This window comes from Heterodontus francisci, unplaced genomic scaffold (assembly GCF_036365525.1).
Source record: "Heterodontus francisci isolate sHetFra1 unplaced genomic scaffold, sHetFra1.hap1 HAP1_SCAFFOLD_101_2, whole genome shotgun sequence".
Lineage (NCBI taxonomy): Eukaryota > Metazoa > Chordata > Chondrichthyes > Heterodontiformes > Heterodontidae > Heterodontus > Heterodontus francisci.
In genome coordinates, this window is record NW_027141562.1 from 128033 (window position 1) to 200121 (window position 72089).

Here is a 72089-nt window from a genome sequence, read left to right on the forward strand (position 1 = left end):
AGGAAAGCCTTAGATTACAGGACGATATAGATGTGCTGGTGAGATGGGCGGAGCAGTGGCAAATGGAGTTTAATCCTGAAAAGGTGATGCATAGGAGGGCTAACAAGGCAAGGAATGATAAAATGGATGGTAGGACCCTAGGAAATAAAGGGTCAGAGGGACCTTGGTGTACTTGTCCATAGCTCATTGAAGGCAGCAGCAAAGGTGGATAAGGTGGTTAGGAAGGCGCATGGGATACTTGCCTTTTTTAGCCAACTCATAGAATATAAGAGCAGGGAGGTTATGACGGAGCTGTATAAAATATAAGTTAGGCCACAGTTAGGGTGCTGTGTACAGTTCTAGCCTTCACCTTATATGAAGGATGTAATAGTACTGGAGCGATTGCAGAGGGGATTCACCAGGATGTTGCCTGTGCTGGAGTATTTCAGATATGAAGAGAGACTGAAAAGGCTAGGGTTGTTTTCCATCGAGCAGCGAAGGCTGAGGGGGGACGTGATTGAGGTATACAATATTCTTAGGGCATTTATAGGTTAGATAGGAAGAAACGTATTCCTTCAGCTGAGGGATCAATAACCAGGGGGCATAGATTTAAAGTAAGGGGCAGGGAGTTTAGAGGGGATTTGAGGAAAATAATTTGAACCCGGAGGGTCGTTGGAGTCTGGAACGAACTGCCTGAAGATGTGGTAGAGGCAGGAACCCTCACGACATTTAAGAATTATGTAGATGAGCATTTGAAACGCCATAGCATACAATGGTCCGGGCCAAGTACTGGAAAATGGAATTAGAATAGTTAGGTGCTTGATGGCCAGCACAGACACGTTGGGCCAAAGGGCCTGTTTCTGTGCTGTATTACTCTATGGCTCTCTGATTGACCACCGCACAGTCCCTCTGGAGCCAAGGTCCTGTCTTTACATTGAGGTATACTCACCATTGTAGTGTGTGGCGCTGCCACCATGCTCTATGGCATAGATTGCAAACAGATCTAGCAACTCAAAACTGGGTATCCACGAGACGCTTTGTGCCATAGGCAACAGAAGCAACAGCAGAATTATATTCAGCCACAATGTGTAACTTCATGGCACGGCATATCCCCCACTCTACCATTACCATCAAGCGGTGGGATCAACCCTGGTACAATAAGAATGTAGGAGGGCTTCCCAGGAGCAGTACCAAGCATACCTAAAAATGAGGTGTCAGCCTGGTGAAGCTGCAACACAGAACTACTTGCATGCCCAGCAGAGGAAGCAACATGTGATAGACAGAGTTAAACAATTCCACAACACACAGATCAGCTCCCAACCCGATGCCTTCCCCACCCGTATTGCCAGCCGTCCTGACTCTCAGGCCATCTTCAATAGGATTGAAAAATCCAGCCTGTTGAATCAGGCAAGGCTTCCAGCCACATGACACACCAGATAAAATAACTTGTGGAGAAAACAGATAAGTCCTTTGGTCGATGAACTCCATTTTCCCCATAGTTCATATAAAAATCCTCCTTCCCCCTCCCACAAGCTTTGTGCACGCTCTTAAACCTACAAGCTAACAGTTAAAAAAATCATTCTTCATAATGTCCCCACTGACTTGCCTGGATGAGTGCAGGTCCAATAACACTGAAACAGATCTGCAGTCCTGCCGCATCCAGTCGCGAATGGTGGTGGACAAATGATCAACAAACAGGAGGAAGAAGTTCCACACATATCCACATCCTCACTAATAGTGGAGCCCAGCACATCAGTGCAAAAGACTAGGCTGCAATATATACATCCATCTTCAGCCAGAAGTGCAGAGTGGATGATCCATCTCGGCCTCCTTCTGAGGTCGCCAGCATCCCAGATGTCAGTATTCAGCCAATCTTATTTACTCCACCTGCTATCAAGAAATAGTCGAAGGCACCGGATACTGTAAATTCTCTGGACCCTGACAATATTCTGGCAATAGTACTGATAACTTGTGTTCTAGAGCCAGCCATACGCCGAACCAGGCTGTTGCATTACGGCTACAACATTGACATCTGTCTGGCGATGTGGAAAGTTGCCCAGGTATGTCCTGTGCACAAAAAGCAGGACAAATCCAACCTGGCCAATTGTCGCCTCATCAGTCTCCTCTCGATCATCAGCAAAGTGCTGGGAGGGGTGATCAATCGTGTTTTCCAGCAGCACTTACTCAGCAATAATATGCTCACAGACGAACAGTTTAGTTTCCGCCAGGGCCACTCAGCTCCAGATCTCATTACAGCCTTGGTCCAAACATGGGCAAAAGAGCTGAATGCGAGAGATGAAGGGAGCGTGACTGCTCTTGACATCACGGCAACATTTGACTGAGTATGGCATTAAAAAGCCACAGCAAAACTGGAACCGAAGGACATCAGAGGGAAAGCTCTCCACTGGTTAGAGTAGTATCCAGCACAAAGGAAGTTGGTTGTGGTTGTTGGAGTTCAATTATGTCAGCCCTAGGTCATCAGTGCAGGAGTTCCTCAGGGCAGTGTGCTCGGCTCAACCATCTTCAGCTGCTTCATCAATGACCATCCCTCCATTATAAGGCCAGAAGTGGGGATATTTGCTGATGATTGCACAATGTTCAGCACCATTTGCGACTCATAATATACAAAAGCAGCCTGTGTTCATATGCAGCAACACATGGACCACATCAAGCCTTGTGCTAATGAGCTGCAAGTAACATTTGCACCAGACAAGTGCTTGTCAGCGACCATCTCAAACAAGAGGTAATCTAACCATTTCCCCTTGATGCTCACTGGTATTAGAAATATTGATCCCCCACTATAAATACCCAGTGGGTAAACGTTGACCAGAAACTGAACGGGACCAGCCAGGTAAACGCTGTGGCTACAGACACAAGTCAGCTGTTAAGGAATTCTGCCACAAGTAACTCATATCCTGTCTCTCCAGTGCCTGTCCACCATCTGCAAGGCACATGTCAGGAGTATGATGGAATACTCTCCACTTGCCTGGATGGGTGCTGTTCCAACAACACTCAAGAAGCTCGACACCATCCAGGAAAGCAGTCCGCTTGATTGGCACCCTATTCACAACCTCCAGCACTCACTCCCTACACCACCGACACACAGTGGAAGCAGTGTGTATCAAGAACAAGGTGCACTGTGGCAACACTCCAAGCACATACCAAAGCTGCTACCCATATTACCTCGAAGAACAAGGGCAGCAGATGCATATGAACACCACCACCTTAATATTCCCCTCCAAGCCATTCACCATCCTGACTAAGAACAAGACCGTCGTTCCTTCACTGTCGCTGGATTAAAGATCTGGCACTCCCTTCCTTACAGCACTGTAGGTGTACCTACACCCCAAGGACTGCAGCAATTAAAGAAGGCAACTCACACCATCGCAAAGGCAATCGAGTATGGTCAATAAATGCTGGTCTCGCCAGGGACGCCCACTCCCCATGAATGAATAACAACAACAAAAAATCTCTCCTGCCATCCGTCCTATCATACATCTAAATTTTATTTCTGCTTGCCGCCTTCTGTACAATTTGCAAAAAAAACTATTACATTTCTAACCTTTTCCAGTTCTGATGAAAGGTCACAGACCTGAAATGCTAACTCTGTCTCCAAAGATGCTGTCAGATCTGCTGAGTATTTCCAGCACTTTCTGATTTAAGGTCAGTGTTTATTAGGTTGCCTGAGTGTCACATTATTAACAGGGACCCCAGAAAATGACAGTGTTGGCTGAGAGATCCTCAGATCTCTACTTTCATACTGCATTCTCTTAAGTATTTGAGAAAGTCTGAGGAGATCTTGCATGTATAACATAATTTATACAGTTTCTTTGCTGAGTATCAGTGCTTACTGCAAGTTCCTTGGTTAGTGCTACCATTTCTCAGTATGTTCATGTGTAAATGCCACTGTTACCGAATCGATTAGCTCCTCACAGATACAAGAGACTGACGCAACTTTCTTCAATCCCCACCATTCTGTGCGTCTGTTTCAAGTTTCTCTGACAACCAGTTGCTGTCAACACCCTTGGCTCATATTGAAATTGTCAGTCTGTGATATCTGCAAAACACACCTCAGGGGGACAAGTCTATCAGATTGGGAAAGTACCGGACACATCCTCAGAAACCAAAGAGTGTGTGGCAGTGTTATCGGGGCTTTGCCTTGTTTCAAATCATTTTTGTCTAGATTGACAATGCAGTTTGTGGAATTCTTTTATTAAATGTCCATTTCTGGGGAGTTTTTGTTTCATTCTATGTGAGATCCGGAGGAATTAATCATTTGAACATTTTCTACCTGTGATAACTCTACCGTGGCTGCTCAGCTGTGTTCATTTATTGGTCTGTTTTAGTTCTTCAGACTCTTTTCATTACCCAGATCTACTTTCGCTCCCAGAGAAATCAGGCTGACATTAAATGTTATTTATTGGGGCACAGTGGATAGTTTATTGAAGCAACTGTAGACCTTCAGATCTCGTCTTTGAATTGAATCACAGCAAGTTAACTACTGACATTGACACAGACTGCATTTCCAGTGATCGGATCACAGAGAGTTAACACTTTACATTAACACAGGCTCAATCCTCCTGATTGTATCTGATTCTTAACAGTATTCCTACTTCATTAACCTATACAGGGAACAGCCTCAACATCTCATGGCGTCTTCTATTTTAAATTAAAACCACAGCGAGAATTGATGCGTTGGTGTATCTGACTTTGCTGATTGAATTGGACTCAAAGTGATTTATCACGGCCTGTTGATATTGTGTGTTATACATTTGGAAATTGTACACAGATTACAGATATTCTGTGCTGTGATTCCGTTTTTCTGATAAGAGTTACGTTTATTTGCAGACACTAAGCTGTCAAATATTTCCAATGAATTAATGATATTGCCCAGAAATGCTTCCCCCGATACTTTGGCCTCCTGGATTTTAAACAACGTAATTTCAAATTCCGAGTTTTAATATGCTGCTGCAGTTTCTTGACATTACAGAGCAGCAGGCAAGAAAAACGGAAGCAGAGCAATCACCACAATGCCAGGTGCTTCCTCTCAGTTCAACAGAACAGAAAAACACGCAGTGGCTGTTCTGAGGCTCTGCAGACTGTGAGCTGCTTTTCACATGTTTCGGCAATGGAAAGCCATTCCTGACTCCAAGTGATCACCATCCAGAAAACAGATTCCTTTGTTTTAGAGGAAACACATCACATCCCTCCCTGTATAGTTCAACGATGGTGAATATTCACAACTTATGATGACCACTCAGTGTCTCAGTGTGTTCTGCGTCTCTCGACAGTCTCAATTAGAGATCACATTTCCTCAAATATTTGGCAGTTTTCCCAATAAAGCTGCACAGTCCTTATATGGAGTGCAGCAGTTTTGAGAGGAATGTCTCAGATACACTCTGCTGTTCTACAGTGGGCAAATACAGCAAAACTGAGCAGAAAAACAGTGATTGCTGTATTGCTAGTAATGGTGGTAATGGTAATCGAGGTGGCTGCCCTGGGCAACAAGTCAACATTTGACCAAGTGTGTGCCGAAGAAGATTACTTTCCTGATCCCATCATATTCCCATTTGCCACTCTCTCCGAAGTTATTTATCTATTGTGTGTATGTATTTACATTCAATTGCAACCTCACCACATTTCTCTATGACATCAACTTCTTTAAAAAGTCAAAATACTGCAGATGCTGGAAATCTAAATCATGAACTGAAAATGTTGGAACTACTTAGTAGGCGAGGCAGCATTTTGAGAAAGAGAATTTTCTTCAGAACAGGAAATGTTTGTGCTGGAACAGTGTTTCAGTAAGGACAGAGGCAGGGAAAATGGGAACAGAGGAAGGAGATAAAGAGAGAAACTGTGATGGGGTGGAAGGCAGTAGTGATTAAATGAAGAACAGAATCATTACCAGAACCTGCTGTCAAAAACAAATGGTGGCAGTAGTTCCCACGTGTTTATTTTTGAAGTTGATGCTGAGTCAGAAAAATTGGAACAATGTAGGAGGCTGAGTACAGAGAGGTCAGCTGTGAGTGGGACAGCGAATTATAATGGCATGTGAATGGAAGCTAAGGGACTTAAAGGAAGTACTCAGCAAAGTAATTGCAGAAGGTATGCTTAATCTCCATGGTGTGGAGGACAATTGTTAAGAATTAATACATTGATTAAACAAAGACAAAAATGCAAACAAATCACTGTTTGTGGTCCTGACAGTTGAAGGAGAGAAGGTAAAAGGGCAGGTCATGCATCACCAACACTTGCATGGGAAGGTGACATTGGAAGAGTAGTGGGTGTTTTGAGTGAAGGAACAGTGGGTCAAGCTGTACCTTCAGAATGCTGAAAATGGAGTAGAGGATGTCTGGTGGGAGCATTGTGGTGAAGTTGGCAGAAGTGATGGAGGATATTTCATTGAATGTAGAGTCTGGTGGAGTGAAAGTTGAGGGTAAGGGCAACTTCATTACAGTTAAGGAAGGATGGAAGGAATAATAGTGGAACTGGAATGGAAAGGTTCAAAGGCCCTTTCAGCCACCGAGAGCTAAATACACTTCATTCCAAAGCACACTTCTAACTGGAGAAGAGTAAAGGAGAAGGTGGAAAACAAGATCAACAACTTCTTATTGATGAGGTGTCCTTACATAGTTAAAATTTCCAAGTCATGTTATCAAACACAATTTGATAGCGAGCAGCGTTAACAGATATTATGGCAGATGACCAAATGCTTCGTCAAGGTGGTAAGTTTTAAGCAGCATCTTAAAGGAGGAAAAATATGTAGAGAGGCAGAGGTTTATGGAGAGAATTCCAGAATTTCGGATCTAGGCAGATGCAAATAAGACCACCAGCGGTGGAGCGATTAAATTTGGGAATGCTCAGGTATCCGGAATTGAAGGAGGACAAATATCTGATCGGGCTGAAAGAGATTACAGAGATAGGGAGAGAAGAGCTCATGGGGAGATTATAAAATAAACGTGGGAATTTCAATATTGTTAAGGTGCATGACCAGAAGCTAATGCGATTGCAGAGGTGATGGATGAACGTCTCCTGGCGAGAGTTGTATATAGGCAGCAGAGGTTTGGATGTCCTCAGGATGACTGAGGATGCAAACAGGGAGGTTGGCCAGGAATGCATTGGAATACTCAAGTCGAGAGGTGAAGATGGGGAATTAAATGCTGCACTCTCTGGATGAAAAATGAATTGTCAGTTAAAGGAAAAGAGAAAGGAGGGATTCATTACAAATTCCAATTCAAGAATATAATCTCAAACCAAATAGAAAGCAGAGTGTACAGGGAGAATTGGAAAAGAATACAAGAAGGACAAAGGGAAAGCACAGAAAAGATTAACAGCTGACAGTAAAGGGGATCAGAAATCTTGTAAAACATATACAAGTAAAAATAAAGGAATGGTGCAGCCGATTATGGAGAAGCAAATAAATGTTCCTGTCGAGGCAGAGGTCGTGACTGAGGTACAGAATGAGTAATTTGCAACTGGCTTCAAAAAAGAAGAGGCTGAAATTAATGTCCCAATCGAGGAGAGGGATGTAGATATCCTGCATAGGATAAAATAGATGGGAACGCGTTGCTAAACAGTTTGTCACTAAATGTCGGCAACATCCCTGGTCCAGATGGGAAGCATTCTGGGAGATAAAGGAAGCTGGGTTGGAGATAAGATCAGGTCTGACCACAATATTTCAATACTCCTTTTATATCGCACTGGGGCCAAAGGACTGGAATTTGGCAAACGTTAGACTCCTTTTCAAAACGAGAGGAGAGGGTAAACCATGTGACTACACGCTAATCTGTCTAACCACAGTGAAAGTTGAGAGATCTACTAGAGGCCTTCATCAAGGACAAAATTAATTCTCACTTGCAGAAGCATGAGGTAAGATGAGAAAAACATCTAGGATTTATAAAAGGCCAATCGCGTGTAACTTAACTGATTGAGTTCTTTAATCAAGTCAGAGGCTGAAGTAGGCCTTGTGTATTTGGGCATCCAATGCTGACGAAGTACCTCATAACAGACTTATTCAGAAAATGGGAATGCATATTATTAAAGGGACGATGTCAGCTCGAGCAGTCGATTGGGTAAGAGATAGGAGGTAGAGAACAGTGGTGAATGGATGTTCTTCTGACAGGCGAGAGTGGCTGTTGCCCGGGGGTTGGTTTTAAGACTACTGTTTTTTCCTTCGACATGCAAATTACATAGACTTGGGTTTAGAATGTATAATTTTTACATTTGTAGATGGTGAAAAACATGGCTCTGCATTAAATCGTGAATATTATAATAGCAGACTTCAGGGTAGACAGTCTGCTGAAAATGGCAAATCAACGGTAGATGCAACTTATTGTAGTCAAGTCAGAAGTGATGTTCATTGTGAAAACATCATGTCAATATAACATAAATAGTACCATTTTCAGGAGGTGCAAGAACAGAGGGACAGGGGAATGCATGTTCATGAATCTTTAAGGATTGCAGGGCAAGTAGAGAAGCTGATTGAGAAAATGTACGAGATATTTGCTTTGAAAATGGGGTTATTGAATTCAAACATAACGGGCATCAAGCTACTACTTGATTGATCAATTGTTATGACTCAGCTGGCGTCCTATGTACAATTCCGGGCATGAATACCTTGGAAGAATTTCAAGGCCCTGCAAAACGTACAAATGAGGATTATCAAGAAGGCACCACGGGTGAGGGAATTCATTTACATGGAGAGAATTCAGGAGCTTGGATTTTTCTTATTGGAGCAGGGAAGGTTCAGTGGGATAGAAACATAGAAAATAGGAGCAGGAGTAGGCCAATTGGCCCTTCGAACCTGCTCCGCCATTCATTATGATCATGGATGATCATCCAACTCTGTAACCTGTTCCCGCTTTCGCCCCATACCCTTTGAACCCTTTAGACCCAAGAGCTGTATCTCACTCCTTCTTGAACATCATACAATGTTTTGGCCTCAACTGCTTTCAGTGGTAACGAGTTCCACAGGCTCACCACTCTCTGGGTGAAGAAATTTCTCCTTAACTCTGTCCTGAAAGGCTTACCTGTATCCTTAGACTGTGACCCCTGGTTCTGGACTCCCCCAACATCGGGAACATCCTTCTTGCATCTACCCTGTCAAGTCCTGTTAGAATTTTGTACGCTTCAATGAGATCCCTCCTCACTCTTCTGAACTCCAACAAATATAATTCTAACCGACTCAATCTCTCCTCATACGCCAGTCCCGCCATCCCAGATCTAACAGAGTTCAAAATAATGAGGGGTTATGGTAGAGTAAGAATGCGGAACTTATTTCCTCTCATGAATACGTTTGTCATCAGAGATCATGGCCAGGATTTTACTGGCCCCCAGAGGCGTGATTGGAAGCCGGGAGGGGTGGGGAGGGGGCACGGAGAAAAGTGGTGTGTGACAAGGGACTTGGCAGGATGGGGATCCCAGCGCCTCCCCATCGTCCAGTGATCCTGGAGGCAGGATAGGCCGACAACAGCCTTCTCGCCCAATGGCAGATTGAGGATCTTCAGTGGCCAATTAAGGGACAATTATGGGATCATTCCACCGCCGCTGGGATCTTACCAGCAGCGATGTCCTCCACCATATGGAGAGGACACCTTGTAAAACGAAGCATTCTCCCTGTGGCCTTGTGGGTGCGGTGGGGCGTTGCCTCCTTCATGGCCAATTTGTGACGCACAGAGCACCCCCACCAGGAACCAGTTCATTCCCCGGGACCTCCCTCCACCTGCAGCACAAGAAAACCGCCCAGGCCCTCTCGCCGGGGCCTTGCGTACTGGCTCTGGTGACACCGCCTCACCTACCTCTTCTCTGCGGTTCCAGAGATGGGCCTGGGTCCGAGACCTTCTGTAGAACCGGAAGAATAACTAGACAGGTAGTGAAGAGACATTTCTTCACACTAAGGCTTGTTTAGATCTGGAAAGCACGACCCGAAAGAGTGATGAAATCAGATTCCAGAGGAATTTATAAAGACAATTAAACAAGTGCTTGCAATGGAATAATTTCCAGGTTACGAGAAAAAGCTACATATGTGACAATAAATTAGACAGCTCTTTCAAAGGGACGACTCTGACTAAAGTAGCCGAATGGCCTTTCCTGTGCATCTATGAATCTATGATCTGGACGCCAGATCAGTGATTCATTTACTTTTCACACTGTCACACGTCATTATCCTCGCAGGATAGGCTGGTAGTTGGAACCTGGGTTCATTTTATCCATTAATGGTCACATTTCGTCTCATTGGTGTATTTTACCAGCTTGTAATTCACGGTTCACACAAGTCAAAATCTATTGGTTATTTGGAAGAAAACATTGGTTTCTGCAGAAACTTCTGTCAAAGAATTAATTTCCACAACAGCCAGAGTTTCAGAAGCTGCTGTAAGGAGCTCTTAGTGTCTGAGAACTGCGTTCGGGTAATGTTCTGTTCTCATCGCTGTACCCAGCGCCAGAACCATGATGCAAACCTTCCTGACCCTGTCTCTACTGCAGCTTTTGAACTGTAAGTTACAGATTTTTGAATGCATTATGTTATTTACTGATACACTGATTATTATTACAAGATGTATATTATTAATCTAATTATCATCTTTAATACAGAACCTATTCAGGAGATGTGGAAAGTAAATAATGCTTTATACATTTTAATTTTCTTGTGTAGAGTTTAATGAAATATTGGCACTTGTTTATTGCCTTCTACCAGCCGCTCGTACAGAGCAGACTGGCGTTGAAAATCTCATGGGTCGATTTAAGCAGGGTCTGTTAGAAAAAGCGACACTTCGCTGTTAGAATAGAATATGTCAGTGTCTGAGATCAATTTACGTAAAACGGATCTATTTTATTTTCAGTTGTCATTCATTGGGATGGTATGAAATGGATACTGTGTAATATAATTTGTAGAAGTTTCATTTACTACAAATTTTGGATTGAATGTTTCAATTTTAAGTTCTTTCAACTACAAATAGGAATAAACCTCCATTTATATAAAAATGCCTTGCGCTTATATAGCGCATTTTACGACGTCAGGACGTCCCAAAGGGCTTTGCTGTCAATTCGATATTGTTTTGTAGTGTTGTCCATACTGTAATATAGGAAACGTGGCTGCTAATTTACACACAGCAAGCGCCGACAAACAGCAATGTGATAATGACCAGAATACTTTTTTTGTGTGTGTGATGTTGATTGAGGGATCAACATTCGCCAGAGCACTAGGGATAATTCCCCTGCCCTTCCTCCAAATAGTGTACCTGAAAGGGCTGACGGAGCCTCGGTTTAACTTCTCCTCCGATGGAAAGCACTTGGGCAGTGCAGCACACCCTCAGTACTGCATTGGAGTGGCAGCCCAGATTTTGTGCTCAAGTCTCTGGAATTAGACTTGAACCCACCATCTCCTTACTCAGAGGCCAGAGTGCTGGCAATTGAGCTACTGCTGACAGTAATATTGTTTTGGTTACATGAAACGAGTTTGGAATATTTTACATCGAATTAACGGGTATTTTGAATTCCCAGTTGAATTTGTATCGAACACAAAGACTGCGGGAGTTTGTTTTATATTTCCCCCTGTGTTTCTTATACTGACACAGCCAGCTGGAATTGAAATTCTAATCTGATTATTTAAAGCGCGTCTGATAGAAGTAGAGTGCCGTCTTTGTTTGAATGGAGTGTTTCGAGGTCTGTGTGTAAGTTATTTCACTGAGTGTTGAACATCAGTCAAAACTACATCAACTGCCCACATGAACTGCCACACACATTCCTGTCACAGATATTTCTCAATACAAGTGCTGTCTGCTGTCCTAGTGATACAGTTCATGAAACTAAATGTTTTAAAGTAATTTGTTCAGTGTTGAAGTGTTATATTCATTCTATAATAACCACTCAACTGGAGATGGAACCAATATTTTTCAATTCGTTTTTATTGTTAGTATAATTTTCACGAGCACTCTGCAAAAAATGATGTTACTGAAAGTTCCTAAATCGTTGGGGAATTTGCTCTGTATTATTGACCAGTTAGTGATGATCTTCAAGATCGATATCTTTTATATTAAATTAATTCTACTATTTCCTCATTTTTGTACAGTGCCTAAAGATAGTTCAATTTTCCCAATCACATATTTTTACACAGTGCCATGTAGTGTGTAATGAGTTAGCGATATTGTTCTTTATTATTGTTCCAACGGCTCGATGTTTGTTGTGTTATTCCATTGATAATTCCATTCTGTTTCTCACTATTTCCCGTGTGTGTTTGCTTCCATTTATTAATCTCTGTCTATAAAAATACTTTATTGGTTTACTGACAGGACAACGTAGTCCCAGTGTTATCAGATACTTTCTGTATTTAACGAATTATATTTCCATGAATATGCAATAATTGGAGAGTAAAATCCTGTTTTGTGGATTATTTAAAGAAAACTTTATTCAAGCCACAGAAAATATAAACAATGAAGCAGGTATGAATCCCTGTATCCTTTTCCCCAATCGTTAGTTGCTCAGAATCATTTTTAAAAGCAGGCATGCTTTATGACAAAAAACAATGTTATTCTTTGCTATCATATGAAGAGAATATTGAAATAGTTTATCACATTTGTAGAATTCACATTGAATACGGAGCTTGAGCTGATGGTTTGATTTTACATTCCGTCAGTCTTAAATAGGGAACAATTATTCATTCTTTTGCTATCAGAAAACATTGTTTTATAATAGCTTGCATCTGATTAACACGTCGTCTAAATCCCCAGGAGGGACATGTGCAAAACTTTGATTTAAATCCAAAATTGAAAACAAATACCGTGGCAATTTGTTTTATTTGGTCCTCTGATGCTCTTGTACCGACACAACTGACTGGTGTTGAAATTCTAAGCAGATGATTTAAACACAGCAATCTAGCAGTAGAACGTGATCACAGTGAGAATAGAAGGTCTCGGGGTTTGGGTTCGATGGTAATGCAGGGATTATAGAACAGCAGTCAAAGCTAAATCAACTGCCGAATGAACCCACACGGGCATTTCTGTCCCAGGTATTTCACAGTCGAAGTGTTGTCTGACCCTGTGCGACATACTGAATGGAACTGAAATAATTTAAATAGTTTGTTCCACGTTAGAGTGTTGCACATGATCTTATCATATTGTATAATATTAACTGGAGGCAGAACCAATATTGTTTCAATTAGCATTAGTTATTACTGTAATTGTGAAGTGCCTCTCCAAAAGATAATGTTACTGAACATTCCAAAATCTCCGGAGGATTTTCCATTTATTATTGTTTTCTTAATGATGACCTTGCAACTGTAGAACTTTGCATTGTAAATTCTCAACTTATTTCACATATTCATATGTAGTGTCAAGTAATAATATATGTGACAAAGTCTCCTTCCACATGCTTCTTTTATGTAAAACACCGCGAATTGTTTAATGAGATATCATGAATAGTCTCCTTCCACCTGCTCGATATTTTTGCAGAGTTTTTCAATGGATGATTCGATTCAGTTTCTCACTGTTTCCAGTGCGGGTTTGGTTACATTTGTTAATGTCTATCGACAACAAATGCTGGTTCACGACAGGGAAACGCTCCCTAAATGTTATTACATACTTCCATGATGAATTTTCTTTTGTTTTTGTAAAAGGGTTTGTATTCTAAAATCCTGAATTTGAAGGTAATTTAAGGATATTTTCTGCAAGCCACAGAACAAAGAGAAAGTATGAAATCTATCTGACTCCCTGAATCTTGTTTTTAGCAATTGGCCCCAGATCAAAATCAATTTCTAGGAAATGTGCATATTTATTTTAATTTGTCATTTATTGAGATCGTAGAAAATGAATCTTGAAACAGTTTCCTTAATTTATAAATTTGTCATTAAATACATTTGGTCCTGTTTGGTTTTAAGTTCATCAAATTCAAATAGGGAACTGTTATCCATTTTTGTCGCTGACAGCAAAAACGGATCTAATATTTGTCATCTGATTAACATTTAATTGCATTTCCAGAGGAGATTTGAGTTAAATTTAGTTTTATTACCAAAATTGAATATAAACACCGTAAGTGTTGGTTTCATGTTGTTTCCAAGACTCTCGTGCAGACGCAGCAAACTGGAGTTAAAATTCTAACCAGGCGTTTAAAAAGGAGATTCCTTGAAGTAGAAAGTGCTCAATGTTACAATCGAGTGTATGTGAGTGAGAACTGCAGAATACCGGGATCTGCATCTAGCCGACTCATCCCACATTGAGATATCTGTCCCCGGAATTTCTCAGTGAAGTGCCGTGTGACAGACAGAATTAGATTAAATAGTTTGTACAGCATTTGGAATATTCAGAAAGGGCAATAAATATTGTGTAATATATTAACAGGAGGTGGGATCAATATAGCTGCATTTGTACTGATTATTAATAGAGTTATCAATTACACCCTCCAGAAATGATGCTACTGTTTTCAGGAGATTTGGCGTATGAACAATTTTATTTCGTCACCGACAATCTTCAAAACAAAGCCTTTTTACATTAAATCATGCTTTCTATTTTATACATTTATGTGCACGGTATTGTGTAATAGTTAGTGTTTCTCAGTCTCTTTCTGTATGATTCATACATTTGATGTAGTATTTAATATCCAGACGTGTTTCTGAATATCTTTCCACATGTCCCATTATTTTTTATATGGTGCGATGCAGTGTTTAATGAAGGATCTGGAGTTGTTTCCCAGTCTCTGGGGAAAGGTGGGAAAGTACATCTGGGGCAGTAGATCAGCCATTATATTATTGAACGGCGGAGTAGGCTGTGTCGGCAGTATGGCCTAATCCTACTCCTATTAAATTCTTTAATGTCCTTCCACATGTCCCATACTCTGGTCACCTGTGGAAGAAATCCTGAATTCGTTTGCATATTTCAATTCAGCAGACAGTGCCCAGAACAAATTTTTCGGTACTGTAAATGGTTGATGCGTGTTTGGCTATTTCTAACCGTGGTAACGTATCTTCAGACGCTAGCTGATGTGTTATGGATAGAGATTGTTAAAATTTACTGATAATGCTGTTGACGCACAGCATCTGGATTGTTTCATATGAGTTTCTTCTGTCAGGCTTTGCTTGTGGTTGTACCCTACAAAAACTGTAATTCTATCAAATAATTTGTTTCTGAAATCTACAGGAGCTCACTTAATTGTGGACGTAGTTCAAATTGGACCTAAAATAGTTTGATATAATATAAGTATTTTGATTCTTGACCCACTTAATAATCAGCCGTGACAAGCATGTACTTATAAACTCTCTGCATTGATTGTATTTTGTAATCCCTAAACTACCGCTGTCCCTGGTTCTGTAACTCATTCAAGAGTTTAAATTCTGGGCTTTGTCTATCCCACGTTTATCCCGTTTCCGTTCACCCCCTTTGAGTTGATTGTTATTTATAATTAATATTTCCATGTTCCTGTTTGTAGTAATACGGTACAATAGCAAGTTAACATAAGTATAAAATGTTAAAATCGTTGGCCTCCTTGTCTCGAGAGACAATGGGTAAGCGCCTGGAGGTGGTCAGTGGTTTGTGGAGCAGCGCCTGGAGTGGCTAAAAAGGCCAATTCTGCAGTGACAGGCTCTTCCACAGGTGCTGCAGAAAAGTTTGATTGTCGGGGCTGTTTCACAGTTGGCTCTCCCCTTACGCTTTTGTCTTTTTTCCTGCCAACTACTAAGTCTCTTCGACCCGCCACACTTTCGCCCCGCCTTTATGACTGCCCGCCAGCTCTGGCGAACGCCAGATAACTTAACTGTTTTGCACCAAACCCATTAGTCTAAACATCGGGAAGGTCATGGTGCGACCGCCGAAATCTGAGGTGTTGGGAAGCGGGAGTTACCACTTGTCAGTGAGAGCAGGGGAAACGGGTGGGCGGGACTGTCCGAGCCAGGATAACAGCAGCAGAGTTTTAGATCAGTTGAAGTTTACCGAGGGTAGGAGGCCGACCAGAAGAGTATGAGAATAGTGGGTATATTCCCTGTATATGGAGGTGATTTGGATAACGGGATGCAAAGAAATGCATTCAAACTTTTTCAAGAAAAATAATGAGAGCAGTTAGAAATTGTGAGGAAGGATATGAGAGCAAAATGGGAGAGCTAGCGGACATGAGAAGTAGTGTAGATAAATGGAATAATAGTAATGATTGAGAAAGGGGAACGACTGAACATTTATCTGAGATGGTAAGAAATAAACTTGTCGAATAGACAAATATGGGAATTTCGGTTACAGATTGTTTAGATTCATTTTCGGGATATGAGCTTGCTGGCCAGACATAATTTACTGAACAACCCTACTGAGCCATATGGGATAGGGGGAGGTTTTCCTGAACCACTATCGTCATGTTGGCGATATTGTTCTGCACCCATGTGTTGTTTATCCCTAGTTTCCCTAAGAAGATACTCGTGCGCTTTTTTTCTTGAACCACTGGATTATCTGAAAAAAAAAGTCCAGTATGACATAGGTGGTTACAGGCTGAAATGATAATTGCATGAAGAGTAGGGGAAATGAATGAATGGATTGAAGAGGATTTCCGGACTCTGCAGAAACACTGAGATTGGAACCGTTTTTCAGTAAATACTGAAAGGTTATTCCCCCTTGTCTGGCATTGGGTCGCTGAAAAGGCAACTGATGGGAACTGACTATTATCAGGTAAATTTGGGAGGAATGCTAAGGCTCCTACTGGGAGGAAGTCACACACTATTTACATTATAGAATCAGGACGATAATGAGACCAGTGACATTATAGTTGGGAAATTGTAACGCATTCAAGATTAATCAGAAGGCACAGCTGAGAACAGGAATTGGTGTCCCGTTGGCAATAATATATCACCAGAGTATACAAAGAGGCAACAATACATGGGAGATATATTTTGACCAGGGAGTTGGGGAGCAATTCAACACACCATCTACAGTATATAACGTTGTGAATAGAAAACCATCTGGAGAGCTGTGAGACACTTTGTGATCAGGGAGATTGGGAACAGGTCAATACACCGTCTATAGTATATAATGTCGAGAATAGTAAAAACACCTGGGGATCTGTGAGACACATTGTCATCAGGGGGATTGGAAGAGTCAACCGACTGACTGCATTTTTAAAAAGCAGAAACACTTAACCAGTAAACGGGAGGACCATTGATCGAACATTATTAACGGGTAAAAGAATAGGGCACGTCGGCGAGGGCAGGTTGCAAGAGAATCAGAACAGCAGCAATTCAGTAAGACACAGTCAGCACGGAGTTAGGAGACTGACAGACCGTTTATCGTGTTTTGTTTTGTTTGAGGAAGCTATATATTTTATTGAACAGCAGAAAGGCCCAGTTACAGCTTTATAGAAACTTTGAAAGTTACAGGTGGAGTAAATGTGCAGTAAATGAAAAGGCATTGAAATTCATCACAGGATCGGAAAATCTTTAATTTAATTTAAATGTTCCCATGCCTTCTCGAACTTTAGATCAGAATACTGAATTCGCTGAGAGTGCCATCACCAGTGGGTTTAAAAGCAGATCCATCACCACCCTCTGCTCAGGGCACCTACACACGTGTCATCAATGGTCAGAGCACTATCAGCACAAATTTACAGGGCGATGGGGAAAGGAAGTGGGACTAATTAGACTGCACTGACAAAGGGACAGCATAGGCACCATGGGCCGAATGGCTTCCCTCTGTGCTGTTTCATTGTAAGATTCTAATAGGGAGAGGACCATCACCACCGCCTTCTCAGGCACCTTCACACTAGTAATACATAAGGCCCACCCACCGCCACAAGGAGAGAATGTATCCGGGTGTCAGTGTGTGTATATGTGAAAACAATTCTGGATACATTTAGGCCCATTAACAATATTGATTTGTTGCAGAAACTGTATTTTCGGTTTTAAGGAATTAAATCACATATCCCTTATAATTTCTTCGGCAAAGTGACGGGAATAATGACCCTGCAGTTAGTTGTATTTGTGTTTTTTCTTTCTGACAGTTTCATTCATTTATTTCCCCAGTGAACACTAATTGTTAACTTCTCATTTCAGGCAGACCTGGGAACAGTAAGGCTGACCAGTCAGGTAATCGCCCTTTATTTTCACACGATTTGCTATCTCTCTGCTCCAACCCATCCCATTAAATATTAAGCTTGGCGACAATCTCAGCACCTTTTTGATCACGGATTAAGCCGTTGCCCTGTTGCTAGTCAGAAAGGGAGTGTGTCCCACATAGTGTTAGTAAAGATTTTTAATTCTAGCTGAGAGATGGCTGCTGTGTTCATTTGGAGGGACAATAACTGAGGGTCTCTGAAGAGCAGAGTGTGAAGGGTCAGCTCCACTGACACTGTTATCGAGCTGAGAGATGACTGCTGTCGTCATGCAGAGGGACAACAATTGAGGGTCTCTGAAGAGCAGAGTGTGAAGGATCACCTCCACTGACACTGTTGCCGGTCCAAAGGTCCACCTCACCATCTACACTGATCCCCAGATTACATCACCATCGAGCCCTGCCTTTATTGGCTGTGTTGGGTGAGGGGGCAATTTCCTCATCTCTTTTGTGGTGCTGGGAGCTTACTGTGTTCGCCCAATGAGTACTGAGCACGTAAACATGTGATCATTACAGCCACGCCCCTCTACCCACTTCTGCAGGTTAAATCTACTCTCAGCCTGTCGCCACCCCATTCCCATTGGAGCCGTTGTGTTGGTGGGAATATCCGGCTGTCTCCTGGCTTATTGCTCGTTTGCATCGTTTATTAGTATTTCCGTTTCCTTTTTCTTTTATGTGTAATATTTACTTCGGGTTCTTTTAGGGTGCTGAGTGCAGACTGATGCTCCTATCAATTCATGCCCTGGTGAATGGGGAGGGTACGTGCGCTGGGAACCTGTGAGTTTCACACACTATAACCACTTGATGATATTTGTGATGTTTTACAGAGAAGGCGAAGCTGAGACTGGTGAATGGGGGCAGTCAGTGCGCTGGGAGAGTGGAGATTCACTACAGGGGTCAGTGGGGGACTGTGGATCATGATCTCTGGGACCTGCCGGACGCCGCTGTTGTGTGTCGCGAGCTGGGCTGCGGAACTGCAGTCTCTGCACCGGGTGAAGCTCACTTTGGGGAAGGGTCCGGACCCATTGTGACGTGGAATGTAGAGTGCAGCGGGACCGAGGCCGCTCTGCGGGACTGTAAGTCAGTTCAATGGGGTCACTATTCCTTCTCACACTCCAATGATGCCGGCGTCATCTGCTCAGGTAAAAATCTTTCTCAGTCTCTCATCTCCCGCCGAGGCTGATAGAATCTGGGAAGAAGTGGAAGCAAAACAATCCGGTATGATCCAGTCAGATCATAATAATCCCAGCAATCTCCGGTTGGAATTAATGTTAATATTCGGATCAATGTTTAAAATTATATCATTAGTACTATCTTTAATAAAGATTCTCCACCGGGAGCAGCAAATACCTGATACCCTGTACATTTACAATACAGACAGAGCAATTTCCATTGAGATTTTCCCTAAAGCCGCAGTGAATGATCTGAACCGCTGTAAATGTCTCAATCTCAATCCAACTCGCCATTCATCAACCCAGCAGTGGCCACCAGGCATGTACTGTCAGCCCGGCTGTCCGTCTGCAATGATCGCTTGGCCTCAGATCTGACGTATTACACAGATTGTGATGTTGAGACTGGGGAGCATGGAAGGGAGAGAGGCAGGTTTCTCAGCCTCGAGGAGCCGAAGTAATGGGTCCGCAGTTATTGTGGGTATCACAAGAGGAAACTGCGCTGAAGATCCCACCACTGCCTGCATATTGCCTTTTAAATTTTAGGAAATATTGAGAAAGTAAAATGCAGAGAATATTAAACAAAGGAGCTAAGATAGTTCAGGAAGTAGCTGCAACGAATAAACTCAACACCGTTGAACTATTGGAAGAAAAAAGGCGAGTTTGCCTGAAAACATGGCCAGTAATGAGGATAGCAATAGACTTCAAGAGGATAAAGCGAGGTTGATGAAATGGGCGGACAGGTTGCAGATGAAATTTCATGCAGAGAAGTGTGAACTGATACATTCTGGTTGGAACACGGAGGAGAGGCATTATCACAGAATCACTGAACTGTTACAGTTCAGAAGGGGACTATTCGGCTCATCATGACTGCATGGGCTCTCTGAAAGAGAAATTCACTCAGTTCCATTCCCCTGCCTTCCCTCCATAACTCTGCACATTCTTCCTTTTCATATAACTGTCCAGTTCCATTTTGAATGCTGCAATTGAACATGCTTGTACCACGTTCTCAGACAAACATTCCTGATCTTAAACACTCGCTGCATGAAAAACATGTTCTGAATGTCACTTTAGCTTTTTCTTCACCAAATGCATTAAATTGGTGTCCTCTCCTTCTCGAGCCTTTCTCCAGTGGAAACAATTTCTCTCTACCTACTCTGTCCAGAATCCTCATTATTTTGAATATATCTGTCTAATCACCTCTCACCCTTCTCTTCTGCAAGGAAAACAATCCAAACTTCTCAAATTTATCTTCATAACTGAAATTCCTCATCCCTGGAACCATTCTCATGAAACGTCTCTGTATTCCCTCCAATGCCCTCACATCTTTCCTCAAGTGTGGCGACCAGAACAGGATGCAATACTCCAGCTGAGGGCGAACTAGTGTCTTATACAAGTTCAACATAACTTCCTTGCACTCTATTCGCATTTTAATAAAGCCCAGGGCAGTGTATGCTTTATGTAACGCTCTCTCAACCTAGCCTGCAACCGTCAATGACTTATGCACTATTAAACCAAGGTCCCTCTGCTCCTGTAACCCCTTTAGAATTGAACCCTTCATTTTATATTTTATCTCCATGTCATTCCGACCGAAATGAATCACTTCGCATTTCTCTGCATTGAACTTCATCCACCAACTGCCTGTCAATTCCACCAACTTGTCAATGTCCTTTTGAAGTGCTGCACTATCCTCCTCACAGTTCACAATGCTTCCAGGTTTTGTATCATCTGCAAACTTTGAAGTTGTGCCCTGTGCACCAAGGTCTGTGTCACTTACATATATAGACTGGGACCTGAATATTGAAGGATACATGGCATTTAGGAAGGACAAGAAGTTTGTAATAGGTGGAGGGGTAGCTCTGTTAATTAATGATGATATCAGCACAATACGGAGGGATACCCTTAGTTCAGGAGACCAGGATGTAGAAGCAGTTCAGGTAGAGATGAAAAATCATAAAGGCGAGAAGTCAGTTGTCAGAAGGCCACCTAACATTAACCACACTGTGGGACGGTGCATAAATGAATAAATAATGGCAGATTGTCAGAAAGGTACAGTGATAATTTGGGGCAGATTTTCACCTGCAGATAGGCTGGAAAAATCAGATGGGCAGAGGTAGCCTAGATGAGGAGTGCATAGAATATTTTCTGGATAATTTTTTGGAACATTACGTTGTGAAGCCAACCAGAGAGAAGGCGATACTAGACCTGGTATTGTGCAATGAATTAGGAATAATTAATGACCTCACAGTTAAGGCGCCTCTAGGTAGCAGCGATCATGATATGATTGCATTTTACAATAAGTTGGAGGGAGAGAAGAGTGGGTCAAAGAACAATATTTTAAACTTAAATAAGGGCAATTATAGGGGCATGAACGCAGAGCTAACAAAAGTGAACTGGCAAATCAGGTTAAGGGATAGGTCAATAGAGATGCAGTGGCAGACATTTAAGGGGATATTTCAGAATACTCACATTTCAACGAGAAAGAAACATTCCAAGGATGGGACCGGCCATCCATGATTAAGTGAAACAGCCAAAGGTCGTATCAAACTTAAAGAAAAAGTCTATAATTGCGCAAAGATGGGAGGCAGGTCAAAGGATTGGACAGAATATTTTTAAAAAAGCAAGGGATGACTAGAAGACGGATCAGGAAGGTAACATTAGAGGACGAGAGAAAGCTATATAGATATATAAGGACAGATAGTAAGAGTTTATATATATATATATTTTTAGATTAGATTAGAGATACAGCACTGAAACAGGCCCTTTGGCCCACCGAGTCTGTGCCGAACATCAACCACCCATTTATACTAATCCCACACTAATCCCATATTCCTACCAAACATCCCCACCTGTCCCGATATTTCCCTCCCACCTACCTGTACTAGTGAAAAAATATAATGGCCAATTTACCTATCAACCTGCAAGTCTTTTGGCTTGTGGGAGGAAACCGGAACACCCGGAGAAAACCCACGCAGACATAGGGAGAACTTGCAAACTCCACACAGGCAGTACCCGGAATCGAACCCGGGTCCCTGGAGCTGTGAGGCTGCGGTGCTTACCACTGCGCCACTGTGCCGCCCACTATTTATACATTTTATAAAAAAGAAAAGAGGTAACAAAGTGAGCGTTGAACTTATAAAATGTGTATCTGGGGAATTAATAATGGAAAATAAGGAGATGACAGTTGAAATGAACAGATATTTGGCATCGGTCTTCACTATTGAGGATAAAAGTAACATCCCAGCTTTAGCTGTAAGTCAGGAAATGGAAGGGAGGGAGTAACTCAAGAAGATTGCAAACACCAGGGAAAAGATACTGAGTAAATTGTTGGAGCTGCAGGCTGACAAGTCCCCGGGACCTGATAGACTTCATCCGAGGGTGTTAAAAGAAGTGGCAAGTGAGGTAGTTGATGCATTAATTTTAATTTTCCAACATTCCCTAGATTCGGGGAAGGTTCATTTAGATTGGAAAATAGCGAATGCAACTCCTTTAGTCAGAAAGGGAGGGAAACAGGAAGCAGGAAACTACAGGCCAATTAGTTTAACACCTGCCGTAGGGAAAATGTTACATGCTATTATTAAAGATGTTATGGCAGGGCATTTAGAAACATTCAAGGTAATCAGGCATAGTCAACATGGCTTTGTGAAAGGCAGATCATGTTTAACCAATTAACTGGAGTCCTTTGAGAGAGTTACATATGCTGTTGGTAAAGGGGAACTCGTCGATGTATTGTACTTCGATTTGCAGAAGGCATTTGATAAGGTGCCACATCAAAGGCTATTGCAGAAAATAAAAGTTCATGGTGTAGGGGGTAACGTATTAACATGGAATGGAGATTGGTTAGTTCACAGGAAACAGAGAGTACGCATAAATGGGTCATTGGTTTGGTTGACAAGACGTAACGAGTGGCGTTCTATAGGGATCTGTGCTGGGGCCTCAACGTTTCACAATTTATCGAAATGACTTAGATGCAGGGACCGACGGTATGCTTGCTAAATTTGCTAATGACACAAAGATAGGTAAGAATGCAACTTGAGAAGAGAACATAAGGAGTCTGCAAAGGGATATAGATAAGTTAAGTGAGTGGGCAAAGACCTGGCAAATGGAGTATAATGCAGGAAACTGGGGAATTGTCCACTTTGGGAGCAAGAATAGAAGGGAAGCATATTATCTAAATGGTGAGAGATTGCAGAGCTCTGAGATGCAGAAAGATATGGGTGTCCGAGTGCATGAAACGCAAAACGTTAGTATGCAGGTACAGCACGTAATTAAGAAAACTCGCAGAATGTTATCATTTATCGTGAGTGGAATTGAATACAAATATAGGGAGGTTATGCTTCAGCGACACAGGGTATTGGTGAGCCCACATCTGGAATATTGTGTACGGTACTAGTCTCCTTCTTTAAGGAATGATGTAAATGCGTTGGAGGCAGTACAGAGAAGGTTTTCGAGACTAATATCTGGAATGGGTGACCTGTTATCCGAGGAAAGATTTGACAGGCTGGGCTTGCATCCTCTGGAATTTAGAAGAGTAAGAGGCGACATAATTGAAACATATAAAATCCTGAGGGGACTTGACAGGGTTGCTTTGGAAAAGATGTTTCCCCTTGTGGGAGAATCTCGAACTAGGCGTCACTGTTAAAAAATAAGGGATCGCCCATTTCAGACAGAGAGGAGGAGAATTTCTTCCTCTCAGAGGGCCGTGAGTCTTTGGAATTCTCTTCCTCAAAAGGCAGTGGAAGCAGAGTCTTTGATTTTTTTAAAGGCAGAGGTAGGTAGATTCCTGATAACCAATTTGGGGGTTGGGTGGGTGGGGGGAAGGTTATCAGGAGCAGGTGGAAATGCGGAGTTAGCAGTTCAACCATCAGCTTATTGAATGGTGGAGCAGGCTCGAGGGGTTGAGTGGCCTACTCCTGCTCCTAATTTGTATGTTCATACGTATATTCGTATATAACAGGGTATATCTAATACATCCTCTTTATTAATTTAAACCCCTCTAGTATCTGAATTACCTCCTCTTTAACCATTGCCTGGGGTGCATCTTCTTCCTTGGTAAAGACAGACGCAAAGAATTCAGATAATACCTCAACTATGCCCGCTACCTCCATATGTAAATCCCCTTTCTGATCCCTCATCGACCCCACTCCTCCTTTTACCACACTTTTACAATTTCTCAGTCGATAGAAAATGTTGGGATTTCTTTTAATGCTAGCTGCCAGTCTGTTTTCAAGGGTACAATTATAAAGTGGCTGCAGCCAAGAGTGACCTGGGAGTATTTCTGATCAAATGGTTGAAGGTGGCAGGGCAGGTTGAGAAAGTGGTTAATAAGTCAATGGGATGTTGGCCTTTTTAAATAGAGGCATCGAGGACAAAAGTAAGGAAGTTATTATGAACTTTTATGAAACACTGGGTTCACCTCAACTGGTGTATTGTGTACAATTCTTTATATGGCACTTCAGAAGAATGTGAATGCTTTAGAATAGGTGTAGAAAGGATTTACAAGGAAGGTTCAAGGGATGAAAGACTTCAGTTATATTGATAGATTGGAGAAGCTGTGGTTGCTCTCCTGTGAACAGAGAAGGCTGCGAGGAAATTTGATAGAGGTGTTCAAAACCTTGAGGGGGCCAGACAGTGTAGATAGAGAGGAAGTCTTATTCTTGGTGGAAAGGTCAATAACCAGAGGACACTGTTATAAGGTGGATGGCAAATGAACCAACCGTGACATGAGGATGGTTAGGATCTGGAATGTTCTGCCTGCGAGTCTGATGGAGACAGATTCAATTGTAGCTTTCAATATGGAAATACTCAAGCACCTGAAGAGAAAAACTTTGCATGGCTATGGAGAAAGAGCAGAAGCATAGGACTAGCGAGGTGCTCTTTCAGATAACCAGCATGGACACAACGGGCTGAATGGCCTCCTTCTGTGTTATAAACATTCTATGATTATATGCTGACTGCTGCTGGTCACAATCTGTCTGTCCAGTTTTTAAACTTGAAACTGTGAATGTGGTTTCAAGGTAATGAATTGCATACGAAGGGCTTTGAAGGGTGATCATGACAGACTGTCGAAAACTGGCCACAAAACAGACAACAAAGTGCGGGTTAAAGGTAGTTATTCAGACTGACAAAAGGTGAGAAGTATTGTGTGACAATTCATGTCAATGGATTAGCGCTGTGGAAATGCGTTCTATTGTTTAGTCCATTCCGAAGATTACAGCACACAACATTAAGAAGCGGCTGAGCACACAGCACAAAGCAAAAATTAAGGGCCCGTTAACACTCCAGTTGTCGTGCTGAAGATCAGTGCTCTGGAACTAGCGCCAACTCGAGCCAAGCTGATCCAGTAAAGTTACAGCAGTTACAGCACTAGGATTCAACTGATATGGTGCAAAGTTGCTCAGTTATACAGTGCCTATTAAAGTAGGGAAACACTGACTAGTTAGCACCCAATGAACCTACTCCCAATCAACACCAAATCTTTCCTTGTGCTGGGTGTGACTCCCCTTTCAACGTATCTCTCAAAAACAAACCTCAATCTGTTTTATATTTTCTAGAGCTTTGTTAACCTGCATTGCTATTTTATTGATTTTTATGTCTGTACTCCTAAGTCCCATTTCTCCTCGATGCAATTTAGATTATCATTGTCCAAGGAATATGGGTTCTCAGTCTTCCTACCCATTAAAATTCATTTGCAATTTCGTTAACGTAAAATATTTTTCTCACAATCTGCCTTTGTACTAACTATTGCTCCAAGTAGATGTCATTAGTGAATATTACAATTGTCCGTCCCTTTTCTGACTCGAAATCTTTTATGTTAAATATGAACAACAGTACTCCTAGCACCAGTTCTTGTCACACAATACTTCTTGCCTAGTTCTAACTGCTGACACAGTGCATGTTTCTCAGTTACAGTGACGGCGACTGGGGAAGTTATAAATAAATAAAGGAACATTTTAAACATGACAGTTCTGTCACATTATAAGCAGTAGTGATACAGGAAATCCAGCATAATCAGTTTTGAACAGAATCTGAGAAGAATGTTGCCAGATCTGTGATTAATCAGATGCGTATTGAAATAAAAATATTTGTATTATTGTGATTTTTAACGTATTATGCTAATTATGATATAATACGCTTATTCAGATCACAGATCTCCTAGACTAACATCCGGAGACTCCCCATGTTCAGGCAGACTGGAGATCCAGTACGTTGAAACCTGGGGAACAGTGTGTGACCTTGACTGGGATTTGAAAGACGCCAATGTGGTCTGTAGTCAGCTTCAGTGTGGAGTCGCCGTGTCTGTGCCAAGATATGCTCATTTTGGAGAGGGCACTGGGCTCGTACGGACTGATATCTTTGAATGCACTGGAAACGAATCCAGTTTATTGGACTGCCGTCTTTTTCAAGGAACACAGCAGGAGTGCAGCCACAGGAACGATGCCAGTGTGATCTGTTCCGGTGAGTACAGACTTACTGAAAGGCAGACAACTCCCTGCTTAATATGTGGAAAACTGAGGAAGGTGGCATTCCCATGTTTCTGTCTGAAAGGTTCATATCTAAACTAGTCATTATAGTTTACTATTACTACTCAAGGTCTGGTGTAATGTGGTACAAAATACCTGCAATTACTGGTAAACAAGATGGTTCTAAATCTTAACATTCATTCTGCAAGAAGCAGAATTTTCGCAAGTTTGTTTACCACTGCACCGAATGTATATTTAGAATTGAATATTGGCTGCAACAGTTGGGAGTTGACTAAATGAATATGCACTGGCCTATTTCGATACTTTAATTTGAACACCACGAATGATCCGACATTACAATAGCCTTCTGACCCTCCCTGCCCACGTTATTATTCTTATCACACAGCACTGAAGCAGGCCCTTCGGCCCACCGAGTGCCTGTCGACCAGCAACCACCCATTTATGCTAATCCTACATTACCGACCATTCTCCTAGCACCTACCCACAGTAGGTTTAATTTACAATGGTCAACTTATTTTCGACCTGCAAGTCTTTCGCTGTCGGGTGAAACGCGGCAGAATCCCACGCACTCACAGGGAGAACGTGCAACCTCCGCACAGACAGCACCCAGAACTGAAGCCAGGTCACTGGAGCTGTGAAGCAAACCACTGCTCCACTGTGCCCACGTTAACACTAACTGAACGGCAGGGTATAAAATAACGGCTGTACTCTAGCACTGCTCAGTGCAATCAGGCCAGAAGTGAAAGATTACAAAGTTATTTTATAGAATGTGTGCATTTTACCCCCTAAATATGACAGGATCGGACACATATCCACATTATCAGTACAGAGCTTTCAGTTGCACCAGCCTGTTCGATCATTCAGTTCGATCATACCTGATATGTTCTTCAAGTCTCTTTACCTGGCTTTGAACCAGATTCTTTGATACACCGAGCTTACAAAAAACTATCAATATTAGTCTTGAAAATTTAGATTAGATGTAACATCCACAGCTCTTTACTTTGGACGTTGTTAGGGAAAGTTCCAGATTGCCGCTGTTTTTATAGAAAAATGTGTTTCCTAATTGTTCTTTGAGGCCCAACTATCTTCTGGTGCTTCGTCAGTTACCTTCCCACCATCAAAATGTCAGAAGTTGGGCTTTTTGCTGAGAATTGCATGGTCTTTAGTTCCATTCACAATTCCTTGGATTAAGAAACAGTTCATGCCCAATTACATCAAGAATCCGGACATTATTTAGACTTGGGCTGATAGGTAGAAAGTAACACACTCACCACCTCCGTGTCAGTTAATGACTATTTCCAACAAGAAAGACAATAACATCTCCCCTAGCTATTATAATCAGTGAATTCACTACCACCATCAAATCCTACTGGGTGTTGTCATTGACAAGAAACTGAACTAGACCATTCACAATAATGTAGTGGCGAGTGGAGCAGGTCAGATGATCGGCATTCTGTGGCAAGTAGCTCACCTGCAGAATTCCCAAAGACTTTCCAGCAGCTGGAAGACATAGGCTGGGAATGTGAAAGGACATGACTCTTATAAATTTCAGGGAACCCAGCCACAGTTTGTGTAATCCTTCTTCATAATGAGGGGAGGCAATGGCGTGGTGCTAATGTCACTGGACTAGCAATCCAGAGTTCCAGGCTACTTCTGGGGACGCTGGTTCAATTCCCACCATCGCAGCTCGTGGAATTTAAATTCAGTTAATAAATCTGGAATTAAAAACTAGTCTCAGTAATGGCAACCATAAAACCATTGTCGATTGTTATTAAAAAAAAATCTTGTTTAGTCATATCCTTAGGGGATGAAATCTGCCATTGTTACCTGGTCTGGCCGACATGTGACCAGAGACCTACAGCAATGCTGTTGACTCTTGACTGTCCTCTTACATAGCCCAGTTGCGAAAGGTAACGAGGCATGAACAATGAATGCTGGCCTTGCCTGCGACACCTACATCAAATGAATGAATAAAAAACAGAAACATTTGAAGCCAAAGAATCATTCTAGCATCTTTTATGCTGCACACTCTCCCTGGTCAACATATCCTTCCCAAAGCAAATTGCCCATAGCTTAACATTGCACCAGATGGGGCCTGACCAGTTTTTTTTAGCTGTAGCATCATTTCTCGCCCCTTGTATTCCATTCCACTAGATATAAAGCACAGCATTCCATTGGCTGTTTTGCTTTCCGTTCCTGTACTTGCCCATGACCCTGAAGTCTCTTTTCCCTGTGCTGCGTCCGGCTTTTCACCATTTAGAAAGTACTGTAATCTTTTTAAGTCCAAATTGGACACCTCACACGCACCAATATTGAAATAGTCATGGAATCTTTTTTTTTTGTTAAGTTATGCTTAAAATATACATGATTACAAAATGGCTGATGGTTTCTTTCAATGGCAATACTGAGTATGTCAATTATGTGTGGATTTATATTCAGTCATCTAAATCATTAATAAATATGGTGAATAGTTGAGGTTCCTGTGGGACGGCGCCATCACATCCTGCCAGTTGGAGGAGCTGCCCATTATCCCTGCTGTCTTATCTCCTGTCACGAAACTAACGTCCTAAGTAGGTCAATAATTTTCCCTAAATTCTATGAGCTTCAACTTTAGCCAACAATCAGTTACGAGGGATTTTGTTGAGTGCTTTCTGGAAGTTCATCTGAATAACATCCATTGAAGTTCCCCTGTCCTCTACTTTAGTTACCTCCACAAAATATTTGATCAGGTTCATCAGGCATGATCTGCCTTTTACAAATCCACGCTGGCTCTCTCTGATTAGCTGTAACTTTTCAAGGTGATCAGATACTCCATCTTTAAATGTACACTCTAGCAATTTCCTGACAACAGCTGTTAGGCGAAACAATCTGTAATTCCCTCGGTTCACTCGATAACCTTCTTTAAATAGCAGTGTGACAATTGCAATTTTCTAATTGCTGACCCAGCAGTTTGCTCTCTATCATTAACAAAGTGATGGAAGGTGTTGTTTACAGCGCTATCAAGCAGTACTTACCAATAAACTACTCACTGACGCTCAGTTTGTGTTTGTTCAGACCACTCAGCTTCAGACCTCATCACACCCTTTGTACAAACATGTATGATACAGCTGTATTCCAGCTGAGAGTGACTGCCCTGAATGTCAGGGCAGCATTTGGCCGACTGCGGCAACAAAAAACCTGAATAAAAGTTGTGTCCATGCAAATACTGATGCAAAGTAATTATGTATAATTCCTGCCATTTCCTTATTTTCATTTATAATATCACAACTGTCATTGTAATGAGACCACATTGCTTTTAATGACAATATATTTCTGAAGTTATTGTAAAAGTTTTGTAGCTCTTGCGGTCTGTTTTGTCATCCTTTGCTATTCTTTGTATCTTTGCCATTCACGAAGATCTGTGCATTTATTTTTTACATTTTTGCATGTTTGTGGTCTCTTTTATATTATGATGTTACTGTGTCTTGCATGCCAGTCCATAACAGATGAGGTTGAGTTTGGAATTGGACCATTCAATGCGGTGGTCTTTAAGTTGAGCTTGCTTGATGGCAAGCTTGTCCCATTCACTGTGTCAGGGACGCTATGGAGAGCGATAAATACCATATTGTCCCTCTAACAGTGACCTGCTCCTCAGTGAATATCTGGCTTTCTCTACTCAAGAAACGCACCATCACCTACTGTGCAGCCAACATACCACGACCAGAACAGCAGTATGGATTGACTTGCCATGATGCACAATAGCTGACCAATCAGTGACAAGAACAATGGCGTGCACTGTCTTATCATGGAATATAATTAAATGACCATTACAGCCAGAACAGGAACATGCAATGACCTATCACTGGTATGATTCTGCCCACATTTCCGTTCTGCACTACATATAAACCGACAGCTTCCACTAGTTCCAATTATTTCTCCAGTATTTCTGACAGTATTTCTAACAACTCTTTTTTCAAGAAAGCAACCACTGTTTTCAGCGCAAATGCACGTAACGTAAAACCGTAAATTGGTTTTACTCAAATGTTGCATCTTCAGTATTCCCTTCCCCTGTAGTGCCTAGATATGCTACAATTACAACTGTGCTCTACCCCCTCACCCCGCCACCCACCAGCCTCCCCTCACCCAGTTACTAGATTAAGGTTCCTGTTACAACCCTATTTATCCTTTATTCAAGGACCCTGATCCCAACCGGATTCAGGTGAATCGCATTCCAACACAGCAGTTCTTTAATATCCCAGTACAGGTGCCAGGGTCCCATGAAATGTAACACCTCTTTCCAACAACATAACCTTCAACTACGTGTTCATCTCCCGAATCGTTTCTTTTCCGATGCCAATGTACAAGCGGCTTGCAAAATAATCTAGAGATTATAATCCTTGAGATATTCTTTTATATTTCAGCTCCTGGTACTCTCTGAAAATAACCTCTTGCCTACTCTTTCCTATGCTGGTGGCCCCTACATGGTCCACAACGACTAGATATTTCCACTGTATTCTTGCAATCTGATCTGAGATATCCCTCACTTCGCACAAGTTGGGCAAATATTGTGTGGGACTCTTAATGCCCTAATTATTGAATCACTTAAAAGTATCACATTATGCTCCACTCCTCCTCCTTTTGAACAGCTTCCGATCCCAATATATCATGCTCAACATTCTGGCTGTTCTTCTGACAGTCTTCATCCTTATCCTCACAAATAGCCAGTACATTGTTCCTGTTGGATAGATTCACTTTCTGCATATCCTCGTTCTCCATTACATCTGGAGTTCAATTACTGTGCACTATAAGCTGCAACAAACTCATTCTGATCCTACCGCTCTCCACAAGGTGTGACTGAAATCTGCAGCAAACTGTCCAATACTCCTATAATAAAAGCAAAATAATGCGGATGCTGGAAATCTGAAATAAAAACAAGAAATGCTGGAATCACTCAGCAGGTCTGGCAGCATCTGTGGAAAGAGAAGCAGAGTTAACATTTCGGGTCAGTGACCCTTCTTCGGAATTGACAAATATTAGAAAAGTCACAGATTATAAGCAAGTGAGGTGGGGGTGGGGCAAGAGATAACAAAGGAGAAGGTGTAGATTGGACCACGCCACATAGCTGACCAAAAGGTCACGGAGCAAAGGCAAACAACATGTTAATGGAGTGTTGAAAGACAATCTGTACTAATGCTTTATCTTTCAACACACCATTAACATATTGTTTGCCTTTGCTCCGTGACCTTTTGGTCAGCTATGTGGCCTGGTCCAATCTACACCTTCTCCTTTGTTATCTCTTGCCCCACCCCCACCTCACTTGCTTATAATCTGTGACTTTTCTAATATTTGTCAGTTCCGAAGAAGGGTCACTGACCCGAAACGTTAACTCTGCTTCTCTTTCCACAGATGCTGCCAGACTTGCTGAGTGATTCCAGCATTTCTTGTTTTTATGTCCAATACTCCTCTTACTCCCGTTGGATTTTCTCCAATTGCCACATCAGCTCTATGACCCTGAGCCAGAGAGTTTCTAGGTGGAGACATCTACTACAGACATGTTCTCTCGGGACAGTTCAGTTACCCACAAATTCCTATATCCAGAGAAAAAACTGCTGTGCCAGAACTTAGTCTGTCTTTATTTTAGAGGTAAAATTATGTGCAGTTGCTTTTTAGCTTGAAAGCTACTTTACTGGTTAGCTAACGCCAAAACACTAAGCACTCACCAATTAACTTAATACATATTTGCAACTTACCCACACCCTGTCATACTCTGACAGAACAATTGCTTCACTGAATGAGTTTTCCCCTCTATTTGTCTGGTGTCTGCCTCTTTCAATAGGCTTTCATGCTTCTGGCTGTGGTGCTGTTTTAAATCGGTGACTCCACTCACTTACTCAAGCTTAACAGACAAAACAAAGCACCTCCATCCAACCCCAGGCCCTCTACTATCTAGGAGGACATGGACAGCAGGTGGATGGGAACACCACCACCTGCAAGTTTCCCTCCAAGGCAAACACCATCCTGACTTGGAACTATATCACCATTCCTTCCCTGTCGCTGGGTCAAAATCATGGAACTCCCTTCTGTGGGTGGAGCGAGAGCACTTGGACAGCAGCGGTAGAAGAAGACGGCTTACCACCATCGTTGCCATGACAATTAGGGATGGATGGTAAATGCCAGCCTAGCCAACACCCTATCCCCTGTGAAAGAATTAAAAAAAAATTCCCCCTCTGCACCTAATTCTTACTCTTAGCAAATTCCAATTTCCAAACGTTGTTCCTAATGAATTCAATCAACATTGTGAACAATGGTTACTCTCTGTGCCTGACCAGAAGTTTAATCTCATCGGTCTTTTCAGGAACTTTCAAGTTGCAACGGTATAGACAGTTTCCAGCTCACAGTAATTATCTCCATTCGGACAATCACAGCTGATTGATTACTTACTACCAACCTGACTTGCACTGTTAACTGCTAATAGTGAACTGCCTTGCAACTTTTTTTGAATTTCAAGTTAAGTTCTAAATGTCAAGGCTAAAGTTCAGTCTTACCCAAAAATTGCCACATTCTAAAGTTCCACTCTGTTTACAACAGATGCAGCTAAAGGTACAAATTATGCTTGCACACTTTGCCTGAACTCTAACTACCTTACAGCGTTGCAGAAGAACGTTCCGTATGCGGACAAGTGCATTTCAAAATGAAGGGCCTGACAACGGTTTCAAGGGCAAATAGCGTTGAGCAATAACTGCCACATCTGCCAGAGATGCCCACATCCCTCATAAAGAAAAGCAGCTCCTAAATGGCCTTGTTTGATATTCGTTCTTCGAGTCTTCTACAGCTCATCTATCAAACCCCTTAAACATTCTAAACACATCAACTAGATAAGCTGTACTTCTTCTAAACTCAATCTACGACAAACAAAGTTTATGCAACTTGCCTTCAGAATGTAACGCTTTAAGCATTGTTGTCATTCTAGTGACTCTGTCCTGCACCACCTCCAAAGCCAATGGTTTTGTGAAGTGCGGTGCCCAAAAGCGACAACAGATACAACAGAAACATCACATCCTTCTGAGTTTTATATTCCAAGACAAAAGAGATAGAGACCAACAATCGATTCGCGTTTGCAAGAAGACCTGTTAATTGTTGAGTGTTCAGCCAACTTCTTCACGAGGCCCTGTAGTAAGTATTGCGATGAAAGGACACAAACCTGAAAAATAACTCTCTTGCTCTCTCCACAGATACTGCTAGCCCTGCTCAGTATTTCCAGCATTTTCTGTTTTATTTCAGATTTCCAACATCCGTAGTATTTTGCTTTTGATCTGCTGTGGTAATTTTAATTGTTTTGAATAGATAATTTGTGTAAAGTATGGATAGATGATCGTGGTAGATAAGATTCAACTTTTTTACCCATTCTCTATTTTGCTGTTTCTATGCGGAGAATGATTTATAAATTACTTGGATCTGGATTTGTTTCCAATACAGGGAAATATGGACCTCGATTGGTTGATGGGATGAACAGATGCTCTGGCCGGGTGGAGGTGCTACATGGAGACCAGTGGTGGACGCTGTGTGACCTTTACTTTGATATGGAAGACGCCAACGTGGTCTGTGAGCACCTTCAGTGTGGGGCAGTAAACTCAATCCCGAGAGGAGCTCACTTTGGAAAGGGAACCGGTCCAGTGTGGAAGGAAAATTACAGGTGTCGGGGGAACGAGACACGATTGTGGGATTGTCCTGTTTCATCCTGGGAACAGTTTAGCTGCTCACATGAAAATGATGCCAGTGTCATCTGTACTGGTGAGTCATCTCAGTCAATTGAACTGAAATACACCAACTGTTCTACTGTCAAGCATCATTGACTATTTCCACAGGTCGCTGATTCACTAGTTTTTCTGATCGCATGCTTCCTTTGACACTAAGATCCAAAGACGTGTTTGTGGGTTTATTAGAAATTACAAATGAATCCAAGAGTTTCAGTCCAATAAACATTGAATACATACAATGTCCTGTTCTTAGTAATTCTCGTCATATAATATCTCTTTCCGGGTAAATCTGGGGCATTATTCAAGGGCTATAGAATTAGCAATTTGCTCTCAGCACCACTGCCATAGAATGGAGATGTTGCTCGAGCATTGAAACTGTTATTAATGTTGGCAGTTAAAATATGAATTATCATGGAATTCTCTGCAAAGATCAGCTGTACAATAGAAAACACTGTGAACTTGTTTCCAGATAAGTAGTGAGATAAATTTGAATTTCTATTACACCAAGTGCAATAAAATGATAGTGAGTGAAGTAACTCGTTATTTCACCAATGTGTTATTTCTTTGATGATTTAACAAACTTGATGTAAATTACAATTCTCCCAGTTTCCAGGATTACATTTATCCATCAATCAGCTTACTCATATAACAGATTATCTGTTCAGTTATCAGATCACTGTACGTGGGACATTGCTCAACACAAACGTTCTCCCACGTTTCACAATTTAAAACATAGGTAATAAAAACAGTAAGTGCTGGAAATATTCAGCAGATCTGGCAGCATGTATGTTGAGAGAAACAGTATCGATCTTTCAGTTTGCGGATCTTCCATCGGAACATAGAGATTTAACATGTTTATAATGAAAGGGGAAAACAAGGAAAGAATGAAAGGAACCGTCTGTGATATGGAATGAGACAGGAGAGATTAAATGGCAAAAGGGACAATGCAAGGCAAAAAGATATGGAATGGGTCAAGTAAAAAGCACATTTATAGAGGTGGTCTACATTGGAAGGCAAAATATCGTCCCAAAAGAAGGAAAAGGGGGAGGGAATCAGACCTGAAATTGCTGAACACAGTGTTGAATCCAAACGCTGTAAAGAAGCTCGTGGGAAGATGAAGGGCTGTTTCTCAAACTTATGTTAACCTTCATTGGAATTGTGTAGGAGAAAGCGGAGGGAGAGTTCAGAGTGGGAGTGGAATAAAGAATGAAAATGACAGGCAACCAGAAGCTGAAGGTAAAGATTACAGACTGAACAAAGGTGTTTTGCAAAGTAATCACTCAACTGTGTTTGGTCTCCCGATGTACAGGAGACAGCATTATGATCTGTCAATACAGTAAATGCAGTGAAAGTACAAGTAATCGCTGTTTCACTTGGAAGAGGTGCTTGGAGGCTTGGATGGTGAGAAAGGTAGAGGTAACAGGGCAGTGGCAGCATCTCCTGCGCTTTCATGGAATGCTCCTGTGGGAAAGGGTGTTGAGAATGATTGAAGAGTGCATCAGGGTACCACAGAGCGAATGGTCCCTTCAGAATGTTAAAAGTGGAGGGAAGGGGAAGATGTGCTTGCTCGTGGCATCACATTCAAGGTGGTAGAAATGGTGGAAGATCATCTATTGAGTATGGAAGCTGGTGGAATGGAAGGTGAGGAGAAGCAGAATCCTATCATGGTTCTGGGAGGGGGGAAAGGGTGAAAGCAGAAGTATGGAAAATGGAATGGACGTGCTTGAGGGCCCAATCAACCATGGTGGGTGGATGATGAGGTGAGGAGAGTCCTTGTTTGAGGAAAAAGGAAGACATATCTGGAAGCACTGGTATGGAAGGTTGCATCACCAGACAGATACAATGCAGATGGAGAAAGTGGAAGAATGTGATAGAGTCATTAGAGGAATCGGGGTGTGTGGAATCATAGACAAGGTAACTGTGAGGGTCACTGGAGTAACTCTTTATACTGGTTAATAGCCTATCCCCAAAATCAGAGACAGTGATGTTGAGGAAGGGAATGGAAGAGTTGAAGATGAACCATGTGAAGATAAGGAGGCGAAATTGGAAGAATCGTTGATGATATTTTCAGGTCCAGGGCGAGAGCAGGAAATATCAGTACATGTGGAGAGGGGAACGACCTTCAGTCCCTCGTGTCAGTCACCTGTCAGCATTAGTGACTACAAATCAAAAGTGTTTCATTGCTTGTGAGGTAATTTGAGACTTCATCGGATGCATTATGTCAACTTAAACTTGTCTGTTTCTCTCCATATGGAAGAAAAGGAACTGTCATCTGTCAGGAGCCATTTAGAGCCCCTGCTCCTCCCTTCGGTCTCATCACTTATCAATAGGCGGTATTTGCCACGCTCAACCACAGTTCATTTTACCTTTTTTGCTCAATTTAGTCAGTGCAAGATATGTCATTAAAATGTATTTACTGAGAAAACGTAATGGTGAAGAAGATCTTCTGACAAGCCGTCTGAACAATGATGACAGAAACAGTAACCATTCAAATTAATAACGTTTCTGGTGGCAGTAAGTTATGAGATGTTTTGCTTCAGTTTCATCATTCTCAATGTGTTTCATATCGTAGATGAAAATTGGTCACTGAGGCTGACTAACGGGGCAAGCCATTGTGATGGGCGAGTGGAGATTTACTACACCGGCAGCTGGGGGAGATTGCAGGATAGACACTGGACCCTGAATGATGCCAACGTGGTCTGTACACAGCTGGGCTGCGGTGAAGCGACAGCCAGTTATAACTATTCAAAGGATGGAAAGAGTGAAGGACCCGTCTGGGTGAATGATGTCCAATGTGAAGGAAACGAATTGCAGCTCCAGAACTGCAGCTTATTCACATTGAATTCGTCTCTGACTGACAGTATGGATGTCGGGGTCCTGTGTGCAGGTGAACAAATTCTTCACCGTTTTTACAAAAACATAAAAGTGAAATGTCTAATCTGCTCAGAAAAGTCGTAATATAGGTCATTTGTTCCTGGGTGTCTCAAACCAGTAATTTCATTCAGGTAGTGGGGGTGAGGATGGTGGGCGCTGGGGGATCTGGGGCTGGATGGGGGTGGTGTGCAGAGAGAGAGAGGACACGGGCACAATTAAGCAACAAGAACTTTTTATGACAGAACTTTCAGTAAACACCTACATTACAAAGAGTTTATCAGGAGTGTAATCGGACAGAAAACTGACACAGAGCCAAACAAAGAGATGTTGGAGTGAGTGACTAAATTCTTTGGCAGAAGGTTGGATTTGAAGAGCCGGAGACACAGAGATATGTCGGGTGGAAATTCTGACCTGGTGGGTTAGATGGTTAAAGGCAAGACTGAAAGTTGTGGAGATGGAAGTGGGTGATGGACAAGAAGCTGGATTCAGAGAAAAGCAGAGCTCTTGAAATGATTCAGGCTGGAGGAGGTTATACTGATGGCAGGGGGAGAGCATGAAGGGTCTAAACATGAAGATCATAATTGAAAACTCGAGGCATTGGTGGCAGGGAAACCAGTCTACATCAGTGAGTACAGTGGCGCTCCTGAGAGAGGCTTCATGTAGGACAGGCAACAATGCTTCGGATGAGCTGATGTTTATGGAGGGTGCAGGACGGGTGATGGCCCAGGAGAACATTAAAATAGTCGGTTCTGCAGGCAACAAAGCATGGGTGAGCATTTCAGCAGCAGATGGGCTGAGGCAGGATGGAGCTGAAGGATGATAGAGGTGAAAGATAACGCCCTTGTGATAAATAGAATATGGAATTGGAATCTCAGCTCTGGTATCAAATCCGGCGCCGAGCTTGCAATCAGTTCCATTGTACAGTATATAAGTGGAGGTAGCTGTGTGGGATTTGAGCTGGTGTAAGTTTCATTAGGCTGTGTATAAAAGTAGACAGATGTTTCAGACTCGATGCTTGAAAGTTCCATTGTGCAGCATGTCAATGCGGGCATATGTTCCAGGGATGTTGCATTATGCAGAATGTAAGTATGGACATATGCTTTGGGGTGGTTCCAACGAACATTTATTTACCAATGACAGAGTGGAACTTACAACATATGAGACAGTTAATGATTCAGATTTGATACCGTTTGTTTACAGTAAGTATTTGCTTCGGACACAGCGGAAATCAATGTATTCCAGCGTTTCACGTCAGAGGTTTACAGTGCCGAATGGTTATTACACACTCAGTCACTGGACACAGTGGAGTATTTCATCTTGTTCTTCAGTTAGGTAGATGTTCAGCTCCACCCAGCATTTATGTCCACCTACAGAAGCCATGTGTCTTCTCCTTGTCTTCTACTTCTCTATCTGATGGGTCACATCGCTGATTTTTATTCTCCAAAGTGCCTGACGCAATTAGTCCAATCATTTTTCTCCACGCCAGTTTAAATACTGGTTTGCTGCTCAACCAGAAGGTCTACACATCTGGATTTCAATTGTCCAGAGGACATTTCCTGATCCTGTCCAGTATTTTGCAGAGAGATCTTGTTTTCTATCCTCTTTGGTCCGGTCCAATAGTCATATATTGACATAATTAGTAGTTTAGTACATTGATCTTTTACAGACAATAGCAATTGCTAATGTGCCTCACAAGTTGTGTTTGCTCATTGAACATAATAGCACCAGCCTGTCTGGACAGAGAGGTCTGCATATTCTCTGTTCAGACATGCGGTTTACGTTTCTCAAATTACACAAATATCTTCATTGTCAAAGGCAGATTCCCATCCTTGCAAAAGTAAGTGATTCTTTTATGCAATTAATATTAAATTGATTTATGATAATTTTATAATCAACGCAACCCTAGAACATAGTTCTACACGAAGATACTGCATATTGTAAGGCTGATGTTCAAGGGTAGAACTTGTAGACGTTACATTCTCCAGTATGAAGTGAAAGAAATATGTAGGGTGGATTAAACAAATTCTGGCCTTGCCAGTGGCACCCACATCCCCTTAAAGAATCAAATAAAAAACCAGAAAGGCACGGTGACATCTGGTGAACTATCTGCTAATATAATACTGAATGGATCAATTGCATAAAGCATCATCGGGTCCAACTGTTCTTCACTAAAACCACGCGTTAGTCAAATATCATCCAGGAAGGCAAAGAAAACGCAAAGCATATCTTCTCCATCACAAATCTTCCTCCTGAACCACTCCCCTGCCTCGTCCACCCTCAAATCCAAAAGTAAGTGAGAGGAGCTCGTGGATTTTTTGTTACAAAGTTCAAAAATGTCAGTTCAGTCGCCTTCCACTGCTTCCCTTTCTTCCCCAACCTACCAGGCCTAACTTCCTATCAATTCCCCACCCCCACCCCATACCATCACCCTGATTTGGCATTTCTTGTTTCTCTCCAAGAATTCCCCACGCTCTCTCTGTACCTGTGCTGTTGATGAAATCCACATATTGCTGCCTGCACCTTATTTCTACTAAACTGCCGAACACACACATTCACTTCCTGGTCCCCATGTTAGCTGACAATATTAACGATTCTCTCTCTCTCTCTCTCTCGCTCTCTCGCTCTCTCTCTCTCTTTCTCTCTCTTCATGCTCAGCCCCATGTCCTTCAAATCAGCAGTCATCAACCTCTCCTCAAAAAGGAGCCATTGACCACCTGTCCATGCAAATTACTGCCCCGTCTCCAACTGTTCATACCTCGCCAAAGTCTTTGAATGTGTTGACGCCACCCAAATCCATGCTCATCTTTTATGGAGTTGCATGTTTTAATTTCTCAAATCAGATTTCTATCCACACCACAGGAACAAAACAACTCTTACCAAAGTCACAAATGACCTCCTAAGTGATTGTAACAAATGTAACCGGTGCCTGCTGATCATTCTTGACTTGCATACAGCTTTTGATATGAGTGATCATGGAATTCTGCTCCAAGCCCTTTCCATTAACACCCAGCTGGTTCCAGTCTTATCTATATGGTCATAGTCAGAAATTTATCTGCAATGGCTTCTCTTCCCGCTCCTGCAAAGTCGCCGATCGTGTCACCAAAGGATCTATCCTTCGACAACTCATTTCTCATTTACATGCTGCCTTTCAGTGACATCCGCAAACACAGCCTCAGTTTCCACATGTAGCTCACAGTATCCAACTCGACCTCACATCCAACTCTCGTGATCCCTCCACAGCCTGTACACTGTCAGAATTCCTGTCTGGCTTTCAGTACTGCATTAGCAAATAATTCCTCAAACTCAGAATTGAAAAGATACAAGCCATCAGTCCCCATCGCATCTCATCCCTTGCCACGAACTCCATTCCTTTCCACACCAACAGTGTGCTACTCAGCCAGACTGCTTGTGACCTTTGTATTATATTTGACCGCCGAGGTGAGTTCTCTATCACATATTCATACCATGATTAACACTGTCTATTTTCACCTCCATGACATCACCCGACTTTGCCTTTATCTAGTATTGTCGATTGCTTTGTTCCCTCTAAGCTCGATGATTCTAATGCACTCCTGGCTGGCATCCCTAGTTACAACCTCGACAAAATCTGCTGTCTCGACCAAGTGCCACTTAGCCATCTGCCCTGCGCTGACTGACCTACATTGTTCAGCAATGCGCGATTTTAAAATTCTCATCCCGATTTTCAAATCCCTTCTTGACCTCACAGCTCCTGTCTTTGCAATCGGTTCCAGTCTGACAGCTCTTAGTTCCGGCTTCTTGAGCATTCCTGAGTTTAATAGCACAGCATCTTCGGCCGTGTCTCTAGCTGCGGAGGTCATACGCTGTAGAATTAATTCCTTTAATCTCTCTGCCTGTCAATCACTCTTTCCTGCTTTAAGACGCCCCATAAAAACTAACTCTTTGACTGAGCTTTTGGTCATCTGACTTAAATATATTCTTAGGTGTTCCATGTTAAAATTTCTTTGACATCATTCCTGTATCGCGCCTTGAGATGTTTTATCACATTAACGGCGCTAGATAAATGCAATTCACTTGTTATTCAAAATAAAGGAAATAGGAGATGACATAAATGTCCGTCCAAGGTACCAAATAAGGGCAACATACATGGACCAGGAACAGATACAGTTATAGTACATGAGTATAAATTGACTGTTAATTATGTGAGTGAATGCCTGTACAACAACGCACATAATGTTTAAAACATAAAAGGGGAACTGGAGACCATAACTTGTCAAAGCCAGATGTAGAAGGTTAACTGAACCATTTCTGTTCTTTACACTCAATGTAAGAAGTAAGTGTAAACAATTCAGTTGAAAAGTTTTATTTACCTGTCAAAGGCACATTTAACTAGTTCTTTTTTCAGCTGGTGATGGTACAATGAGTTGTATTGAGTGATGAGGTGAATGTGTATTGAAAGTATAATCATCCTCTACTATTGTCCAACAGAACACGCGCAGTTAAGGCTGTCTGACGGTGGAAGCCCATGTACTGGCCGAGTGGAGATTTATTACAATGGGACCTGAGGCTCAGTTTGCGATGATTCCTGGGATCTGGCGGACGCTGACGTGGTCTGCAAACAGCTGGGCTGTGGAAAGGCATTGGACCTGGAACTTCCTGCATCTTGTGGACCAGGCTCAGGGCCAGTTTGGTTGGATGAACTGAAGTGTTCCGGTAACGAATCATTTCTCTGGGAATGTCCCTCAGCATCGTGGGGTAACCACGACTGTTCTCATAAAGAAGATGTGAGGATCATGTGTTCAGGTAACGGTGCTTCCATGTGCCCATTTTCCGTAGTGTTGTGCACGTGGCTTCACAGGGAAGATATTACATCGAACGACATACAATGGACAGCACAGAATCTGGGCATTCGGCATAACTGGTCAATGTGGTGTTTATGTTGCCCACGAGTATCACCCCACATTACTGCATCAAACCCTCTTTGCATATCCACCTACTTCTTTTTCCGTCATGTACCGATACAGCTTTACCTGAAAGGCATCACTGCTAATCACCTCAACAATTGCATGTGTTCGGAATTCAAAATTCAAACCACTCCCTGGGTAAAAATAAAAAAGTTCTCCTGAATTTCTTATTAGATGTATTCATGATTATCCTATATTTATGATCACTAGCTTCGATCTCTGTCAGTTAACTAGTGATTAGTGTCTCTTATCCCGAGATCTCTTTGCTGCTCTACATCATTTTCACTCTTATTTTACAAGACGTACGTGGCCTCTTTATTCTTCCTATCAACACTGACCACCTTAGACTTATCTGTATTCAACTCATTTGGCAATTGTATGCCCATTCGACCTGCTTATTAACGTTTTCCCATATTTTGTCTGTCTTACTTAGTGTTAACTAAATCCCCAAATTGCTGTCATCTTAAATTTTGAAATGATGTCTCCCTTGTCTAAATCCAAATCTTTCATGTAAATATTAAGCAGCAATAATCCCAGCCCTGTGTAACACCACTTCCCACCTTCCGCCATTCTGGGTTACCAGCTTTAACAATGACAGTGTGCTTTGCAGCGAGTTTTCTACCATTCTTCCACTGATCTCTTGACTCCAAATGCTCTGTCTCCAGTCATGATCTGACTATATGCTACCTTGTCAGAGGCCTTTTGGAAAAAAAAAGAACATGCATATTGCGTCGACTGAATTATCACCATTATCTTTCTGTAATTACTTCAAAGCATTCAATAACCTTGTTTGTCCTTCTGTTGCGAAATCTATGTTGATTATTCTTTATTACATTATGGGCTGTCGGTGTATTTCTGTCACTTTTCTGAAATACGTACCGGCAATCAGTGAACACAACCGGTGCAGCATGTGTTGAGTTGTGCAGTATAAACATACAACGAGTTATCAATCTAAACAACGGGATATTTATTGTGTCATTGACAGAGCACAAAGAGCTGCGGCTGGTGAATGGGAAGCATCGCTGTGAGGGGAGAGTGGAAGTGTTCTACAATGGCACCTGGGGAACAGTGTGCTCGGATACACTTGATGGACCTGATGCAGAAGTGATCTGTAAACAGTTAGAGTGCGGTCCCCTCAGTTCTATCGATTATTCCGCTCAGTCATTCGGAGCAGGATCCGGACCCATTTGGCTCGATCGAATCGAGTGTATTTCACACGAATCGTTCCTTTGGCACTGTCAAACAAAACCGTGGGGTAAACACAACTGTGAACACAGGGGGGATGCTGGCATTGTTTGTTCAGGTAACACAACAAACCTCTCAATGTGCCAGTGTCATTTAAAACATTTGTGTCTGATACAGTCAGCATGTTTCTCTTCTCAACAGAAGCAAAAATAACTAAGGAGCAGCCCCACAGAGCAAAGGACTGCATTCGAGAATATGATTGTAAACGTGTGCTTTCACCAGGTGCTACTTCCTCTTTATTATACCAACTATCTGACTTGTACTCCTGTCTTATACTACATCAATAATAATAATTGATTCTCTTTGACAGATTCGGGACAATGGTTGCGCCTGTTTGGAGGTAACACCAACTGCTCCGGGAGAGTGGAGATATTGTGCAATAACAGCTGGGGCACGGTGTGTGATGACTCCTGGAACATGGCCGATGCCAATGTTGTCTGCAGACAGCTGGATTGTGGTCACGCTCTATTGGCGCCAATAGGGGCTACTTTTTCCCAGGGTGACGGTGTTATCTGGCTGGATGAGGTGAAGTGCACTGGAAGCGAATCTTCTCTGGCCGACTGTCCTTCCTCATCGCCGGCTCAATCTGACTGTGATCATAAGGAAGATGCCAGTGTGATTTGTTCTGGTGAGGGTGGCAGGGTTTGGAGAGTGGGGTTAGGGTTCCTTGTATGGCTAAATTGACTCATTAATTCGGGAAATTAAGAACAGTATTTATCGTTCAAATGGAAAGTGCTGAAATTTCATCTTCCTGAACGTTTTGTACAATATATTCCACAGGGCTCGATGTGCCTCCAAATGCTTTCCCATCCACATCTGCAGGTACTTACCATTATTACTATTCCAGCTAGTGTTAGGGTTTGCATTCGTTGAATTGCTATTGTTGTCACTGTCTGAAGATACAATGAGCACGTTCTCACTGACCGGAACATTTTTTTTCCTCACCGCATATTTCAAATGGTCTGTTTGAAATTCCGCTAATCCCAGTCTCTGGCTGTACCTGAACTGCCCTGTACTCATCAGAAACATGGGGGCACTGTCTCTGTAATTTAGGTTGGCTCACACTTTCCTCTTGTGCAATGTACAACACACATACTGGGGAATCTTCAGCCCGACTCATTGCCCAGACGCAATGGATATAATTATTAAATACGTACTGTAAATACTGTATCATGCAAGCCAGACTGTGTCTGTGTTAAACCTTTCTGTATTGTTGTCATTAAGAACAGGGCTATAAAACTACTTCCATCCTAGTTGCGGTCTTCTTCGGAGTTCTGCTAATCTGTGTGTTGATCTCACTGATGGTGATTATACAGAAAACGTCAATCAGAAGAGGTGAGGCTTATATCTTACCGCGGATCCAACACAAAATCCCAGATATTGTGTCATATACTTGCTAAACTCTATGTCCACTGCAGCTTTCTGTGGACTGTCAAGTGGCCTTCTTGGAAATACATTGTATTTCTTTCTGTTTTTTGCTGACTTTCTCCATTCAATGTGCTGCGGAATTAGTAAAATCTGACATTTAAAAGGGAGAGTGATTTGAAGTGTCTACATTCACTGAAGAGTAGAGCACATAATACATGAAACTTTGGAAGAGTTTACTTCTTGTAACAATGGATCAGGAAGTTTAATTGACATTCTAGGGCTGTGCATTCAAGCTATTTATTTGACTGTTAATCTTCCTTCATCCATTGGGCAGCAGTTCCATCCCTTCAGATTCTGGCTGTGGACATCCAATCACGAGCTGTCTAACCGGGTCTGTCTGTTATTTTGACAGGTGATACTTGTATAGGACCTTCTGCATCCAAAACAACGCTTCCAGTCATATTTCACCCATCCTACTCACTCCTGATTTATTATAAGTAATGGGACTCTTAATAAAAAACACTTTTGGAACAACAAAGAACAAAGAACAGTAAAGCACAGGAACAGGTCATTCAGCCCTGCAAGCCTGGGCCGATCTTGATGCCTGTCTAAATTACAACCTTCTGCGCTTACGAGGACCATACTCCTCTATTCCCATCCTATTCATGTTTTTTCAAGATGATTCATAATAATATAGAGTTTTTATAGAAATAGCACTCTCTCTCTCTTATGAAGAAAGATTCTGTAGCTGGGACAGCATAGGCCTGGTATCTCTGCCAAGGACCGAACCAGAACAGGCTCTGAAACAAGACAGTCCTAAAGCGGATAAGATCAAGCTTTGTAACCTCACTAGACTAGCAGTAGTTTACAAATGATAAAAAGCACGAGATCAGGTCATAGAGTCATCGAGTAATAGAGTTATACAGCACATAAACAGGCCCTCTAGCCCATGGTGTCTGTGCCAACAATCAAGCACCTATCTATGCTGATCTCATTTTCCAGCACTTGGCTCTTAGCCTTCTATGCTATGGTGCTTTGCATGCTCATCTAAACACCTTAAATGTTGTGAGGGTTCCTGCCTCTACCATCTGTTCAGGCAGTGTATTCCAGACTCCAACCATCCTCTGGGTGAATATTTTTTTTCCTCAAATCCCCTCTAAACTTTCTGCCCCTAATGTTAAATCCATGCCCCCCGGTAACGGAACCCTCCGCTAATGGAAACCGTTTCTTCCTATCTGTCCTATCAATGCCCTTCATAATTTTGTATCCCTCAGTCAGGACCCCCTCAGCCTTTTCTGCTCTGAAGAAAACAACCCTAACTTATCCAGCCTCTCGACATAGCTGAAATAATCCAGCCCTTACAACATCCTGGTGAATCTCCTCTGCACCCTCTCCCGTGCAATCACATCCTTCCTATAGTGTGTTGCCCGGAACTGTAAACAGTACTCCAGCTGTGGCCTAACTAGCGTTTTATACAGCTTGATCATAACCTTCCTGCTCATATATGCTATGCCTCGGCTAATAAAGGCAAGTATCCCATATGTCCTTCCGAACCACCGTATCTCCCTGTGCCTTCAGCGATTTAACAACAAGTCCACCAAGGTCCCTGAGACACTCTGAACTCCCTCGGGTCCTGCCATCCATTGTATATTCCCTTGCCTTGTACGTTCTCCCAAAATGCATCATCTCACAGTACTCAGGATTAAATTCTATTTGCTACTATCCCACCCATCTTACCAGCCCATCTATTTCGTCCTGAAATATAAGGCGTTCCTCCTCACTGTTTACGCCACCACCAATTTTTCTGTTATCTGAGAACTTACTGATCATACCTCCTATATTTACATCTAAATCATTGAGATACAGTGTATTAGCAAGGGTCCCAGCATCGATTCCAGTAGTACACCACTGGTCACTGGCTTCCACTCGCAATAGCAACTTTCGACCATCACCCTCTGCCTCCTGCCACTAAGCCAATTTTTGATCCACTTTACCAAATTGCCCTGGATCCCATGGTCTGTTACCTTCAAAAAGGAAGTAGTGAGAGCTCAGGGCCAAAATGTTCCCATAAAGTTGAAGGGTCGGACCAACAAGTCCAGGGATATAGTGGATGTCAAGGGATATAGAGATTCGGATAAGGAGGCTGATGGCAGATTCAGAGCGCTGAAAACGCTGGAGGCCCTAGAGGAGTATAGAAAGTGTTGGAGATACTTACAAAATGAATTAGGAGAGGGAAGAGGGGACATGCAAAACACTGCCAAGCAAGACAATGGACACCGCAAGGCGTGTTTTAAGTATATTAAGGGAAATAGGAGGAGTAGGGCCGATTAGGGACCAGAGTGGCCATCTGTGTGTGGAGCCAGAGGACGTAGATTAGGTTTTAAAAGATTACTTTTCATCTGTGTTCCCCATGAAGAGGGACGATGTCGGTGAGAAGATCAGGGAGGGGGATTCTGATGTCCTTGAACAAATTAGCATTGAAAGGTAGGAAGTATTAGCTATTTTAGTGGGCTCAAACTGGATAAATCTCCAGACACAGTTGAGATGTGAACCGGCAGCTATGTGAGACAAGGGATGAGATAACAGGGGATTTGGCATACATTTTCAAATCCTATCTGGTCACAGGAGATGTACCAGAGGACTGAAGGACAGTGAATGTGGTACCATTATTCAAGAGGAGTAGCAGGGATATACCAGGTAATTGCTGGCCAGTGAATCTAACGTCAGCAGTAGGGAAACTATTGGAAAAAATCCGGAGGAACAGGATTAATCTCTACATGGAGAGGCAGGCATGAATCAGGGATAGTCAGCATGGCTTTGTCAGAGGGAGATCGTTTCTAACAAACTTGATTGAACTTTTCCTCAGTGAACACGTTTCTCCCCAGTCTGCTGCAGGTGAACATATGAGTATGTAGAAAAATAGACACATAGACATAAACAAAAATACGCACAACAAAACTACTCCACATTCACAATACCTGGCATTGTCTCTTTGCTGTCACTATATCTGCGATTTGGATGTGTTCGCAGATAATTTACTGTTAAACGCTCGTGGGTTGCAACTAAACTTTAATCTCCCGACCCTCCATCTGACAGGTTCTGTCACTAGCGGCAAGGGTTCACCGGCTGGTTTGTACCAAGCAATTTATGAAGAGATTGGGAGTGTTCCACCTGGCAAGGATTCCTATCAGGTCCGGCGTTCAGGTCTGTGCTTTTAATTTCAAAACGAATTTTCACGCGACAAATGTCACTTCCACTTAAACATCGCATTTTAATGGTCACTTTACTGACTGAACACTGTCAGAAATCCGCTCACTATCCCCATGTGAAGGAGTCCTATCACAGTGCGAGTGTGCCTATATCTGTGTGTAAACTAAGATGAGCAACGGGTTTGGGAAGATTCCCATTAGTCGTTCCTGCTTAACTAACGTCATTTCTGTTTGTTTGTAATTTGGGCTGCAATTTATCTTTTGAAGTAGTCCAGGCCATGACCCAGGCCGAGAGCATTCCTGTGGGCCTCAGTTATTACATTTCACTCAACTGGATTCTGGTACCTGACCAGGATTCAGTTTCTTTGGGGATGAGGAGACAGGAGTTCCAGTGCACAATACCATCCACCAATCACACAATATATTCGTATGCAACGTTTTTATTCCATTTAAACTAGACCATAAATAGTCACTGCTCTCAGGAGGAGACAGTCACATTGACTCAGATTTTATTTCTCTATGTGACTGGATTTCTGGGTCAGAAACACGTTCTCATCAGGAACTCCTGACCTGAACTTGGTGGTTTCTAGAAAAAACTTATTCTAACAATTTGTATTCTGAAGTTTAACTTGAAATCTGCAAATTCTGCACCTTGATACTGGGGCAGCAACACTGCCAAACCTATATAAGTTCTGTCCTGAGATATATTTGGAGGGCGATTTGATCATTGATATAAATTACTCAGGTTACAACAAAACACACAAAGGTGATTTCCCTGGCTGATTAGATAAAGGAGAATCGTCAAAGATTCTGCAAGTATATTAAGAATAAAATGGTAACTCGGGAGAGAGTGGGTCCCCTTAAGGATCAATGTGGCAATTGATGCATGGAGCTACGGGAAATGGACAAGGTCTTAAATGAATACGTTTCGTCTGCGTTTACCGTGCAGAAGGTCATGGAAGGTAGTGAGTTCAAGAGAGGAAACACCGATATCCTGAATCGCATCAACATTAAAAAGGAGGAGGTTTTGGAGGTTTCAAAGCTCATTAAGGTGGATAAATCTCCAGGGTCTGACCAGGTGTATCCTAGGATGCTATAGGAAGCAAGGCAGGATGTTGCTGGGGCCCTGGCAGAAATTTTAGTATCATCGTTAGCCACAGGTGAGGTACCAGAAGACTGGAGGATAGCTAATGTTGTGCATTTATTTAAGAACGGAAGCAGGAATAAGCCAGCGAACTGCAGGCTGGTGAGCCTTACATCAGTGGTGGGAAAGTTATTGGAAGGGATTCTGAGAGACAGGATTTATATGCATCTGGAAAGGCATGGTCTCATTCGGGCCAGTCAGAATGGTTTGGGCGTGGGAAATCATGTCTCACGAATTTGATTGAGGTTTTTGAGGAGGTGACCAAGAGATTGACGAGGGCAGGGCGATGGACGTTGTCTGCATGGACTTTAGCAAGGCCTTTGACAAGGTCCTGCATGGTAGGTTGATCGGGAAGGTTCAAACACATGGGGTCCAGGGTGAGGTAGCCAATTGAATACAAAATTGGCTTGGTGATTGGAGGCAGAGGGTAGTGGCAGTGATTTGTTTATCAGATTGGAGGCTGGTGACCAGGGGTGTGTCGCAAGGATCGGTGCTGGACCCTCTGTTGTTCGTTATATATATTCATGACTTGGATGAGAATGTCTGGGGGAAGATTAGTAAGTTTGCAGATGACACAAAAATTGGTGGTATAGTGGACAGTGAAGAAGGTTGTCTAAGGTTACAGCAGGATATAGATCAACTGGAGAAGTGGGCAAGGAAAAGATTGGCAAATGGAAATTAATGCAGACAATTGCAAAGAGATGGATTTTGGGAAGTTAAACCAGGGCAGGCCATATATCGGTAATGGCAGTGCCCTGGGGAGTGTTGCTGAGCAGAGAGACCTTGGTGTGCATGTACATAGTTCCCTGAAAGTGGCAACACTGGTAGGCAGGCTGGTGAAGAAGGCGTATGGCATGCTTGCCGACATTAACCGAGGCATTGAGTACAAGAGTTGCGATGTAATTTTTCTTTTGGGCCTCCTTATCTCGAGAGACAATGGATACGCGCCTGGAGGTGGTCAGTGGTTTGTGAAGCAGCGCCTGGAGTGGCTATAAAGGCCAATTCTGGAGTGACAGGCTCTTCCACAGGTGCTGCAGAGAAATTTGTTTGTTGGGGCTGTTGCACAGTTGGCTCTCCCCTTGCGCCTCTGTCTTTTTTCCTGCCAACTACTAAGTCTCTTCGACTCGCCACAATTTAGCCCTGTCTTTATGGCTGCCCGCCAGCTCTGGCGAATGCTGGCAACTGACTCCCACGACTTGTGATCAATGTCACACGATTTCATGTCGCGTTTGCAGACGTCTTTATAACGGAGACATGGACGGCCGGTGGGTCTGATACCAGTGGCGAGCTCGCTGTACAATGTGTCTTTGGGGATCCTGCCATCTTCCATGCGGCTCACATGGCCAAGCCATCTCAAGCGCCGCTGACTCAGTAGTGTGTATAAGCTGGGGATGTTGGCCGCTTCAAGGACTTCTGTGTTGGAGATATAGTCCTGCCACCTGATGCCAAGTATTCTCCGAAGGCAGCGAAGATGGAATGAATTGAGACGTCGCTCTTGGCTGGCATACGTTGTCCAGGCCTCGCTGCCGTAGAGCAAGGTACTGAGGACACAGGCCTGATACACTCGGACTTTTGTGTTCCGTGTCAGTGCGCCATTTTCCCACACTCTCTTGGCCAGTCTGGACATAGCAGTGGAAGCCTTTCCCATGCGCTTGTTGATTTCTGCATCTAGAGACAGGTTACTGGTGATAGTTGAGCCTAGGTAGGTGAACTCTTGAACCACTTCCAGAGCGTGGTCGCCAATATTGATGGATGGAGCATTTCTGACATCCTGCCCCATGATGTTCGTTTTCTTGAGGCTGATGGTTAGGCCAAATTCATTGCAGGCAGACGCAAACCTGTCGATGAGACTCTGCAGGCATTCTTCAGTGTGAGATGTTAAAGCAGCATCGTCAGCAAAGAGGAGTTCTCTGATGAGGACTTTCCGTACTTTGGACTTCGCTCTTAGACGGGCAAGGTTGAACAACCTGCCCCCTGATCTTGTGTGGAGGAAAATTCCTTCTTCAGAGGATTTGAACGCATGTGAAAGCAGCAGGGAGAAGAAAATCCCAAAAAGTGTGGGTGCGAGAACACAGCCCTGTTTCACACCACTCAGGATAGGAAAGGGCTCTGATGAGGAGCCACCATGTTGAATTGTGCCTTTCATATTGTCATGAAATGAGGTGATGATACTTAGTAGCTTTGGTGGACATCCGATCTTTTCTAGTAGTCTGAAGAGACCACGTCTGCTGACGAGGTCAAAGGCTTTGGTGAGATCAATGAAAGCAATGTAGAGGGGCATCTGTTGTTCACGGCATTTCTCCTGTATCTGACGAAGGGAGAACAGCATGTCAATAGTCGATCTCTCTGCACGAAAGCCACACTGTGCCTCAGGGTAGACGCGCTCGGCCAGCTTCTGGAGCCTGTTCAGAGCGACTCGAGCAAAGACTTTCCCCACTATGCTGAGCAGGGAGATTCCACGGTAGTTGTTGCAGTCACCACGGTCACCTTTGTTTTTATAGAGGGTGATGATGTTGGCATCGCGCATGTCCTGGGGTACTGCTCCCTCGTCCCAGCACAGGCATAGCAGTTCATGTAGTGCTGAGAGTATAGCAGGCTTGGCACTCTTGATTATTTCAGGGGTAATGCTGTCCTTCCCAGGGGCTTTTCCGCTGGCTAGGGATGTAATTTTACAGTTGTACATATCATTGGTTTGTACTGTGTGCAGTTCTGTTCGTTGCACGACAGGAAAGATGTGATTAAGCTCGAGAGGGCGCAGAAAATATTCAGAAGGATGTTACCTGGTTTGGAGGGCTTGAGGTATAAAGAGAGATTGGATAGGCTGGGTCTGCTTTCCCTGGAGCGAAGGAGGCTGTGACGGGGCATGACAGAGGTATATAAAATTATGAGAGGCATCGATAAGGTAGATAGCCAGAGTCTGTTTCCCATGTTAATGGTGACAAAAACCAGAGGGCATCGATTTAAGGTGAGAGGGAGGAGGTTGAAAGGAGATAAAATGGGTAAATTTTTCACTCAAAGAATAGTGGCTTTCTGGAATGAACTGCCTGCGGAGGTGGTGGAGGGTGTAACAGTAGCAACATTTAAGAGGCATCTGGACAGGCACTTAAATGAGCAAGGCATAAAGGGATATGGAATTAATGCAAGCAGGTGGGATTAGTATAGATCGGCATTATGGTCGACATGGATGCGGTGGGCCAAAGGGCCTATTTCTGTGCTTTTTGACTCTATGACTCTGAGAACAAATCCGTTATTAGCCTCCTTGCTCTCTTTCCTGCCCCATTATCTGGGGTGGGGTTCGGTTTTGGAGCCACCACCGGCCGTTTGAGACTCTGAAAGGGAAAGAGACGGGGCAGGGTGGACAGGATCTAGATGTAGAAACTGTGCTGACCGACTATGTTTTACACTATTGTCTCTGCTCTGATGTCTGAAATCTAACCCACCAGCTGTACTGTTTATTGTTTTAACTGCTGTCTGTATGAGCCAACATTTATGCTTCATCCCTAGTTGCTCTTGAACCACTGCAGTCTTTGTGATGAATGTTCCACAATCGTGTCAGAAACAAAGCCCAGGACATTGTCTCCAGATGAGGACGGTATTATGTTATTTACTCGAACGTCACAATTAATCTCTCCAATAACCATCCATGTTTGTGTTTAACAGTTGCTGATTCCATTGAGTCCCTCAATCAGATTGAATATTACACCAGTCACAGTTTGGGTTACACGGATCCTGGATCAGAAATTCCTGAAAGGAACTCCTCCAGTATTGAGGGTGGGTGCAGTTTTACTTGTTGCCATCACGTTTTTTAATCCATAACGCAATCTGCTATCTAAAATTAACAATGAAATATATCAGAACTCACTCGCTGTAAAATGATGCTGCTGAAGACATGGAGATTTGCTGACTGATTTTAGTTTTAAAAATTGAGAAATAATTTGGATTTCTCAAAATCATGTCGATTTAACCCAGTCGTATAATGGAATGAAACTTTCAGTTCATGATGTTTTCTGACACTGTTGTCTGGGCGGTGAAATGCGAAATTTGTGTGCATGTTGGATAGGTGATTCAATGGGATACATGTGACTTTAAAAGGGAGGCCAGAATATTCTCACACAGTGACCACAGACTGCAAGGGAAAATGCTGCTGGATAGCGGTGCAAAGGAAGCTCGACGTCTTTACACTGTTCGGTGATGTTCCCTGAGTCGGCAGAGCTGGTGGGTGGAGGCTGCAGTTTAAGGCTCTGGGCAGGTAACTGAGCCTCTTAAACAGGAAATGCATGGCAATTTACCACGCTATTAACAATTTAGTGAAGATGCGTCAAAAGGGCGGCACAGGGGCGCAGTGGTTAGCACCGCACCCTCACACTCCAGCACTCCGGGTTCAATTCTGGGTACTGCCTGTGTGGAGTTTGCTAGTTCTCCCTGTGTCTGCGTGGATTTCCTCCGGGTGCTCCGGATTCTTCCCACAGCCAAAAGACTTGCGGGTTGATAGGCAGAAGGGCCTGTTTCAGTGCTGTATATCTAAATAAACAACAGTTTTCACAGATTCACCATCTGTAAGCAAGGGGAAGGTCAGTTTTGGCTGTGAAAAGCATGTGGTACTGGAGAGCGATACTGACTCGCGATATTGGCAATCTGGAGGCTGACCAATCTTGGCGATCACAACAGAGGTATTCAGGATGAGCATCCACTCCGAATGGCAACATACTTATACAAAGTAAAAAGAATGGAGACCTTGAGCAGTGAGTGCAGCAATTTACAATTGGTGTCAGCCACTCCTGTTTTGAGGTCTCTTTGAGAGTGACAAGAATCATGAGGCTGGAAGAGAGTGTGGATGAATAGGGCGCACAGTCGCACGCAAGCAGCTTCTTGAGTGAAGAAGATGCTACCCACCAGAGAGGGTTTACCATCAGAGGCTCTGATTCCTGCAAATGACAGAGCAGCAGTGTCACTGAAGATTGTGCCTCTCCAGGGAGGCGGTCACTGAGCTGTGCACTATGATGGAGGAGGATCTGAACCAATGAATGGGGGCACCCATCCTGCAATTACATTTTCATCTTTTGTGACATTTCAGACTGTGAGCTTAATGTTAGGCACTGCACTCACCTTGCCATACTACATCCGGGCATTGATCCTGTTCCTGCACTGAAGCCTCCTACATGGGACCACCTCACGTCTGCTCACCTCCACATCAGTCTCCTGCCAGGCCCTCTCTGCCTGCCTAGCCGGCCTCCTTCAGCCATCCCAATGGGAAAAGCACTTCCCTCCTTGACCTTGCAGCCTGGAGGATCACTTCCAGGGTGGCATGAGAAAACCTGAGCGCCACCCTTGCTCTGAGTGCTGCCATCTAACAAACACACCAGTTGTCAGTCCTCCCATCCAATGTCCTACAGTGCTCCTGTCTTTCAATCGATTAATGGCTGCGTTTAGAATAGCATGGGTCTATGGAGACTCAACTACCGTGACACGACATGGTCCTACCATTCTCCAGCCTCTAATCTCACTACAACTGAACATCACAGTCAAACTTGGCAGGCCCGGGTAGATTGACGTCTAATGATATCATTCTAAATATTCAGTTTTACCATGTGATTTTTGTGAAAATCATTATTTCCTCTCAGGACTGCTTCCGGGTGATTATGATGATGTTCAGACTGGAGCCATTGACACTCAGGATGGTCATTTGTTGCTGGACAGTGGTCCTGATGATCTCTTCACACTGACAAGTGCCAGCGGTGATCTCTCCACTCTCGGTGAGTTAAACTCCCACAGTCACCAGCTCTCTGTCACTACTTTGACTTTCATTCCAATCGGTGTTTTCATAGACCGCTGGTTGATTTAAATTCATGTTGTGATGAAATGAAATTTATCTAATTAATGCTTGGCTTAATTTAAAAAATACTTCCTGATGTTATTCCTTTTGTAATATCTCTCTTATTAATACTCCCACTGGAAATCCTTCAAGTGCTCAATCTGAACACCCTGATTCAGGCTCAGAAGATCCACTTCAGCTGCTATCATCCAGCGGGAAAATAACAACACGGTGAATGGAGCTGAAAAACATTCAAATTCCAGTCCCCATCACCTCATTGACACTTACATAGACGACCCGAACTGAACTCGATTTCAGTTCCATCATTAATACATAATCCTTCTCCCCACAGTATACAGCTCTCAGACCTGCACTGAACTCGCTTTTAGTCCAATCATTTATCTATCATCTTTCTCTCCACAGTATACAGCTCTCAGACCCGCACTGAACCAGCTTTACTGGTTCCCTCCAATCTTGAAGACAATGAGGATGTTCACTGTGATAGGTACACAATAGCAGACATTCCACCAACGATGGGCAGTGACTGTCTGGTTAAGCATTTTATGACGACATCAACCCAGTAAGAGCAATGCTGTATGATTTGTTCCATGTGTACAGTCCCGGCTGGTTCTGATAGTAATGTGATAATCAGTGGTGTTTTCAACAGTCAGTGATTCTAAAGTATCAGAGAGAACATTCTGTGTAGTTAATCTTGAAATAGGAGGCTTATAGAAACAGGAATATTCCTAGGAGATCATATACAGTATTTGATGTGTTTGTTTGATGGTTTGCATTGTTGTAACCCTCTCAAGTCGTGTCTGTTGTCCTTTCAGCTAAAAGTCAGCCTCAACTCCGACAAATGATGTCTGAAGGTGGACCACAGACTGGTGGAAAATATTCTGTGTAAATATTCTGAGAGAATGGCATGAACTTTTCCAACAGTGTGAACATGCTGGATGTGCTTCACTTCACGATTGAAACATCACTTTATCTTCATCAATCACCAGATTACTTGGTGTTGAAATAACTAGATTTGGCTTTTCTCCACATTTTGTCTGAAAGTGTGTGTGTTCCGTTTAATTAAAATACAAAAGAGAATTGATTTCGGATCATTTCTCTGTCTGTACAAATACTGAGATATAATACTCCGCATCTAATTGCCAACATTGCCACAGAGATTAAAATCATTGCTTATTCAAAAAGAGTTTATACGAAGTTCGTTCTGTAACCGCTTCTTATATTCATATCTTATTAAAGAAGGTTTAGAACACGTCAGGCCACAAATAAATGGTCTGTCTCTTTTATCTGCATTTATTGTAACTGTTTCCTGCACCGCGATATACTCGATGTGGACAAATTACTGCAGTTTATCGTGTAAGTGTTGATGTGCAATGGAAATAACATAAAATTAAAAAACATTTATTTCATGTTTTAATTGGAATGTGTGCCTTTGTCAATATTAATTCCTATATTATGGTTCAAGTGCTAAATATGCACCAATTCCGAGATACAATACAATGTGGTTTTCATGTGCTACACTCCCCGAGCGTATGGCGGGTCAGTCGGAGAATCTGATCAGAAATTAATGTGTTTTTGCACTTTAATGATTAATATTTCAGTTAGTCATCACTGGAGTGCAATTGTTACTCAGTCAGGGGAAGACTACACCATGCACTACTCTCCAGCAGATTGTGAGTTTTCTGATTGGGAGGCTTACCGAAACACCCGTATCCACCAGCAGGGGGCGACATTATTAGAATTGAAAACATATAATGCTTGGAAACACTTCACAGGTCAGGTATCATCTGTGGAGAGAGACACAGAACTAGGTTTGCATGTTCATGCGATTTCTTCAGAAATAGAACATTGAACATAGAACATAGAACAGTGCAGCACGGTACAGGCCCTTCGGCCCACGATGTTGTGCCGAACCTTTAACCTACTCCAGGATCAAACTGCCTACATACCCTTCATACTACGATCATCCATGTACCTATCTAAGAGTCGCTTAAATGCCCCTAACGTATCTGATTCTACTACCACCGCTGGCTATGCATTCCACGCACCCATCATTCTCTGTGTAAGGAACCTACCTCTGAAATCTCCCCGAAACCTTCCTCCAATCACCTTAAAATTATGCCCCCTGGTGATTGCCCTTTCCGCCCTGGAAATAAGTCTCTGGCTATCCACTCTATCTATGCCTCTCATCATCTTGTAACACTCTATCAAGTCACCTCTCATCCTTCTTCGCTCCAATGAGAAAAACCCTAGCTCGCTCAACCTTTCTTCGTTAAACATGCCCTCCAGTCCAGGCAGCATCCTGGTAAATCTCCTCTGCACCCTGTCTAAAGCTTCCACATCCTTCCTATAATGAGGCGACCAGAACTGAACACAATATTCCAAGTGTGGTCTAACAAGGGCTTTATAGAGCTGCAGCATAACCTCTCAGGTCTTAAACTCAATCCCCTTGTTAATGAAAGTCAACACACCATACTCTTTCTTAACAACCCTATCAACTTGGGTGGCAACGTTGACTGATCTATGGACATGGACCCAAAGATCCCTCTGTTCCTCCACACTACCAAGAATCCTGTCTTTAAGCTGCATTCTGCATTCAAATTCGACCTTCCAAAATGAATCACTTCACACTTTTTCAGGTTGAACTCCATCTGCACTTCTCAGCCCAGCTCTGCATCCTGGTGAATGTCCCGTTGCAACCTACAACAGCCTTTTACACTATCCAAAACTCCAGTAATCTTCGTATCATCGGCAAACTTGCTAACCCAGCCTTCCACTTCCTCATCCAAGTCATTTATAAAAATCACAAAGAGCAGAGGTCCCAGAGCAAATCTCTGCGGAACACCACTGGTCACCGTGCTCCAGGCTGAATACTTTCCATCTTCTACCACCCTCTGTCTTCTATGGGCCAGCCAATTCTGTATCCAGACAGCCAACTTTCCCCGAATCCCATGCCTCCTTACTTTCTGAATGAGCCTACCATGGGGAGCCTTATCAAACGCCTTACTAAAATCCATATACACCACATCCACTGCTCTTCCTTCATCAACGTGTTTTGTCACATCTTCAAAGAATTCAATAAGGCTTGTGAGCAATGACCTGCCCCTCACAAAGCCAAGCTGACTGTCACTAATCTAACTATGCTTTTCCAAATAATCATAAATCCTGTCTCTCGGAATCATCTCCAATAATTTGCCACTACCGATGTAAGACGTTAAATATTTAATGATCGGGATTAACTACTTTTAACAAATACAGAACCAGGGAAAATGAGGATTGGAGAGAGTAAAAGAGTTAACTTTTATGTTAATATGGAAGCAGGTGTGATTAAATGAAACCTGCCCCCTTTACTCACTCTGATCTATGTCCCTGTGATCTGCAACACATAATTCCCTCAACCCTGACGCAGCACCGTGGGTCAGAGTGCCATTCAAGTGAGGGCAGAAAACAAAATGTAATAGCAATAGAGAATCGCATAGTTTGGGGAATAGATACTGTTCTTTGCAGCAAAGACAGGGAGTCCGGAAGGCTGTGTTGCCTACCTGGTGCCAAGGTTAACGAGATCTCTTCTGGGCAAGAGAGGAACTTGAAGTGGGAGTGGAAGGTTCCAGTTGCCGTGGTCCACGTAGGTACCAATGACATAGGTAGGACTTGGAAAGAGGTTCTGCTGAGGGACGATAGCAGCTCGGGGCTAAATTAAAAAGCAGAACCACAAAGGTAATAATCTCGGCATTGCGACCTCAGCAACGTGCAAATTGGCGTAGGGTAAATAAGATTAGGGAGGTAAATGCGTGGCTCAAAGATTGGTGTGGGAGAAATGGATTCCGATTCATGGGGCACTGGCATCAGTGCTGAGGAAGGAGAGAGGTGTTCCTTTGGGACGACCCTCATTTGAACCAAGCTGGGACCAGTGACCTGCCGAATCGTATAACTAGGGTTGTAGATAGGACTTTGAACTAATTAGAGGGGGGAGGGTACAATTGAAGGGAAGTTTATAAAAAATCAAAAGGAAACGCGAGATCAGAGATGCAGGGTAGTGAAGAGGCGAACAGTAATCAAAGTGTGACAGGAAGGGGCAGAAAATATAAGCAGAATACTGCAGCAGAAATTAGAACCAAAATGAGTAACAATGGTAAAAAGTCTAAGATAAGTTCTTTATCTGAATGGACGCAGCATTTATAACAAGATAGCTGATTTGACCGCACAAATAGAAATAAATGAATATGATTTGATAGCAACTACAGAGACAAGGTTGCAGAATGACCAAGACTGGGAACACGAAACTCAATGCATCTGATATTCTGGATAAAAAAGGCAAAAAGTGAAAGGAGGTGAGGTAACTTTGTTCATAAATCAATGCGATGTGTTGGGCTGATTGATGCTTATATGCACTATACCAGCTCCGCATGGCGATCAGTATCCTGGGCTGGTAACCCATATTCACACTGTACGAGCTCGGCATAGTGATCAGTATCCTGGGCTGGTTGACCCATATGCACACTGTACCAGCTCGGCATGGCGATCTGTAAACTGGGTTGGTTGACCTATTTCGGACTGAACTGGCTGGACATGGAAATCAGTATCCTGGGCTGGGTGTCCCATATACACACTGTACCAGCTCGGCATGGTGATTCGTGTCCTGGGCTGGGAGACCCATGTTCTCACTGTAGCAGTTCGGCATGGCGATCAGTATCCTGGGATTGTTGACCTATATTCACACTGTACCAGTTCAGCATGGCAATATATAAACTGGGTTGGTTGACCCATATTCGGACTGTACCAGCTCAGCATGGCGATCGGTATCCTGGGCTGGTTGACCCATGTTCACACTGTCCCAGCTAGGCATGTTGTTCAGTATCCGGGGCTGTTTGACCCATATTCACAGTGTACCAGCTCGGCATAGTGATCAGTATCCGGGGCTGGTTGACCCATATTCACACTGTGCCAGCTGATCATGGTGATCAGAATCCGGGGCTGGTTGACCCATATTCACACTGTACCAGCTCGGCAGAGTGATCAGTATCCGGGGCTGGTTGACCCATATTCACACTGTGCCAGCTCGGCATGGTGATCAGTATCCGGGGCTGGTTGACCCATATTCACACTGTACCAGCTCGGCATGGTGATCAGTATCCGTGGCTGGTTGATCCATATTCACACTGTACCAGCTCGGCATGCCAATCAACATCCTAGGCTGGTTGACCCATATTCACACTACCAGCTCGACATGGTGATCACCTCCGCTCGGTCCGTAAGCATGATGCCGAGCTGCCGGTTTCTGGCCATTTCAACACACCACCACCTGCTTTCATGCTCACATCTCTGTCCTCAGATGGCTGCAGTGTTCCAGCGAACATCAACACAAGCTCATGGAACAACATCTCATATAGCGATTAAGCACACAACAGCCTGCGGGACTGAACATTGAGTTAAATCATTTCAGAGCATGACCACCACCCAGCCCCCCCACCACACTTTTTGTGTTTAGATATTTTTTCTTATTTTTCTTTTTTCCTTCTTTATTTGGTTATTTATTTCAGATTTTTCAGTTTCTTTCCTGTGCTTACCTACTTTTTAATTTTTTTAATGTTAGTGCTTTTAGTACTTTCTGCTTTGCAGTTAATTCTCACCCTCTCTGTCCTCATGCTTTGTCTTTCGTTAACATAGCGTTTGCCTTTGTTCCATGACAATATCGTCAGTTATTCTCTGACCCTGTCATATCAGCACCTTCTCCTTTGTTATCTCTTGCCCTACCCCCTCTTTACTTGCTTGAAACCTCTAACATTTCTAATATCTGCCAGTTCTGAAGAAGTGTCACTGTCCTGAAACGTAAACTCTTCTTTTCTCTCCACAGATGCTGTCAGACCTGCTGAGTATTTGCAGCATTTCTTGTTATTATTTAAGATTTCCAGCATCTGCTTTATTTTGCTTTTATTTTAGTGTTTAATTCACTGCCACATCTCTTCCAGGAATGCCGACCTTGAAGAAGTTCTGCTCTTCTCTCCAAAGGGATTTTCGTATGTCTCTTTTACCTTGTTCACCTTCATTGCTTTCTATTTCCGTCCTGCTGTTGATAAAGTGTCTGCCAAAACATGTTTTTCAGCCACATCTCCTTCCTCAGTACCTGTCTCCGGCTCCGACTTCATCCATGTGGATTGCAACTGAGGTTTCATCCTTCGTTTTTTGAATCCACCAGCATCTCTGGGAAATACAACATTCCTGGGACAGCTGTCCTTGCCGCAACCTGAGATCCACACTCAGTGCCGTGCACCATCACATGGACACACTGGACCTCTCTCTCCAGAAGCTCCGCCTCACCTTATCTCAAAGCTGTTTTACTCCACAGTTTCATTTCATCCTTCGTCTTATCCGATGCCTTAACAAAAATAATTTTTTCTTCCTTTCATGTGCTAAGGAACGCAAGTTACAGCAGCTGAAGGGGACGAATGTCCCTGCAAATCCTCCTTTCCTTTCACTTCTCTCTGACCCCACTCCTTCTGATCTGACCCCTTGCCATGTATTCACTATACCCTGACCTTCCCGACTCTGGCGCTGAACTTTCAGTACTCAGCAAAGGACTCAGTTTAATCACCTTACACCCCCACCGCAATGAATTCCATGCTTCACTTGACATTGAGCTCTTCTTCCATTGCCTTCACCTCCGTGCTCACTTCTTTGACCAGGAATCCTCCCCCCCACCGAGCAGATCCATTCACCCGCCTTCAGCATGCTCCTTCTACCTAGACCCTCCCCTCTGGCCTCTTACCTGCTCTTTATATTTCATTGAAAACTGTCAGCGAGACATCGGCCATCTTAATTTCTCTGCCTCCCTCACTCATTCTAACCTGCCCCTGCTCTGAATTTGCTGCTCTCCGTTCACTCAGGTCTAACCCCGACATTGTCACCAAACCTGCAGATAAGGGTGGAGCTGTTCTTGTCCAGTGGACCGACCTCGACCTTGCAGAGACTCAGCGCCAACTTCCAGACACTTCTTCCTATTTCCCCCGGACCATGACCCCACCACGGAACATTAAGCTACTATCCACAGGACTATCACTGACCTCATCTCCGCTGGAAATCTTCTCTCTGCAGCCTCCAACATAGACAGTTTAATATAGAGTGTAAAACATGCCAGCAAATTGTTAAACAACATGCAGTCACCATTACACAGCATATAATCTGGTTAATTCTCAAATGGGCAAGACAACAAATATAGAGCATAAATTGTTCCAGTTACTTGTTAGATTAAATGCCATTACTAATACACAGGCTATAATATTCTGATTAATTGTTAAATTAGGTATGATAACTCATATAGAGTGTAAAATATTCCAGTTGGTTGTTAGATTAGATGCTATCACTAGCGGTGGAATGATACACCGCACCAAACAACATGAAAAAAGGAAAGAAGGTACCAGCCCTTCGCTTTGCAAGCTGGAACGTCAGAACTATGTGTCCTGGCCTGTCGGAAGACCTTACACAAATCAACGATTCTCGGAAGACCGCCATCATTAACAACGAGCTCAGTAGATTCAATGTGGACATTGCAGCACTTCAGGAGACTCGCCTCCCCGCGAGTGGCTCTCTAGCAGAGCAAGACTACACCTTCTTCTGGCAGGGCAGGGATCCTGAAGAACCAAGACAGCATGGAGTGGGCTTCGCCATCAGAAACTCCTTGCTCAGCATGATAGAGCCTCCCTCAAATGGCTCGGAACGCATACTGTCCATCCGACTGCTCACCACCTCTGGTCCAGTACACCTACTCAGCATCTATGCTCCAACACCCTGCTCCCCACATGAAGCTGAAGACCAGTTCTATGAACAACTCCATAACATCATTAGCAGCATCCCCAACACCGAACACCTATTCCTGCTGGGGGACTTTAACGCCAGGGTTGGGGCCGGCCATGACTCATGGCCCTCCTGCCTTGGGCGCTATGGCGTTGGAAGGATGAATGAGAACGGGCAGAGACTGCTTGAGTTGTGTACCTATCATCACCTCTGCATCACCAACTCGTTCTTTCACACTAAACCCTGTCACCAGGTTTCATGGAGGCACCCAAGATCACGTCGTTGGCACCAGCAAGACCTCATTGTCACAAGGCGAGCCGCCTTAAACAGTGTTCAAATCACACGCAGCTTCCACAGTGCGGACTGCGACACCGACCACTCCCTGATGTGCAGCAAGGTTAGACTCAGACCAAAGAAGTTGCATCATTCCAAGCAGAAGGGCCACCCGCGCATCAACACGAGCAGAATTTCTCACCCACAGCTGTTACAAAAATGTCTAAATTCACTTGTAACAGCCCTTCAAAACACTCCCACAGGGTATGCTGAGACCAAGTGGGCCCACATCAGAGACGCCATCGATGAGTCAGCTTTGACCACCTACGGCAAAAGTGCGAAGAGAAATGCAGACTGGTTTCAATCTCATAATGAAGAGCTGGAACCTGTCATAGCCGCTAAACGCATTGCACTGTTGAACAACAAGAAAGCCCCCAGCGATTTAACATCCGCAGCACTTAAAGCAGCCAGAAGTACTGCACAAAGAACAGCTAGGCGTTGCGCAAACGACTACTGGCAACACCTATGCAGTCATATTCAGCTGGCCTCAGACACCGGAAACATCAGAGGAATGTATGATGGCATGAAGAGAGCTCTTGGGCCAACCATCAAGAAGATCGCCCCCCTCAAATCTAAATCGGGGGACATAATCACTGACCAACGCAAACAGATGGACCGCTGGGTTGAGCACTACCTAGAACTGTACTCCAGGGAGAATGCTGTCACTGAGACTGCCCTCAATGCAGCCCAGCCTCTACCAGTCATGGATGAGCTGGACATACAGCCAACCAAATCGGAACTCAGTGATGCCATTGATTCCCTAGCCAGCGGAAAAGCCCCTGGGAAGGACAGCATTACCCCTGAAATAATCAAGAGTGCCAAGCCTGCTATACTCTCAGCACTACATGAACTGCTATGCCTGTGCTGGGACGAGGGAGCAGTACCCCAGGACATGCGCGATGCCAACATCATCACCCTCTATAAAAACAAAGGTGACCGCGGTGACTGCAACAACTACCGTGGAATCTCCCTGCTCAGCATAGTGGGGAAAGTCTTTGCTCGAGTCGCTCTGAACAGGCTCCAGAAGCTGGCCGAGCGCGTCTACCCTGAGGCACAGTGTGGCTTTCGTGCAGAGAGATCGACTATTGACATGCTGTTCGCCCTTCGTCAGATACAGGAGAAATGCCGTGAACAACAGATGCCCCTCTACATTGCTTTCATTGATCTCACCAAAGCCTTTGACCTCGTCAGCAGACGTGGTCTCTTCAGACTACTAGAAAAGATCGGATGTCCACCAAAGCTACTAAGTATCATCACCTCATTCCATGACAATATGAAAGGCACAATTCAACATGGTGGCTCCTCATCAGAGCCCTTTCCTATCCTGAGTGGTGTGAAACAGGGCTGTGTTCTCGCACCCACACTTTTTGGGATTTTCTTCTCCCTGCTGCTTTCACATGCGTTCAAATCCTCTGAAGAAGGAATTTTCCTCCACACAAGATCAGGGGGCAGGTTGTTCAACCTTGCCCGTCTAAGAGCGAAGTCCAAAGTACGGAAAGTCCTCATCAGAGAACTCCTCTTTGCTGACGATGCTGCTTTAACATCTCACACTGAAGAATGCCTGCAGAGTCTCATCGACAGGTTTGCGTCTGCCTGCAATGAATTTGGCCTAACCATCAGCCTCAAGAAAACGAACATCATGGGGCAGGATGTCAGAAATGCTCCATCCATCAATATTGGCGACCACGCTCTGGAAGTGGTTCAAGAGTTCACCTACCTAGGCTCAACTATCACCAGTAACCTGTCTCTAGATGCAGAAATCAACAAGCGCATGGGTAAGGCTTCCACTGCTATGTCCAGACTGGCCAAGAGAGTGTGGGAAAATGGCGCACTGACACGGAACACAAAAGTCCGAGTGTATCAGGCCTGTGTCCTCAGTACCTTGCTCTACGGCAGCGAGGCCTGGACAACGTATGCCAACCAAGAGCGACGTCTCAATTCATTCCATCTTCGCTGCCTTCGGAGAATACTTGGCATCAGGTGGCAGGACTATATCTCCAACACAGAAGTCCTTGAAGCGGCCAACACCCCCAGCTTATACACACTACTGAGTCAGCGGCGCTTGAGATGGCTTGGCCATGTGAGCCGCATGGAAGATGGCAGGATCCCCAAAGACACATTGTACAGCGAGCTCGCCACTGGTATCAGACCCACCGGCCGTCCATGTCTCCGTTATAAAGACGTCTGCAAACGCGACATGAAATCGTGTGACATTGATCACAAGTCGTGGGAGTCAGTTGCCAGCATTCGCCAGAGCTGGCGGGCAGCCATAAAGACAGGGCTAAATTGTGGCGAGTCGAAGAGACTTAGTAGTTGGCAGAAAAAAAGACAGAGGCGCAAGGGGACAGCCAACTGTGCAACAGCCCCAACAAACAAATTTCTCTGCAGCACCTGTGGAAGAGCCTGTCACTCCAGAATTGGCCTTTATAGCCACTCCAGGCGCTGCTTCACAAACCACTGACCACCTCCAGGCGCATATCCATTGTCTCTCGAGATAAGGAGGCCCAAAAGAAAAAAAGAAAAAAGAAATTCACACGGTGCTCATATTCCCTGTCAGCCCTCACACGGTGCACACATTCCCTGTCAGTATTCACACGGTGCTCACATTCCCTGTCAGCATTCACACGGTGCACGCATTCCCTGTCAGCATTCACACGGTGCTCACATTCCCTGTCAGAATTCACACGGTGCTCACATTCCCTGTCAGTATTCACACGGTGCTCATATTCCCTGTCAGTATTCACACGGTGCTCACATTCCCTGTCAGTATTCACAAGGTGCTCATATTCCCTGTCAGTATTCACACGGTGCTCATATTCCCTGTCAGTATTCACACGGTGCTCACATTCCCTGTCAGCATTCACAAGGTGCTCACATTCTCTGTCAGTATTCACACGGTGCTCACATTCCCTGTCAGCATTCACACGGTGCTCATATTCCCTGTCAGTATTCACACGGTGCTCACATTCCCTGTCAGCATTCACACGGTGCTCACATTCCCTGTCAGTATTCACATGGTGCTCATATTCCCTGTCAGTATTCACACGGTGCTCATATTCCCTGCAGCAATCACACGGTACTCACATTCCCTGTCAGCATTCACACGGTGCTCACATTCCCTGTCAGTATTCACACGGTGCTCACATTCCCTGTCAGCATTCACACAGTGCTCACATTCCCTGTCAGTATTCACACGGTGCTCACATTCCCTGTCAGCATTCACACGGTGCTCATATTCCCTGTCAGTATTTACACGGTGCTCACATTCCCTGTCAGTATTCACACGGTGCTCACATTCCCTGTCAGCATTCACACAGTGCTCACATTCCCTGTCAGTATTCACACGGTGCTCACATTCCCTGTCAGCATTCACACGGTGCTCATATTCCCTGTCAGCATTCACACGGTGCTCACATTCCCTGCAGTATTCACACGGTGCTCACATTCCCTGTCAGAATTCACACGGTGCTCACATTCCCTGTCAGAATTCACACGGTGCTCACATTCCCTGCAGTATTCACACGGTGCTCACATTCCCTGTCAGAATTCACACGGTGCTCACATTCCCTGTCAGAATTCACACGGTGCTCACATTCCCTGTCAGAATTCACACGGTGCCCATATTCCTGTCAGCATTCACACGGTGCCCATAATCCCTGCAGCATTCACACGGTGCTCACATTCCCTGTCAGCATTCACACGGTGCCCATATTCCCTGCAGCATTCACACGGTGCTCACATTCCCTGTCAGTATTTACATGTCCTCACATTCCCTGTTAGCATTCACACGGTGCTCACATTCCCTGTCAGCCTTCACACGGTGCACACATTCCCTGTCAGTATTCACACGGTGCACACATTCCCTGTCAGTATTCACACGGTGCTCACATTCCCTGTCAGCATTCACACGGTGCACGCATTCCCTGTCAGCATTCACACGGTGCTCACATTCCCTGTCAGCATTCACACGGTGCTCACATTCCCTGTCAGCATTCACACGGTGCTCACATTCCCTGTCAGAATTCACACGGTGCTCACATTTCCTGTCAGCATTCACACGGTGCTCACATTCCCAGTCGGTATTCACACGGTGATCGCATTCCCTGTCAGCATTCACACAGCGCTCACATTCCCTTTCAGCATTCTCACGGTGCTCACATTCCCTATCAACATTCACTGGAGTGTTCATTGCTGACACTAGGTATATAGTGGCGTTTCACTGTCAGGGAAATGTAGAGGGAGCTCTGCATTGTTCCGACACGGGCAGTGTTCAATGCTGACACTGGGTATATGCTTGGGGTTCATTTTCAGGGTATTGTAGAGGGAGCACTGTATTGTGCCGACCTAGGGAGTGCTCGATGCTGACACTTGGCCGAAAGTGTACTTTCACTGCCAGGGTAATATAGAGGGTGTTCTGTATTGTACCTACACGAGGAGAGGTTGATGGTGATGATAGATATCTAGGTCAGCCGAATGTAGAGGCAGTTCAGCATTGCAGCAACATACATAAAACATGTGAATTAGGATCAGGTGTAGGCCATTTGATGCCTCGAGTCTGCTCCATCATTCAATAATATCATGGCTGATCTCATTGTAACCTCAACTCCACAATCCTGCCTACCGCAAATAGCCTTTCACACCCTTCCTTATCAAGAATATATCGCCCTCTGCCTTAAAATATTTAAATACTCTGCTTCCACAACCTTTTGAGGAAGAGAGTTCCAACGTTTCACGGACCTCTGAGAGAAAATAAATTCTCATCATCTCTGTCTAAAATGGGCGACCCCATATTTTCATACAGTGACCCCTAGTTCTGGATCCTCCCACAAGGGGAAATATCCTTCCCACAACCACCCTGCTAAGATCCCTCAGAATCTGACAAGTTTCAATCAAGTCGCCTCTTACTCTTCAAAACTCCAGCTGATACAAGCCGAGCCTGTCTAATCTTTCCTCATAAGACAACCCGCCAATTCCAGCCATTATTCTGGTAAAACTTCTCTGAACTGCTTCCAATGCTTATACATCCTTGCGTAAATAAGGAAACCAATACTTTACCCAGTACTCCAGATGTGCTCTCACCAATGCCCTGTATAACTGGGCATGACATCTTTAATTTTGTATTCAACTCCCCTCGCAGTAAACAGTAATATTATACTTGCTTTGTTAATTACTTGCTGTAACTACATACACACATTTTTGCCATTCATGCAGCAGGACACTCAAATCCATCTGCATCTCAGAACTCTGCCATCTCTCACTATTTATTCCTCCTGCCAAAATGGACAATTTCACATTTTCCCACATTATTCTCCATTTGCCAGAAGTTTTCCCACTTACTTAACCTATCTATTTCCCCTTGTCGCCTCTTTAAGCCCTCTTCAGAACTTCTTGTACAACCTATCTTTGTGTCATCAGCAAATTTAGCAACCATACCTTCGGTCCCTTCATGCAAATCATTTATATACATTTTAAAACATTACGGTCCCCGCACAGATCCCTGTGGCACACCACTCATTATATCTTGCCAACCAGAAATTGATGCATTTATGCCTACTCTCTGTTTCCTGTTAGCTAGATAATCTTCTACCTTTGCCAATATATTACCCCCTACACCATGAGCTTTTATGTTTTTATGGTAACATTTAATGTGGCACCTTATCAAATGCCTTTTGAAAATCTGAGGACAATACAGCCACCCGTTCCCCTTTATCCACAGCACATGCAACTCCCTCAAAGAACTCCAATAAATTGGTTAAACATGATTTCCCTTTCATAAGCCTGTTTACTATGCCTAATCACCTTAAATTTTACTATACACTCTACTTTAACGTCTTTAACAATAGCTTCTAACATTTTCCCTCAGGTAGCTATTAAACTAACTTTCCTGTCGTTTCCTGCTTTTTGTCTCCCTACCTATTTGAATAAAGGAGGTACACTGGCTATTTTCCAATCTCATGGATATTCCACAGAATCTAAGGAATTTTGGAAAATTAAAACCAGCACATCAACTATCTCACTAGCAACTTCTCTTAAGACCCTAGGGTAAAGTACATCAGGAACCGGAACTTGTCAGCCCACAGCTCCGACAGTTTGTTCAGTACCACTTCCCTGGTGATTGTGATTATCTTAAGTTACTCTCCCTTCTATTTCCTGACGTGCAGCTAATACTGGGATGTTACTTGTGTCCTCTATAGACCGATGCAAAATATATGTTCATTTAATTTGTCATCTTTTTATTATCCATTATTAATTCCATAGTCTCAGTTCCTGTAGGACCGACGCACACTTTGTTAACTTCTTTTTACATATCTACAGAAATACTTACTACCTATCTTTATATTTCGCACGAGCTTTCTCTCCTAATCTAACTTTCCCACCTTATCCATTTTAAAGTCATTCTTTGTTGTTTTCTCATATTCTATCCAATCTTATGACATGCCACCTTTGTGCAATTATGTGATTTTTCTTCATGTTCTCTGCTATCAATCGTGTTACTGCTTCCCTGCTCTCTCCGGTGCAACCGGATTGAACCTGGTCATTGCCACAATTAAGTGGATCATATCGAGGAGCCACATTCTCTGCAAATCGAAGGATGAGGGTCTACTCATACCCCACCACCTTGAGGATAGGATACAGGGCAGTCTTTCAGGTGGAAAGAGATAGATACTGGCTGGAATTTCGCTGATATCCCACTGCCTGAGGATAGGACACAGGGCAGATTTTGAGGTGTACAGGGGCAGATGCTGGACGGTCTCGACCTGATGTTCCTCTGGGCTGATGCTGTATGACCCAATCTGGACACCTGGAAAGGTGCCACGATCTTGCACCATCTGGGCCTTACGTGGGCTGGTCTTTTATTCCAGCCACCAAAGTAACTACAGCAGTTCCTGTAAAAAGGTTAAATGTATGGACACTGTCTGTGGTGATGAGGACGCGATCATCAACACATTGCAGCAAGCAGGAAGGCTGTGAAAAGCTCTTAAGGGCCCCGGTCATACATCTGTTGAACATAGTGTGGATATTATGGAACCCCTTGTGACAGACATGCCCAGGGGTCTCTCTGGTCCTCAGAAGTCAATGTGAATGTAAATTGTTTCGCTAGTTTTCCTGGGATACTCCAATAACCATTGGAGATATTCAGGGTGGAGAAGACAGCCCTGAAACTGGGAATTAGGGAGAGTAGGATGGGTGTCTCTTCGAGAAACGGATTCACACAGGGGTGACTGAGTTGAGTTTGTGGCAGTCACCAACTTCCATCCGGTTTTCTAACCAGCCAAATCGGGCAGTTAGTCGTGAATGTGTCTTAGTGAACTGCACCCTGGTATAACAGTGACCTGATGTTGTCTTGAATATATGATATCATCTCAGCTCGGTAAGAATACTGCCTCATGGAGCATGCAACTGTCAGTTAATTCATTCGGTTCTCCTTATGTTTCCACAGTCATCTTTCTGGGTTGTGAATAAATTCAGCGCCGACTCGAGAATCGCCTTTACCACAGGGTCATCAGAGGTGTCAGGTTCACATTGCTCTGATATTTTAATCATATATATTGAGAGTGCACTGGACACCAGAGGAGGGGTACGTTTTAAGGCTTTAGAATATACAAATATAGGGATAATCAATTACTGATGATAACCTTTGAGCACATTACTGCCCATTAGTCCCTGTCCACTTTGCATGTTGCATTGAAATGGAGCCAAGGTTTTTATTTGAATGTAATTTACGTTTCACTGGAGGGGAAAGGATCTTTGTACAGTTGGATAGGTCGAATTAGCAAAGCCTGATAGAAATTAGCGTGCACTATCCATTAGGTCCAAGTGTGGAGCAGGATTGGTGATGCTGGAGGAGCCAGACTCGACTAACATGCATTGTTGATGGCCTCCAGTATCAGCAGTGTGGAGTACCGGTCACCCACTGCCATCGCATTGCAGTGGAGAGACCAGCTGTCCCTGGGAGCTCTGGTAGACTCAATGTGGATCTTGATCTGTTTGACTGGTCGGATGCATTGCAACAAGCATTCGAGCTCCATTACTGATCTGCACGGCCTCTATTGCTGCCTCCATCCTCTGTAGCTGCTGCTCAACAGGGTGTGAAGTCGTCTGTCTCGGAGGATAGAGGGAACTACTGTTCCTGTAAGCCTCAACAATGTCCTTATTGCAGAAGTCACAGAGACAGAGGCTCAGCCTGGAGGATCGCTTGAATCACTGCTACTGTCAGCCTTACCAATGCTTCTATTGCAGCAGTCACAGGTGGTAATAAGTAAAACCGCACAATGCCCCATGTAATAATAAGTAAAACGGGGGATTGGGGCACTCTTTTGGCATTGGAGTTCCAGACCTGATATCTGATTGGGTAATAGCTTCGATAGGTTTACCTTAACGTTGATGGCGCTTGGGGAATATTGACACGAGTCTGCTCTCAAGCAGTTCAGGAATGGATGTGAACTTAGTTGATGTAAATTCAAGGCTAAGTGGACTAATGGTTGGAAGCCGATCAGAAAGACGGATTTTAAACCTTGGGATTTAAAATGCTTTAGCCCCATCCTCTCTGTTGTGCCTCAACATGTCACGGAAACCTATCTGTGAAGACACTCAGACTCTCGGTATGGCCCTGCTTGGCATTGGCCAGGACCTTATGGACGCCAATGTTCCCTGTCCCCAGTGTCCTCCACAGGTCAGTCTCCACATCGTCCATCGTGCTCTCCACAAGAGCAATCTGATCCATCATTTTTTCTTTAACTCCAGGTAACACACGACCAGGAGAACCTGTTTAAGGTCGTTGCCTTCTAATTCAGAATAAGTGACTTTAAAAAGTTCCACTTTGGTGTGAGATCGAGGGAGATTCTGTTCGTATCCACCTTTCCCAGTTCCTGCTTTAGAGTCCTGGCCTCAACGACGGGGGTGAGGGACCTCTGT

The 72089-nt window shown here is 43.5% G+C and overlaps 1 protein-coding gene and 1 long non-coding RNA gene across 2 annotated transcripts; both read left to right on the plus strand.

Annotated features, from left to right (window-relative positions):
* The first annotated feature begins 26416 nt into the window (after positions 1–26416).
* Positions 26417–41854, plus strand: LOC137364030 (scavenger receptor cysteine-rich type 1 protein M130-like). Its single transcript, XM_068027501.1, has 4 exons — positions 26417–26674; positions 34156–34470; positions 37009–37323; positions 41778–41854. The coding sequence occupies exons 2-4, from the start codon at positions 34185–34187 to the stop codon at positions 41852–41854; spliced, it is 678 nt and encodes a 225-aa protein (XP_067883602.1). The 5' UTR covers positions 26417–26674; positions 34156–34184.
* Positions 41855–54913: 13059 nt separating this feature from the next.
* On the plus strand, positions 54914–56401 carry LOC137364029 (uncharacterized). The gene is made up of 3 exons (XR_010972892.1): positions 54914–54972; positions 55455–55611; positions 55865–56401. It is a non-coding gene; the product is annotated as an uncharacterized lncRNA (long non-coding RNA).
* The last annotated feature ends 15688 nt before the right edge of the window (positions 56402–72089 follow it).

What these genes read in the sequence shown, in the direction of transcription:
- LOC137364030 (XM_068027501.1), top strand. Translation starts at nt 34,185, where the DNA reads ATGAACAGATGCTCTGGCCGGGTGGAGGTGCTACATGGAGACCAGTGG. An exon ending in TGCCAGTGTCATCTGTACTG is followed by an intron (nt 34,471 to 37,008) that starts GTGAGTCATCTC and finishes TTCATATCGTAG; the next exon opens with ATGAAAATTGGTCACTGAGG. An exon ending in TGTCGGGGTCCTGTGTGCAG is followed by an intron (nt 37,324 to 41,777) that starts GTGAACAAATTC and finishes ATTGTCCAACAG; the next exon opens with AACACGCGCAGTTAAGGCTG.